At 46.1% G+C, this 72,089-nt stretch overlaps 1 protein-coding gene across 2 annotated transcripts; it reads left to right on the forward strand.

The window, feature by feature from the left end:
- Positions 1-6,924: 6,924 nt before the first annotated feature.
- LOC119455470 (glutamine synthetase) lies at positions 6,925-30,137 on the forward strand. Of its 2 annotated transcripts, none has more exons than XM_037716879.2 (6): positions 6,925-6,996; positions 12,674-12,854; positions 15,502-15,663; positions 21,540-21,826; positions 27,535-27,903; positions 29,502-30,137. In XM_037716879.2, exons 2-6 carry the CDS (start codon positions 12,683-12,685, stop codon positions 29,751-29,753), a joined length of 1,242 nt encoding a protein of 413 aa, XP_037572807.1. In that variant the 5' UTR covers positions 6,925-6,996; positions 12,674-12,682; the 3' UTR covers positions 29,754-30,137. The 2 variants fall into 2 exon arrangements, with proteins under 2 accessions (XP_037572807.1, XP_049524760.1); XM_049668803.1 differs by lacking the exon at positions 6,925-6,996 and adding an exon at positions 9,037-9,164.
- The last annotated feature ends 41,952 nt before the right edge of the window (positions 30,138-72,089 follow it).

The raw sequence follows: 72,089 nt of genomic DNA on the forward strand, positions 1-72,089 counted from the left end.
CCCGCTTCTAGAGTTTACGCATACAGCATGATGAGCTAATGTCATTGAAGTTCCAACCCACGTGACTACCACCTCCGAAACCTTGATTGACTAGGGTTCTATGAGTTGCTTTTACCGAAGACGCTCTAAGGTATATTGAAGGTAATGACGCGTATATTATTTTCCAGAATAGAACTACCTCGTGCATTACACATCCTTTCCTGCTATAACGATAAGAAAACCTCGCAAGGCTTTCTAGAAAGCCATGGATCACAAAATAATTCATTATACCAAATAACCATTTAAACAACTTTCTATTTCGGTTGTACTTAAGAAGCATTATTTTGATCAACCTTTTCAAAAAAAGAACGTAAAAATACGCGATCTGCGCAAGACTGAGACATTCGTTCTGGCTTAGGCGTTCACGATTTATAGCTTATGCTGACGATACGATCTTTCTAGGATCAGATTTATTGTAAATTCAAACTAAAGCAAGTAACATACTCGCGAAACTGCATACCTGGAGTATGAGCAACTCGCTAACTATAAGTACGTCTAAAACAAATAGCGGTCTTATTTAGAGCTAAATACAAGGAAGTCAACTTTGATTTGGCGCTTTTTCTTGGTACAACAACAATTTAGGTGGTTCCTGCTGTGAAATGTTTTGGTTTACTTTTTAGTGAAAACATCTGCTGGGGTTTGCAGTCTGTTTGTCCAGTCTTTCTCACACGGTTGTTAAATTATCGCGCACATGTTTTCTTTTGCCAAAGAATGTAAAGCTGTTGTTGTATAACTCACTTTTCTTCCATAACTGTGCAATTGCTGCCTTGTCTGGGGAACCACAACAATTTCCAACATTCTGAGGCTTTCTAGATTTCAAAAAAAAGGAATGTCCGTTTGATTGTCACTGCTCTGAATAACGCACACACAAGGCCCATTTGTAATAACCTAAACCTAATACCTGTTGTTGACTCATACAATTCTTTAAAATGACACGCTACAAACAAGACATTAAAACAATCTGTACTTGCAAAAAACTGGCTAATTTGACTGAACAAGTCAATGTTTATGACAGGCGCGGAATCACTTTTTCGTTTTCGCCACGGACTCGTACTAACTATGGCCGACAAATGATCGCATATATATTGCCTACTCTTTTAAACCACCAGCATTGTTTTCTGTAGTGCTGCTACTGCTAAGTTTTGATATTGTACTGCTAAGTTTTTCGAAGTTTTGATAAATTTTGATGTCATGCAGAAAAGTAAGGTATTTCCTCTGTAGTGATAGTTTCTAGAGTTTAATATTATTTTCACATTTCGTTTTGCCCCTGTCCAAGTGCAATTATTGGGTGCAGACCCCGTCAAGCTTTTTGTGCGTTTTAGTCTGTGCCTCCAGTATTTTTTGCATGCTACAAATGTACAATAAGGCTCAAATAAAATGAAATAAAGGTGCGTGCAGGAGCTTTGCACTCCAGGATCTGTGATAATATGGTCCTGTTTCGTCTTTTCAGGTAAACGAACGGCCGCGAAGAATCTAGCAATTGTCCCCCCATACACTTTATTACTGATACGGTATACTTCAGTTCCGAAATATGCTATGAAATATAGGGTTGAAATACAAGGTATATTTATGCTAATGAGGCGCATAATATTTTCTAATTAGATCTATTACGTGTGTCACACATCATTTCCTGCTATAACGATAAGAAAACCTCGCAAGGCTAGAAAGCCATGGATCACAAAATACGTTATTATACAAATAAACCATTTCATATTAAATACCTTTTTATTTCGGTAGTACTTAAGAAGCATTATTTTCATGAACTTTTTAAAACACAAAACGTAAAAATCCGTGACCAGCGTAAGACTGAGACATTCGTTCTGCCTCAGGCTCTCACGAATTTGGTGAAAGAACGAGATCATATTGTGTATCGTTCTAGTTTAACAAAATATGAGAAGTCCCCAACGCATCGTCATTCAGGAAAACAAAAGATTTTGTACACCGCACGGTTCTGACAAACTACTGGGAATAATCAGAGAAACGATGTGAAGGGAGTTTTTGCAATGACGTTTCGCTAACTATTGTATGAAACAGACTAGAGTATTGTGTTCTTTGTATTTATTGATGGTTACGTTGTTATTTTTCCAAAACATTTGACTACTATACAGGGTCTGTTTCCGAAAGTAATGTCAGTGAATTTATTGTGACGTGACTGTACAGTGGTGAGCACTGTCAGGGTGAACACCTCATTAGTATTCAAGTTCTTATAACTTCAACATACCTTCTGCTTCAGGGGGGAAATGTGCTGAATACGACGCCTAATGATGACGCCGACAAAATAATTAAGTTTCCTTTATTTTGTGCTAAACATCAACTGCTATAGGCTCGTGAATACTATTGAGGTGTTCACCCTAGCAGTGCTCACCACTGTACGTCGGAGCGTGGTCTCACCGGTTGAAACTGGTAGTGGGGGAACCCAGCTAAGCAGCGCTCAGTCCCTCACTGTGCTCCGAGCATCGGAGAGTGTAGGATGGGCCTGTCCGTGAGAGTTGTTTTTTATTCTTGTGCAAGTGAAAAAGCAGCGCTCGTTAGAACAAAGATTTGCGATCAATTTTTGCGTGAAACTTGGCAAGACCCCTGCGGAAACTGTTACTATGATCAAGACTGCTTACAAAGAACATGCCCTATCAGATCGGCAAGTGTTTCGGTGGCACAAGGCCTTTTTAGAAGGCCGGGAAGAGGTCGACGATGAGGACCGCGCCGGACGGCCATCGACGACTACCACGGCTGACAATGTGAAGCGAGTGAGGGAACTATTGAACTCAGACCGACGATTAAGTGTTCGTTTATTGGCCGACATGTTAAACATTCCTAAAACTGAAGTTCATGAAATCGTTACAAATGATATCGGCATGCGGAAGGATGTGTGCAAGAACGGTTCCAAAAGTCCTCACTGACGACCAAAAGTCACGCCACGTTGAAACGTGCCAAGAAAACCTCGACATGTGCAAACGTGATCGAAAATTATTGGACACCGTCATTACAGGTGACGAGATTTGGGTATTTGAGTATGAGCCGGAGACCAAATGGCAATCAGCGGAGCGGCACCCGCACTCGTCCCCTCGCCAGAAGAAAGCCGGGATGAGGAAATCAAAGATCAAGATCATGCTCATCGTTTTCCTTTTCTTTTTTTGACATCCACGGACTGGTTCATCACGAGGTTGTAGCACCTGAAACCACTGTAAACTCCAAATTTTATGTGGAACTCCTCAAAAGACTGAAACGCAGGGTTCAACGCACCCGACCGGACATCGCAGACAGCTGGAAGCTGCACTACGATAATGCGCCGGCCCGCAGTGCCTTCATCGTCGCCGACTACCTGCTTAAAGCAGGGGTGCCAATGATCCCCCAGCCCCCGTACAGCCCGGACTTGGCTCCCCCCGACATTTTTTCTGTTTTCACGCCTCAAACACCCCTCAAAGGCAAGCATTTTGTAACACTGGACGGGTTCAAAGCAGCTTGCACCGCAGCATTAAAGGCCCTTCCGGAGGAGGACTGCCGCAACGAATTCGAGAGCTGGGAGTCTCACTGGAGCCGATGGTTCGACGCGAAAGGAGAGTATTTTGAGAATTTTTAAACACTCGTAACGATAAATTCAATAAATGATTTTTAATGGCCTTGCTGACATTACTTTCAGGACAGACCCTGTATATGATGGAATGGGGGGCTGTGCTGTACACATAGCATTTGCCTGCTTAAATATGTCATTGCTTATGCAATTGCTTGTGCAGGAACACTGATTATAATTAGCTGAGCCATGGAGGAAAAGGGAAAGGAAGAAAGGGAAAAGAGAAAGTAATCGTGCACTTTCTATTTCTCTACTTACAACCATACATTACCTTTCTTTCAAAAATTGGTATCCTATCGGCTACGAGCATATTTCTGTTGCAAATCTTACACAGGGTGTTTTTTTTTTCACTACATCAAATTTTAAAAAATTACCTATGACAGACAGCCCAATTCTAACCCTATAACTAGATTACTCGATCAGGCGGCCACTATTTCTACGAGAAATCAAAATGCAAAATTAAATCGTTAACATATTTACACTAATATCTTTTTAACGGCACATATTTCAAATTAAAAATTGCAGCCGGCAAGTTCGCCTTGCGAACTCATCGGCTTCGAATTGTGAGGACTATTCCAGTTTAGAGAGATGAATTTTCAGAGTGTCCGACGGAATGCATTGGTGTTCCAGTTACTTTTGTGATTCGATGCATCAGACAGTGTTTTCATAAAAAAAGTAAATGGAACAATAGTGGATTCGTCCGCAAGTTTGACTGCAGATTTCTTGAAACCAGTGCCACCTCCAGAAGTCATTTCAAATCGATATGCCTTGGAATCTCACTAGCTACAATGCGTAGATTGAAATGTATGCCATAAAGTAAATAATTAAAAAGCTAATTAGTACAATTGCGTTAATTATTCAATTGTGCATTTTGATTTCTCGCAGAATGTAATAGCCACCTGATCGAGTAATTTAGATCAAGGGCAAAATTGTGCTCTCTGCCATAGGCATTTTTAAATGCGTAAGCATTTATATCCCTACCCAACGAGGAAACCCGTCCGGCCGTCTGTCCCTCCCTGCGTCCGTCCGTCAAGTAAGACGATCGCTTTCAAGGCAGGGCCGGCAGCAGCGAGCGAATTAACCTTCGTGCTGCCTAGAGCGCACACGAAGCTGTCAGCACTCGCCGCACTCTGCCCCCATCGCAGATCACTTGCAAAATAGGGCCCGCGCGGACGCGCCTTACGCAACCAATGCTGGAGTATGGTTGATCACGGTTCCTAATGGTTCATCCGCCGTGGTTGCTCAGTGAATATGGTGCTGGGCTGCTGAGCACGAGGTCGCGGGATTGAATCCCGGCCACGGCGGTCGCATTTCGATGGGGACGAAATGTGAAAACACCCGCGTACTAAGGTTTAAGTGCACGTTAAAGAACCCCAGGTGGTCCAAATTATTCCGGAGTCTCCTACTACGGCGTGCCTCGTAATCAGATCGTGGTTTTGGCACGTAAAACCCCATAATGTAAATTTAGTTTTCGTTCGACGCGGATGGGTAAGGCGCTAAAGAGCGCTGTCGTTTACACTGGTCGGATCAAGTTTCATAACATTGATAATGACACCAGCCTACGTGGAGATTACTAAATGGCACCAATGCTCACGAATACTTAGACAACTCCCAGAGGAGTTTCTGCTTGAATTTTTTAAATTGCTAAACATGTGCATTATTTGGTCCTTATAAAGACAGGTCAATAATATCACAATTCACAGGTTTTTTCCTTGCAGTTGAAAAATTATGCGGCGTATCTCACAAAATCTGGCAACAAGCAACCCTGGGCTTCGCATCAGTTGCATTGTTGAAATCACAACCATGTGAAATGAGCCCTCTAAAAATCGCATTGTGACGCGTGCGACTGCTTTATTATTTCGTTTAGTGAAAAAAAAAAACATGAACAAAAAATAAACACTCTGTATACGATGGTATTAAATGAAACAGCGTTTATTGCCGCCCTTTTGCAGTCTAGACTGTGTGTATGCCTTAAAAGATCTAGGATGCATTAACAATGTAGTTAGGGCATCTTCCGGGTGCCTGTTGGTTACTTAAAAGAGACCTGAGCTTTTTCATATTTCATATTTATTTGTTTCTTTGTGTACAAGTACAGAAAGAGGAGAAAAAGGCTCAGTAGCCTGACAAAGGCCTTTGCTCCAATTACACTGCGGCACGCAGGCAAGCACGCACACTGCGAAAAAACAACAAATACTTACCTCCAATTAGTCGAGAACGCATCAAAATCTAAGTGTTTGTTCTGGTTCTAAAGGCTGCTTAGACGTATTCTGCGGGAGAGTGAAGTGTTAATTAACTGAAGGTGCGTTTCAATACTTTTACTATGATACGCTTATTTTGCTCCGTCAAGGTATTCTGTATTCTGTATAAACCTGTCTCAGATCCGGAACCTTTACCACTATTCTTCTGAGCTTGGCATTAATTCAAACGCCGCCTTTCCGACACCCGCACTTTTCACATCAGCTGTAGATAGCAATTTGAGCATCTTTGTTTCATGAAAAGAACGCTGTACAGATGAGCCTTTCCTGTAGGATGCGTTCCTCCCCTATCCAACGTTAACAACCATTACAAATCTGTCTCACGCTCACAGCCTTCGCTTAAGTGACGTCCTCCTCGGCTCTGTCAATTAGTCTAACTCCCGACAAATAAAACATTCCTGATGCAAAAAGTAGACACAATATCCGTGCCTCTGGGAGCACCACTGAACCTCAAGACGCGTAATCGGGCGCAAGCGTTGTAGACCGCCCAGATTACGTGTGCGTCAGTGTCGCAATGGCTCATACGTCGCCTGTATGCGGACTTCCTGCATTGCTCTATAGTATAGCTTTTGCGGGAATCGTCGAAGGTCACTCAGGACAGTGCGCCTTTGTAGCAGTGGTCATGCCACTTTCTGAATGAGTGCAATTTTCTAGTCAGTGCGCACGCCTGCAGCGTTAGCAGATCGCCGCTCAACGCCAACAACTTTCACCCTGAGCCCGCGTGCCTTGTCCTGGCACCACGACCTCGCCCCTCCCCCACTTCTGCCCCCTCCCCTGGTCAACAGGTTTGCACAGATGCAAGGGGGCGGGGCTGCTCCGTCGGAGCCAACGTCAAAAAAAGAGACACGCCATTGTTCTGAATGGGCTGACGGAGCAAGGAAGGGGAAGGCGCACGTAAAAGGAAACGAATGTAAACACACGCCAGTCGGACGGTAACTGGACCCACGAATTATCTCCCGGCAAACGATTCGTGGACACGAACGCGCTCAACGGTAAAACACGGAACGAGAAAATTGTTCATCGTTTCTCCCTCTCTGTGCGCATGCTCGTATAAATAAGACCGGCTGCGCCCTCCGCACTGCTTGGTGACCGGCGGAGAAGGTGTCGTTGTTTGTCGAAGAGCGATAAGTTCAGGTAAGATGCTACACGTAACGTCGATATTTTCTCTTCGATTCAGGCTGTTTCCAATTTAAGCAATATGTTGCTTGCTTGCTTTCTTACAATTATATGACGCGTACCCACTACAGCGGATTGGTTAATAAGCGAGCAGTTAAACGGGTGGAGTGAGAGAAAAATTGGGAGAAAAAGTGTATTCAAGGTACGGTTGAAATTGTACAAGGAAGTAAGGTCGACTAACTGATGTTAGATACTTTTGTTCTTGAAGGAAAACATGTGCTTTATGTAAGGATAGCATGTCTGATGGTAACAATTTTTAATCAACATAATGTTTGAATTTAGTGAGACATGAAATACTAAATCAGTAAATTAACCAGGTATTAACCTTGTGTCATAAAGTAACTCGCAGATGGCCATGTATACGTTCCTGTGGCTAAAATACAAATGTAGATGCTTCAAAGGAGAGAGTATTTTCTGTGTTTTCTGCAAGGCCAAATTTTCGGAACGATATTTCGAAGCACTTTTTGTAAGTCGAAGGCAGCCTAATAAAAATATCATCAATGGTTTCAGGTTATTTGCAGATATGGCATAGAGGGCATATCGCCTGGCCAGGCTTGTGTAAATAACAATTTAATGCTGAATATGAATCGTAATTTTGTTATAGCTATTTCCTATTTACGTGTAGGACACCATTGATCTTCCCAAGTGAAAAGCAAATGGTTAAAGTCTGTTATTTGGAATGTCTGTTTTGCAGAGTATTTTATAAGAGAACATTTTCTAGATCTAGCTGCGGTGATAGTAAGCAGAAGTCGGCGGAACAGACATGACTGGTCCATCTAGGGATGTACGTGTGTGTCGGCCATTTCACTCAAAAACAAGCCACAGTTACCTTGTAGGTACCCATACCATTCGAACCAGACGTAAAGTCGTAGGGTATAATGTTTCTAGTACATTCAAAACTGTACTGTCTGAGGTGAGGTGAATGCTGCGCACATTGACAATGAATCGGTGATTATTAGAGCTAGCGATGAATTTAAAGGAAGTTTTCGGAGAGCTAAAGTAATTGCTAATAAATCTTGCCTGAAATATGGGCCCAGAATTAGGAAGTCGCAGTGAACAAGACCAGGATAGTACCTCAGAAAAAATGTCTACACACGCTTTCCCTTCACACAGTGATGCATCTGTCGCTATTAAATTATTGATCTGCAATTGCGCTAAATAATATAACAATACGCCACTTAAATATCTAGTGTGCGTGTGTGTAGTTAACTTTAGGAAAAATATATGACCAGATTCCATCTTAATAGTATTTACAGGATATTCTGTGGGGAATGGTCTCGCATATGCGAAATTTTAGTGGTTACAGTTGTGCTTGCACAAAGAGAACTGGCGTATTGTTATAGACGGGACCATGTTTCGTCAAAGGCCGGATATTTTTCCTCAATAGACATGTTAAAACTATTCTAGTTTTTATTTTCGCTGGACAAGAAAAGCATCCCAGCTATTTTATTTCTGCCCTTTAAGACCCTTGTTGGCCTTCACACAGCAATTATACTTGTTCTCAATTTAGCTAATGTAAACTATTTTATTCTATTCGGGTTTCTTCTACTAAGAACCTCATTTTTATCAATATGATCTCAAAACGTCGGCATTGTGATAGAATACGACTTTGCGAATAACTTGATGCGCACTAGTTCAATTTCTTCATAGCGACGAGTTTGCCGAATGCTTAAAGGCTATCTTAGTAAACTGTTATTATGTTCTTCGATTAAAAACTCACCATGGTATTTACTTGCGCTGGGTGCAAAAACGTTTGCCACACTGATATGCAAGATGAAAGTACGCGTTATGAAGACAGTATGAAACGGCCACCAACAAGCCCGTTCATCGTCCTTTTGATACGTAAGAACCTTTTCTTCGTCCTTTATAGACCAACCAATTATTCACCAGTCCCAGACAGAGGGTATGCGTCATGCGATGTCAGCATAACAAAGGCAAGTATAACAGCTTGTCCAGTCGTGCGTAGTGGATGAGGAAAAGGAAGGGGCAGCCGCGATGAGCGGCGGGCAATGGGCAGCTCGCGAGGGGGCAGTCTGAAGAACCTCGTAACAGTACCCACCTGGTGCGGAACGCCCAAGAGCGCACGCCTCACGCTCCCACATTCCGGCCGACTGCCCAAAGCACAGGTAACGCTTTCTTCGGAGTTGGTGCGCCGCCACTTCTACGCCTCTGCCGCGTGGTTCTAGCGTTGCTACGACGTTAGACGAGTTAAAGGGAACGCATGCTTCGAAAATTACAAGACTACTGACGTGTACGCTCATTTCCTGCGAAATTACGATAGGCGTTACGCTCAAAATAAAGTACGTAATAAAATTAAATAAGGAATCAAAATCACGATGTCATTATGAAGCATGTCGTAGTGCGGAGCTCCGGATTAATATTGAACAAGTGCGGTTCTTTAGCGTGCACTTCAAGCTTAGTACACGAACGCTTTTTGCACTTCGCCCCCACCAAAGTACGTTCGCCAGGGCGGGCACTGAACCTGCGACCTCGAACTCAGCAGAACAACTCCATAGCCACGGGGCTACAGCGGCGGGTGAGAACATTTACTGGAGGTATTTACAAGCTTAGAATTGAACGTGACAGCATCGTAATTTGGGGGTCGCATGATGGTGATGATCTGTAAGGACATCCCCTGTGAACCGGGGCGACGATAAAATAGTCCCCTAGGCTGTGTGAGCGACTTACGTCTTAGCATATAGTAATCTACAGCTCTGCCTATCTTTGTTTATCACGAACTGAATCGTGGTACCTAGTGTACTAAACTAGAACATTGCAGTTAGATTGGCTATGGTAGTAGTGGCTTGCTAGTTATTTCTGTGAGTGGGGGATACATGTAACTTAACTTCTGCATAACGTAGTCAGATTTAAATACATAATAAAATATAATGAATACAGTTATACTAGTAAATGACTGTTCTGCAATACAAAAACGTAAAGCGTAAACGTTGACAGGAGACTCGAAAAAACAGACGACGGATGGTGACGATGTCCTGAAGATTAAGCACCGAGCTACCCGTTATGTCATATCCTTTGAGAGTGTCTGCTTGAAAGTGGTTAATTGTTTGACGATAAAGATAGACTATGTGTATTTAAGGAAAGCAAAGGTGCCACACCGCAAAATTTTATAGCTCTTCCACCGTTAAAAAAATGCTAGGCACAGGAACATACCTTGAATTTCGATACGTCACATTGACCTACAGGCGCTGAAGTTCCTGCATGAAATGCAAACATGTGAACTTTTTTTGTCATTTTCTCGCATAAGAATCGTCCTTTCGCGCCAAATGAACTAGAACAAGCTTTTAAAGTGCTTCGCGGGTTTAAACTGTGCTAGTGTTCATAACTAGGGGATTTGTGGACCCTTTGGTTCACGCACCACGTCAGAACAACACACGTACTCACGTTTCGGAAACCATACGGAACCCTCGTTTACAAATACGCGATTCTTGATCAAGGGTTTGTAAAGGAACCTGAAACGTTAAAAAGTCTTCCCTGCTTGTTTCTTTCTTCGTTTCACTTTGATTTGCTTAGTGAATCCATTTACCAATCAGGATTTTACATTATTATTTTATCAAAAGCTTGATTTCAATAAAGTGATTGTTAGTCTGCATTGGTAAATTACGTTACCGCAAAACAGAGACGCCAGTTTTATAGTCATCAGAGTTTTGGTAAGCTAGAAACGACCCAAAATATGACTCGCTTAAAAATCCAGCGCGAGCTTGCGTGACCTCATCATGTTTGCAGAGGTGTTGCTTAGGACGAGTTAATAGTTTTTAAACAAAGCGTCGTGGTATATTTTTTCTGACGAATTTTTGGGAACAAAAGACGCTAAATATGTCAAGAAATAATCAAATCATCACGCAATGTAAATGTGTAGGCTCAAAATTTAAACAGTGAATGTTCAATGGAACATGTTCCTTGGCTAGTTGATGGATATGTGCAGTATTTACTTGTGTACACCTTAAATGGGGCAAAAGTAGCTAGATAGAACATGTCTGTGCTTTTTTACCGTATATTTTTTCTGCGTTTTTACGCTAATCAAATATCGGGACGAGAAAAAGTACTTTACCACGCAAGCTTTTCGCTTTTTTGGGGCTCTTTTCAGCGAGAATATGCTGGATCATGACCACATGTCAGCCTTACATTATCTCTCTCTTTAACGCGTGTGCTCTCCACACTGAGTTTCCAACCACGCTGAACTTTCCAAGGAATTCGCGAGTCGTCATGTTAGTAACATACACTGCTTTACAGGTTGCTATAGGATTCGAGACTGGTCCCTTTTCCAAGTGAGACGAAGCACATTGAGAAAAGCGTGCGGAAATAGAGACCGCTCTATTGCGCTAAAAGCTAGCTTTTGGGGACAAACACGTGAATTCAACCCTGGAAAACAAATGGCGTCAAACCAATTCGTAATGTTTTGACCTCACAAGCAAGTGTCTTTACGCACAGAGCATTCTCAATGTTATTGTTTAAGAAAAAAATAAAATTAATCTAATAATCATCTAGGCTATGTTGCGACTCTGCTGAACCAAATTCCAAAGCAGATTCCACCTTATTTTCAAATTCAAAAGCCTAAACGGGATTCACAAGAGACATTTAATGAATAATTAAAGACACGCGATATGCAGCAGCTAACCTTAGCGAGTATAGACCACTTAAAGCCTTTTCTCTACCTGCATATTTATTTTCGAAACACTAACGTCCGGAACTATTACCAGTAAATGCTAAAATCGCAGTCCCCGCCACCGGAGAATATTTGACTGACCTAACCTGATTTCTAGGCGGTGAAATGAAACTTGAGTGCTGATCCCTGGCGCGCAGATAGAACTAGGCACCATCGCCTTTCGATAAATTTCTCTTAATTGTGGATCTTTCTTGCTAATAGAAATGTATAATTTTCTTGTTCCTTTTTTTATTGCTCGATGTTACGTCGGCGTCGACAAGAGATTTTTTTTTCTCTTCAGGAAGCATGCTTCATATTTCGGGTTTCAGGAAAACTTAATTTTATCATCAATTTATCACTCCCGGCGAAAGTTGTCGGGTCATTGTTTTGGGTAACACTTTATCACTAAAAATAAAATAGTCTTATTCTGTGGTTTCCCTTGCCAAAACCACATCCTGATTATGAAGTACGCCGCAGTGTGGGGACTCAGTTATAATTTAGACCATTATGGGTTCTTTAATGTGACCATCAACATAAGTACACGCGTGTTTTTGCATTTTACCCCATAAGTACTCGAAGGTTCCTAAATTTTGCGCCCATCGAAATACGGCCGTAGTGGCCGGAATCGAACCCTCGACATCAAGCTGCAGCAGCGCAACACGATATCCATTGGGCTATGACGACGGGTACCAAAAACTTTTATGAAAATCTACCACTTCCTATCTGTATGCCTATGTGTATGGCAATGTAAGATCGTGCTGTGGAAGGACAAAAACACCGCCTATAATCTCCAGAAACGATGGACTGTGCCTACGCTTTCTTTTCACCAATTTATTTTCTTTGACGACGCTCTGTAGAAACTAATACAAAATGGTTTTCATTGGCTGGAACATAGCCTGACACTCGAGAATCATAATGTCTCGTTTCATTCAAGGTGCCGTAACTGAAACCTGATGATGGTTACACTCGCAGGAAATTCCAATGTCTCCGCTAATACCCACCTACACGAGCAACCAAGTGCTACTGTCGAAGTTCCTAAGCCTGCCCCAGCCCAAGAACGAAATTCAGTGCACCTACGTATGGATCGACGGTAGCGGACAGAATCTGCGCTGCAAAACAAGAACCGTCGAATTTGAGCCTCAAGACGCGAAAGGTAACGATTGCATGATTATTAATGGTTGGCAGAAGCATTCACAAATGAAAACACAATAAATAATGCACACTATACATCCAGAACTTGAAACTTTTGTTTCTGTAATTGTCTTTTTGAACTGTTATTTTTTTATCTTAACGAGAATTGTTTTTCTTGCTTTTTTTTTACGTGAGTGCAACTGACCGCGCTCTCGAAGGTATGTCATTGAATATATGAAGCGACTCGTATGCCCAGAAGAAGTGTTTTTATTATCCTGGGGCCGAAGTCACGAAGCACTTCGTTCCTATGCACGCTATGCCATAGGCTTACCGTAAGTTTTCATTATCACATGGCAAGCAGCAGCTTTGGCTAGAAATCACTCTTGCGAACAATTACAGCGTAAACGTTTTTCCATGCGAAAGCATCAACTGGCCCATTGAGCGAGAAAGCTGACGTTAGTCGTCTGGATAAGTGAAAAACCGCACCTAAACCCCGTTGGCTGCGACTCCACGTCACGAGCCCGTCTCGACGGCGCTCAGCGGGCGAAAGGGCGTCCCTGTTGCCGCTATAGCGTGCCAGTTGTTGCGTGAGGGGAGAGGGCATCTCCGCGATGCCGCATCCTCGCTCTCGCTCTGGAAAGCCTGTGTTATCCGCGCGTTCCCTGTCCGCGCAAGGTCCCGCCTGCGTTCCAACTGCACCTTGGTAAGGTGAAATCAAAACGCGCCAAGCCAGGCCAAGCGTATCAACGCGCTCGCTTGACCGCCAAGAGTTCATAACTCGAGGGACCGCTCAGCGGTCTTCAATTGGACACTAATGCTTTCGCATTCACAACTCATAAGAGCTTAGTGCCCTCGGATATTTCTTTCAAAATATGGGCCCCATTCCTCTTGCGCACCAAAGTGTTCCGATTGCGTTCCAAAGTGTTCCTTTTGGGTTCCTCTTGTGCATCAAGGTGTTTTTGCTTCATAGTATAGAACAATCAACTTTACTGCAAAAGCAAACGATCCTAAGACGTTATACTTTCTTAACTACTTCCGTAAATTCTACATTTAGTGGAGTAGAAAGGATGTGAGTTAAATGCTTTGGACCGTATTCAGAAAAATATTGGACGGTATAATTGTCCGCGAGAGTAAATTCCAAGCAATTCTGGTGGTCCAGATATTACTAGTGAAGGCGATAAGCCAACGGCAAAGAGCACATACCAAGGAAAATGTCTATGAATACGGCCCCTTGTACACGCATTGCACAATGGCAGAAGGTACAGCTTGAGTGTATTGCAGCAAATTTGGAGATACATTATTAACCTGCAAAGTCGCACTAGTCGGCCATCTGTTTTTTTTTTTTGTTTTTTTTTTTGCTCTCTATAGTAAGACCACTTTGTGTTACGGTGGCAGTTCAGACACCGCGAAGCATTTGACCACGCACCATGCCTTTTCCACGTCACAGCGGGAAACAGGACATCAGATCCAGCAGCACCCCGATCCTTGCTTGACAATGAAAACAGCTTGCAGTCACACCTACTGGTCTACAAAAGCCCCCCCCCCCCCCCCCCCTCCACACACACACACCAAAACTACTTTCCGAAAACTCGGATAAAACTTCAAGTGAAACGCCCCCCGTGGAAGGCCGAGAACAAACACTAGAAAATATAGCCAAACCACTGAGCAATATTGAGGGACGCCATGTTGCCGAAATCCTCAATGACTCAAAAGCTGCACACAGGCCTGCAGCGATTGCCTTTTTTTTCGTGGCGGAATCAATGATTTATAGAGGACTATAACAGGTGACAAACCAAAATTTCTAACAAGTAAATAAAAGAGTATCTCCCCTTTTAAGCAAAAAAAAAAATATAGCCAAAGATAAAATGCGTACTTAATTCTACATTTTTTTAAAGAACAGACATTTAAACACATTTTAGTTCTGTTTCATAACTATTTTTGGCGTGATAAGTTCGGCTTCGAAAATAATATATATACAATATTGACAAAACTAAAAAAATGATAGCAGTCGCTTCCACACAAGTGCTACTTACAAGAACCTAGCCGTGTTTGGTGACGCTTCAGCTTAAGTCAAGAAAAACTATACATGTAGCGAGTCTTATTCCAATAAGCCTGGTAAGAAACGACTTTCATGGCAAAATACGCCGGCAATCTGCGAAAACAGCCAAAACAAGTATACTCTCGCACTAGAGAAGTAATTGTTGAATTTTCCCAGTTCGTGGACAAACGTGAATGTGGCACGACTTTTTGTTGCAACTCTTGCTGTTTGAACATTGCTATTCGCTCATAGAGAAATAGGCATGGATATTGCCTGCAATTTGGTATCTGAATAAACACAACGCTTTACTTGCATGAGAGATTCAACATTCGCGAAAGAAGAAACACGGTGGATAAACTGCTTGATTTTCTCAACGATGAATAGCTTAGAGCCTCAAGCGAAACCTTGGCTGTGAGGCTCGCTGTAGAAAAGGTTGGGGGTGGGGATGCTCTCGAATAATCATCTACCCCAACCTGAATGAACTATGAATGCCGGCCACCGCGGCCGAGATGCAAACGAAGGACATCATGCTCAATAGAGGAACGACAGATTCTCTGATCTATTGCAACGGGTACATAACATGAGGTATTTCAAAGATGTGTAGGTCACTGAAATCTCACTGCATCTACAGACTTGCCTATATGGAACTTCGACGGGTCGAGCACCGGCCAGGCCGAGGGGAAGAACTCGGACGTCCACATCTATCCTGTGGCACTGTTTCGTGACCCGTTCCTGGGCGGACCCAACAAGTTGGTGCTGTGCGAGACATACAAGCACGACCACACCCCCCACGGTGAGCTACAGAATGCATATACGACAACTGTACCCCACTGTCGGCCATGCCATATTTTCCCAGCTTCCTGCTGACAAAATACGGTGATCTTTAAAGCGGTTATGCTTTTCTTTAAACAAGGTTGCTGCTTGATATTTATCCTACTACACAGACCATGAGCCATATGCGGAAAAAAATTGACAACTAAACCCGACGTTATTTTCTCACTTAGCAGCAGTGTGGGTGAAAGCATATTGCACTCCTTCATCCTGCCACCGTAGAGGTAAAGTCGATTAGTGTGGGTCGATTTAGAAGTCGGGCTGAGGCAACAGTCCGATCAGATAGCCATTTACAGAAACACAGGTTCCTCATGTGCCACTGACACAGTGGCAGCCGGCGCCTACAAGAGATTACAGAGTACGCGGACTGCTCGTCCAGTGCTTCATTGCTCTCTGCATGTCACCGACAAGCGAAAGCGCGTTCACTTATGCCTTTAGAGCTGAGTCAACCTACGTCTTGCAGACTCACTGGATCAGCTGGCCCAACCGATTCACCCACCGTTATCACGTTTACATATTGCTGGTAACTTCTACAAACAGGTGGCATGATCTGCAGACACTTTCACCTATTTCAGCATGTGATATTAACCAGGAGCCCAATTCTAAAGCATTTATTTCCTAAGTTTTCTTCGCCTTTGGTAGACTCTATTGTTTTAGTCGCGTTTTGCGTCTTCAGATGGCTGGTGCACGTTGTTTTTACCGTGTTTTCTTGAACTGAAACGTTACTTCTCACCGCACATGCAAAGGGTTTAGGTTATCTTCATTCAACGATGGATTAGCGAAGTAGTGCATTATTTTGTTCTGTGATGACGTTGCGGCTATTTCCTCCTTTGCTCTAGGATTCGATGATCAGTGAGTGGAGCCCAAATGTTCCTAAAAGCTGCTCCTGTGTTTCTAACAAACTAGCTGCGAAATGGAATGTAGGTGGAGGTTTAGTTTCAGAGGATGATAGCGCTTTTGTTGTCGTGTTTCATTAAAGCTTTTAACTGCGGTTCCGTGCTATGTTTGCGATCCATACTTTTTTCTTATTCAAACAATCATTTCTCCATGATAACATGCACAAAATACACGAAATCTAGCAAACGCCTAGATATCCCCGATGGTTCGTTTGCTACGGTTAGATTGAACTGGCTGTGCGCTGGAGATAAGGAGAGCTTCAGGTAAATTGTGTGCGAGGATGGAAAGGTAACAAGCTTGCGTCGTTAACGCATTCAAATTTGTTTAGCAAGTTTCGAGCGAGAACATTTATCCAGGATGATCCCGGCAAGCCAAGGTCAGCAAGTAAGCGTCTGCAAATCCAGCTGAAGCTGACGAGAAATATTTATGCACACTTAGGTGCGGTAAGCGTCATAAAGCGCTTGTGTCTGTAGCGGTAGTTGAAGCACATGACAGATGGAGCGGACACAGTGAATGTTGGCGACACAGCAGCGAAAGAAACGCGTCAAATGTTGAGGCTGGCGCGGAGCAACTATGAATGTCGCCATCAGTACAAGTAGAAAAATTGGCCCCTCCGGAATTAAAAAAGAATGTCGCAGTATCGCCCGAAAGGCGAAGCATCAATTGCAATGGCAAATTAGTAGAGAGCTATTTGGATGTAGACACAGTAGTGTTATCGGCTGCATAAACTTGGACACATTCGCTTACTAACTGAATTAACAAGCGTGGTGTCAGCGCGCACAAGCAAACATGAATAGATGACACGGAATGACCGCAGACAACGACTGTCAAAACGCTGGCAGCAAGCGCAGCCGCCGCAGCGAGCGAAGGTTCGTGGGGTCTATCGCTTCAGAGGAAACTGAGCGGCGAATGCACAGCACATACAAAGGTCAGAGCCGTGTGGAGATAAGAAACGGTGCGGGCTACCGCCACAGCTGGGCAAAGTACGAGCGCGGTTGTTGGTAGAGTAGAAGCTGCTCCCCCCCCCCGCTCCCTCCCACGCTGCCTTCCCGCTTTCTTGCTTTCGCGTGGGAGATTGAGTGACAAGTTCCCCTTGCGCCCGGTTGCAAGATACGCCTTTGGTGCCGGAGCATAGCGTCGCCCCGCCTCCCTCCCATACCCCCACGGCCTTTCGCGCGACGGTCGCGTTTGCTTTCCGCCGTCCGTTCGCTATCCGTGATAGCGCGCGTCCCCCGCACGCTTTCGTTCGCGCATACGGTGCGCGGCGACGATTTTAGCGCCCTTGGACTTTATACGGAACTTCACGGCGACAGCGACGCCGACAGCAGAGATCCGGTTGAAGTGTCCATATAATTGCTATCGCAATAAAAGAAACATTATTCCAATGCGGCCATATATATATATATATATATATATATATATATATATATATATATATATTATGTTCATTTAATGAGTACAAACAAATAATTGTTTTGACGGTGGCTAAATTCATACGTGTAGTCGGCACAGCTGCAACACCGCGGATGACTACCTCCTGGGTAGTGCTTCGTCCTTCGCCGAAATGGCGTCGGCAGGCTCACTTGTGTGGTATCGTTCCAAGCTGCCCTTATACGCGAAATGAAGGAATAATACATCTGTCGCACAGACAGCCCCATACAAAAATACTTCCTTACTTTCTTTAGAACTCTTACCAACTTTCTATCAAGTTTAGTAGCATCCTATGTACTTTTACTTTCTATTAACACATGTTACAAGAAAGTTGGTAGGATCTGTTTTTACTTCGGTTTGAAGAAAGTTTGTTTAAAGAAAGTTGGTACATAGGCTCTGTTCAAACTTTCGTTTGTAGAAAGTTTGTTCAAAGAAAGTTTTAAAAAGGTCGGTAGGCTATGTTTTTATTTTCGTTTGAAGAAAGCTTGTTTAAAGCAACATTAAAGAAAGTTGATAAGCTCCGTTCTTGTTTTCGCTTGAAGCAAGTTCCGTTGAAGAAAATTTAAAGACAGTTGGTAGGCTCTGTTTTAACTTTCATTTGTAGTAAGTTTGTTCAAAGAAAGTTTTGAAAAGTTGGTAAGGTCTGTGTTTATTTTCGTTTGAAGAAAGCTTGTTTAAAGCAACCTTAAGAAAGTTGATAGGCTCCGTTCTTGTTTTTGCTTGAAGCAAGTTCGTTTGAAGAAAGTTTAAATAAAGTTGTTAGGCTCTCTCATTACTTTTGTGTAAAGAAAATTATAACAATTGTATTTGTTTCATTCATTTGCTCATTTAACACTGCAATAAAGAAGCATAACAAGCAATATCGGTAATTTGTACGAATAACCTGAGTATCATACTGCTAATTGCTTCCTGCAGTTTAAGAGAAAGAGAGAAGACAGAATAATTTTTGCTATTACGCGTGCATATATAATCAGCAGTAGCTAAGTTAAAATACACTTGCCTGCCCCAGATAAATTTTATATTACGCTTTTTCTACTTCTACAAAAAAGATTGTCACACATAGTACTCGAACTCGGGACATTTGCGTGTGAGGCAGAGAGGCTACCACTGCACAGAGTATTAAATTAGATTTTGCAGGACCAATGCTTTGACTACACTTTCTGACATGTCGTAAGGCGGTTTATTTGTCTTCACGACGCTTACCTTTTTTTCGGAATTCGGCTTCTTCAGAAACCTTCCTTTACTATTTTATGGAAACGATACACAAAACGCGGCTTTCTCGCAAATGCAGTACCTGCGGTCACTGTTAAAAGAGCATTTCTTTTCAAAACTGCGCGTGATCGCGGTGTTGATATATTGGCGGAATTCGTACGGCAGCGCGGATTCCGTAAATGCTTGCTTGAACGCACATGTGCATAATTTACGATTGTCAGTTGGCTGAGTAGTCAGTTGTGTACCTGGCATGGCCGTATCTGTTTCTCTACGCGTGCGTGCAAGCAGTACGCCTGTTGCACTTCAGCCGAAGATTCAGCTGCTGTAGCATGCCAGCCATCGCCACGTTTTGTCACCTTCATTCCTGACGCTAAGAGGAAATATAGTCTCACCAATTCAAGATGAGGGCACATATTTTCGAAAACGCTACACTTGGCGTGCATATGGGCGGTGATCACGAATATGTGCTCGGTAAGTGTCATATTAGCCCGTAGGCCGTCCGCCATTTCAAGCAGACGGTGCCGCGCGGGCGGCGCGTTGATTGGCTCATGCTTCAGCTACGACTTCCCCTGAGTGACAAATGCAGATCTCGAAGGCCATGCTCCTGAAGCGATGTTAATCGGTCAGGCAAGTTCCCCTTCGTTAACCGCAGTGTGGCGCTGCTGCAGTTTTGTTGCCAATAAATCCTAATGCAATCAAAGTTGCTCTAGTGTATGGACCACGCTGGCTGTCCGCGAGTGCTCATTGCAGTGAGGCGGTAGTTTAATTTTATATTAGAAATGGCTAGACAAAATGTGCTCCTTATCGTGTGCATGCATTAACCATTGCGTTGCATTAACCATAGCAAGGCACTGCCCTTTGTGTTATCGTAAAGTGTTGCGCTTCTAATTTCTTTCTTCTCATTCGTGTAAACCTCTATGGTCCTTTTTGTTTCCATTCTTTGCATCCAATTCGCTATCTCTATTTTAATCACTTTCTTTCAGATGTCTCCTGGTTGTCTATTTACAGTTTCAATTAACCCGTACTTGGTTAACCTGCACGCTTTTCAGGTACAGATACTTGTGCCCTTTACCCGCCCATTATTTTCATCCATGTCCCTGAGTCGTTTTTCAAAACTAATTTTGCTCTGCGCTTCTCTGACTTCAAAGGAGGCCCAAACCATGTCAACCTGCAGTGCCTGACATGTGGTATTACCGTGGGCTCCCAAAGCTCACGGTAAAACCACGTATCCTATCCTATCTTTGGTTCTTCCAACCCTGAGAACTTCCAACCCTGAGAAGATATCCGATTTAGGCATTAGAAAGATTGGCCATTGCCATTTATGTTTTCTGTGTGTGCGTAGTATTTGCTCCTTTCATTCGCAGTTCGTGCTCAAAGAAGGCTACCTCAAGGAATTGATTCTATAATATATGCCCAAAAAGCTTAATCTCGGCTGAGAGCAGTGCCGCATTGGATGGCTCCTGACTATATTTGACAATCTAAAGTTTCTTCGAGGTAACGTATTTATGCGGACGACCATTATTTGAGTCCCACCCACTTTGCAATAGGACTGCCGCGGCCGAAAATTAAATAGGCTACCTTGTGCTCGCCAGCTGTATTTCATAACTGGGCTAATTAATGACCTCGGCTATTGGAATGCCACTCTGGGGTGCTTTCTAGGACGCGCTGAGCATCCCACACGAACTGTTATAGATTCATATCAAGGATGACAAAAAACAACTTGTTGGTTAGGTTAGGTTAGGTTAGGCTAGGCTAGTTCAGGTTAGGTGTATAGGTTCGATGTGCGATGGCGTCGTTCAGATTTAGTTCGTCTTCCACTGTTTATTTTTTTCTAAAAGTGCGCAGAAATAAATAACGGTAGAACTGTATGTTTACAACAGCTCTGTAATTAAGCCTAAGCTGTCGAATTTACTAAGAGCAAGTGGACCGTTAATCGGGCAGTAAAATTGAGCTCCTTTTCAATAAGCGATGATCTCGATTGTCCGAAGTATATTCAAAATTACGCTTTATATTCGTTGTAATGTAGAAATCGTTATGAACACTGAAATGCATATAGACAAAAAAAAACTTGTAACAGGTGGTAGCCGAACTTAGACTTTTCTTTACAACTCACTAAACGGCCCACTGTATGTTTATTTTTCCCCGTGTAGACAACGCTTGACAACTATGTCTCTGGTGTAATTTTCAAAACCTATCTGCAATGTTCTTTTCTTGTAATTCAGCGGCAGTTTGACATAAGGCTTAAACAACCGATTGTGACCATGGTATCTAGTGCAACCCTTTTTCTCTTGAACGCAGAATCGAACAAGCGGCACATATGCAAGTTGGCGATGGATCGGTGCAAGGACCAGAAGCCGTGGTTCGGCATCGAGCAGGAGTACACTCTTCTCGACATCGATGGCCGGCCTTACCGATGGCCTAAGCAAGGGTTCCCGGGGCCTCAAGGACCTTATTACTGCGGCGTCGGTGCGGACCGTGTCTACGGTCGGGATGTGGTAGAGGCGCACTACAGGGCCTGCCTCTACGCCGGCGTCAAGATAGCGGGCACAAACGCTGAAGTGATGCCTTCACAGTGGGAATTCCAGGTGGGCATACAGCAACTCCGAACAGCGACGCCGTTCTTGCATAGATTGTGTGGTTGTGTAAAGAGTCTGTTCGATTCGAGTTATTTTACTGCGATAGCAATTGCATTGACACTGCAGGCGGATTACCGCCATCGCCATCGGCGCGAGATTCCGTATAAAGTACCAATTGCGACAACCTGTGGCCATTTCCTCTTCTATTCCGTCGGCGGCTGTTCGAAGGCTACGTGGTGTGATGACAGGCTCTTTTGTTTAATGTTCCAGACGGTTCTCTTAGGCGGAGCCTCCGAGAACCCAATTGAGGACAAAGCCGTTTGTTAGAATACACACACAAACTTCTAATCAAACTAAAATGAAAAGTAAGCCATAAAATAAACACTCAAAGAAGAACTCATAATACAAAACACATGTAGCTGGAACGCTAACGACAACAGGCGAGTTCGGGCAAGTCGCGAGTGTGTGGGCGCAAAACAGTGTCGACGCGTTAAGCGGAGGTGAGACGATTCCAGAAGCGGCGTCGATCTCACCAATGGTCGGGGTGTCGGATCGTTGACCGGGCGACCAGAGCGTGGCAGCTCTAGCTTGAAGGGAGAAGTCAGGTGGCTTGGTGGCACGGGCAGACGGCGGCGGCGTTCTGACCGGGCAGCTGGTCGTGGAACTTGGGCCCGTAGCCCGACAACTCACGTTCTGCCCAAGGGCGCTGGCGCTCGCCGGCCTCCAGCAGCAGTTGACGATCGGGAAGAGTGGCGACGCCCTGGAACGGGTTGGCAAGAATCCCAGGTCGGGTGAAGTTCTGGTGGCTCGGGTCCGGAACCCGACGGCCGTATTCAACCCCCGGTCCGGTGGCCGACCTTTTCCTGGTGCCCACTTCGGGAACTCTCCCCCTCTTCTGCCAGCGCGGCTTGCTTTTCTGCCGCTCTGGCCGATTCGTCGTTTTCGCATTTGCTGCTTGAAGCTCCGTATTCTCTTGCGATTCGATGTCTTTTCTTGCGATCTTCTTGCTCCGCGTGTTCACGTGCAGTTCTTCGACGTCGTCGTCTTTCAATCCAGCACGGAATTCGCCTCGGCGGGCGCGCTACATGTCTGCTTCTTGTCTCCAACTACCGCGCCGTGCTGCGCACTCCACACACCACACGTGGCCCCCATCCTGTGAGCCGTGTTGTCGCGCCTAGTTGTCATTAAAGCGAGATGCGGCACGAAGAGCAATTCGCTCACCGCTGTTCTCGCTCTTCATCCCTCCAGCGTTCTCGACAGCGAGTGTCCGCGGTCATCGATTCGATGTGTTCATGTTTGTCTGTGCGTGCGTGACATCGTGCTTGTTAATTTAGTTAGTAAGCGAATGTTTTATTGCGATAGCAATTATATGGACACTCAAAATCAGAGTTCTGCCGTCGGCGTCGCCGTCGTCGTCGCCGTCACCGTGAGGTTCCGTATGACGTCAATGGAGATGAAATCGTCGCCGCGCGCCGAACGCTGTATGTGCGAGTGAAAGGGCGTGAGGGGCGCGCGCTTTCACGGGGAGTGAACGCATGGCGGAGAACAAACGCGCGTTCTGCGCCGTGCTCCCTTAAGGGCTGCAGAAGTAGGCAACTTTTTCTCCTTTACAATCACCATATATGTAGAGCAAACGCGCCTTCTTCCGACGCGCGAGAGGCCGTGGAAGAGGGGGAGGGAAGGGAGGCGACGTTTAGCTGCGGCACCAAGTGCCTATTTATATCAGAGGTTCCGGCAACAGTCACCAACGCCGCACGCATTTTGAGCGAACGCGGGCAAAACGCCGACGGCGTCGACAACAGTTCTGCGTGTTGCCGGTGCTGCTGCATGTCCAAGTTTATACAGCTGATAAAGCTAATATCATTACTCCGTATAGCTCTCTACAAATTTGCTATCGCAATTGATGCTTCGCCTTTCAGGTGAAACTGCGACAACTTTTTTAGTTGTTCATGCACCTGATAAACCTACTAGCCTTGCTTGGTAGAGCTGTCAAATAATTTGCAATCGCAATCACTGCTTCGCCTTTCGAGCGAAACTACAACTTTTTTATTAACAAATTATAGCAAAATACGTAGTTAGATAGCACGCAAAGAAAAGTGTCAAAGCAAGAAACATCAAAAAAATGTCACAGTTTCGCCCTAAGGGCGAAGCAATGAATGCGATAGCAACACAGCAATCTCATACGAAGTAAGGTGAGCGGCTTTGGTAGCAACAACACGCAGAACTGTTGTCGACGCCATCGGCGTTTTGCCCGCGTTAGCTCTAAATGCGTGCGGCGTTGGTGACTGTTGCTGGAGCCTCTCATATAAATAGGCACTTGGTGCCGCAGCTAAACGTCGCGTCCCTTCCTTCCCCCTCCCCCACGGCCTCTCGCGCGTCTGAAGAAGGCGCGTTTGCTCTACATATATGGTGATTGTAAAGGAGAAACGAGACGCCTAATTCTGCAGCCCTTAAGCGAGCACGGCGCAGAACGCGCGTTTGTTCTCCGCCGTGCGTTCACTCCCCGTGAAAGACGCGCCCCTCGCGCCCTTTCACTCGCACATACAGCGTTCGGCGCGCGGCGACGATTTCATCTCCAAATGACGTCATACGGAACCTCACGGCGACGGCGACGCCGACGGCAGAAATCTGCTTTTGAGTGTCCATATAATTGCTATCGCAATAAAAAGCGGTGTCTCGCGTGGCCGCGCGCCTCGCATGTGCAAGAGCGACGCTTCTCAAAGAGTCTTTAAAAAAACTGTTGTATAAATGGCCTCCAGCATTTACATTCCAATTACCCCTGTTTAGGCCACTGAGCCATCCTTTTCATTAAACTTAATTCTCTTCTACATACCGATAGCCTGAAAATCAGAAAGCGCTAGTAAAACTCTTGGATGCTATTAAGAGCAATCATATTTCTTACCGTTGTCCTAAGTCCGTCTACAATGCTCTGGCTTACAGAGTTTCGCGGCTGCTTGCTTTAGCATCAGCCAGCGGTTGTACTAACTAGATAACAGTTTTACCTTTGCGTGATACGTTACCCAGCTACGCTTATACGTTATGTCCACTATGTATACGTGTCTTATATACCGCTCTTTACCGCGACATGTTACCGAAGTTGTGTAACAACATGGCAGCGCCCAGAGCAGACCAGACCACTCGCTTCGGTGCGAATCCCTTCTGGCGACTTGCTCTCATTCATGGGAGATACAAATAAATGACAAAAAAGCCAACGTTAAGTCCCGTTCACACGTTGATGTAAAAGTATTATGGATTGTCTATCTTCATTATTGATATCAGCAGTTTGTAATGACATAACTAAGCCTAGAGACGAAATCGATCCAGGAACGTTCTTTTATTTCCACGTAGCGCATGACGGTAAAGCAGGAGCTTTTTTTTGCATACTCTACATTCGCCCTAAGGCATTGTTGGAGGTACTGAAGTTGCGGCTGAAGGTACTGATGCAGGTCAATCGCCACCTCCCACAGACAATCGGCTTTAAGAAAGAAAACCTAGAAAAGCTGCGTCAAAGTTTAAGAATGTCCCACGACACAGAGTGCTTTAAATATTGTGGGAATGATGACGTGATTAGTGGCATCAGAGCCAACTGTGGGCGAAGAAGACGAGGAACGCGCCAGCTGCGGCTGGGCGCCCTTGGGCTCGGCTGGCGGAGACTGGAACCTGCTGGCGTGGACTGCTGGGATCCAGCCGTTTCCAGCAATATGTAACAGTGATATTGTAATCATACAAATTATTCACAAAGCGTACGGAACGATTTTATATTGCCGGCGATTTATTAATAAACCTTTGGTACTCGAGTCCCTGTCCAAGGACGCATATGCGTGTATCGAATTTATTAAACTTCAAGTCGAGCTTTCTTAACAATTTTTTAATAATCTTCGAGGGCACATCCCGATATTAAGGTGATGCACGCGACATATTTGTTCTGTTTAAGATGTAATGACAGAAAAAGACAGCAAGGTATTTAGGATAATTTAATTTCTCGATTAGCACGTTTTCTAGATGGAAGCTGCAAACAATATTAACTTGCTTTCTGCTGCAGTGAATGCGATTACATTTATTTATTTATTTATTTATTTATTTATTTATTTATTTATTTATTTATTTATTTATTTATTTATTTATTTATTATTTAGTCATTTATTTATTGTACCCTCCGGGCCGAAGCATTACAGAGGGGAGTGGCAAAAAAAATATTGATGGTCACGTGTCATTTCCGGCACCAATCAACAATTAGGTCAAGGTAAGCCCGTAAAGAAGAAGCATTATCACCATTTTCTACGTCCCTATGAAAGATGAAATCATCTGCGTATAACCTAATGTGAGATAATTGTTTAAGACTTAGTTAATTCATATATATCAGAAATACAACCAGTCTTAAAGCGGACCCTTGTCGGATGATGTTGGTGATGCGTAGGCGATGTGGAACTCTATAAAAACCCACTTGTTCACTGAATCAAGAACAGTTTAGGCGAAGGACGAAACACTGACAGCCGTAGCAAGGTATAGCCTTGCGCTTGGAGTACTTCGTTCGGGGCCACTACTCTGGGATTTAGCCATATGGATGCTTGCTCCGCAGTCCAGGTATTTCTTAAGGAAGTCCAACCAAATGGCCTTGTTAAATTTGTTTCTTTTCCTTTTCTTTTTGTGCGTTTCAATTATTAAATCCTGATTGTTCCTACTATTATTGCTGTCATTTTAAGACTTAATTTCACCTATTCATGAGCACTTACTCTATGGCAGTCCTGAAAGACTGTGGGGTTATAACTTGGAATAATCCTCCCATTTCGTGGCCAATTACCAATAACTGGTATGAGCCACTTGTTGGACAGACACCGAGAAGTACTACTACTACTACTCTAACGGTGTTCAATCTATACACGGGAGTGACGTAGTGGCTTCACGCAGTACGCAAGGCACCTCCTGCTGAGTGAAAAGAACAGCGTCCTGCGGGCAGCTTCTAAATGTCTCTTGCAAGTGGGAAATTCTTAAGGGTTTTCTATCCTTTTCTATCCGCCTGGTCAGGCAAGCGTTCCAGTAACATTAGAGCACCGGCCATCTCTGCTAGCTGCCATTTGTTCGAATGCGGTTGTCGGGATTGATATTTTCGTTTTATAATATAAATATAATATAGCGAAACTTCGCCTGGAGTGTCCATATGATTTCTATCGCAATAATAACTGGACTCTACACTCTTGTACGGAATACGATGATGGTATACGCTAAAACGTTGATCTCTGGCGTGTTAATCACTCGGCACGAACCAGAGGTCCTAACATATCAAATATCGCGCAAGCAAAAAAAGAAAACGCTCTTTTGCACCACCTTCATAAAAGGCCCAGGTGTAAAAGAGGTGGTTGTAACTCGACGGTCATTGTTTTCTCGAAGATCGCGGTCGTACGGTAGTCGTCGCCGTCGTTCTCGCCTTGCTTCTCTCGTTATACACACACTCTCGCGTCTCACACTCACACGATATCTCACCTTGCGCAAACATTTTGGTTCATCTGATAACATTTTTCAGAACCACAAATTATGCCGGATAGCCATCTACCTGCAAAATCGGCTGCATTGTCGTGATTACGGTGGACAGGCAGGCATGTTTTCTTTATAGCAATCCAAAAGCGTATACTGAATTAAGTATTACGACAAACTCTGCTTGTTGCCCACGTCACTTCTTGCAACACGATGACGTACAAATTATCCTTCCATGTGCGCAGGTAGGACCGTGTGAAGGCATAAGCATCGGCGACCATCTTTGGATGGCGCGTTTCATCCTCCATCGAGTGGCCGAGGATTTCGGCCTCGCGGTGACACTCGACCCGAAGCCTGTGGCAGGAGACTGGAACGGCGCCGGCGCGCACACCAACTTCAGCACGCTCGCCATGCGCCAGCCCGAAGGCATACGCTACATCGAGAAGGCGATCGAGCTGCTCTCGCGCAAACACCGCGAGCACATCCAAGCCTACGACCCAAACGGAGGTCGTGACAACGAGCGCCGCCTGACGGGATTGCACGAGACGTCCAGCATCCACGACTTCACATCGGGCGTGGCAGACCGCGGAGCGAGCATCCGAATCCCTCGACAGGTCTGTGGTACCACGTTCGATACCTCAGCCCTAGGCTTTGCATCGCTTGCCCTGTTTCTGCAAATGTACTGGTATGAGGTCGAACGAGCGATTCAACGGATGATGATGGGCGCTAACTAAACCAAATAAGAACCGGTTTCCTTTTTTTTACTGAGTTACATTTATATGCTTGTAAATGACGTAACACACAGGCAGTTGCACACATGTTTATATGAAGGTGTTCAAATGGAAGCTTTACGAAATTTTTAGAAACCGCCTGCGGCAGGTAGCATAATTGCTATCATTGAGCTGGCTTATTCGAAGAGGCGGACATTAGTAGCACGAGAAATCAAAATACATATTCAACTAATTAACAAGAATTCACTAATTAACCTCTTAGTTAAATACTTTACGACACATATTGCAATTTACGAATTGTAGCCGGCGAGTTTGCAAGACGCATCTACTTGAAATGAATTTCCGAGATGACTCGGACGGCAACAAACAGCGCTAGGACGGGACAAAGTGAGAACGAGAGACAAGGCGCTCATTGGTCCGGGCTGGTTGGTTCATCCTAATGGTGTATCAACCAGCCCAGACCAGCACACTCCTTCAGTTACAGGATGGCACCAGTTTCGAGATATTATTTCCCAATGTGTGGGACGAAATACATTGACGTTCCAGTTACTTTTGTGCTTCAATGTATAAAACAGCATTTCGGTAAAAAAGTAAGCGTAACAGTGCGTTTTTGAGGCGATTTGATGGCGCATATCTCCGAACTGGCGTCATTCTGGAAATTCATTCTAAGTGGATACTCGCCTGACAAGCGCATCGGCTACAATTCGTAAATCACTTATTAAATCACTTATTAAGTCACGTAAAGCACTTATTAAATCAAAGAAACGAGAAAGAAATGATAATAAAAGCGGATGAAAAAACAACTGGCCGCAGGTAGTGCACGAAGTCACCTATTTGCATTACGCGTGCGACGCTCTTACCAATTGAGCTACCCCGGCACCGCTTTCCCATTCATTTTCTTGGCTATTTATGTTACAAAACACATGTAAATGAATCAGTGATATACATCGTAGCCTTTTTTGAAGCACTCGCATGCATAGCCCCTAATTCCTGAAATGAATATGACATGTCGCTGGATGCCACGAGGGCAAAAAAAATTGCTATTTTCCAATACGGTTCAACGATGGCGCTCCCCTTGACCGCGTCCTTCCTTCATTATTTGCGCTAAGCGGCCATGTGGTCTAAGGTATCAATGATCATGGACGTGACCTAAAATACATTTTAAAAAAAGGTGGTTAAAACAACTGCTAACTGGGCAAGTCAGAGCGGATTCATTTTGAAAACGAAGTTAAAGACACAGGCAGGTTGTTGGCAGTCATTCATTGTCTTAATTGACGGACAGATTTAATATTGAAGAGTCGCAAGCGGCAATGTGACAACGGCGGACTGCGGGCATACCACCAGTTGGGTTGTGGTCTTGCACGGTCCCACAAAATCTGCTTTGTTTTCCCTATCGCACATTCTTTTCAAACTGTAACGCTTAGGATGGTGCGAGCCGAGCATTTACCCTTATTTTCTGCTCTGCACGCTACGTGCTATAGGTGTCGCAAGACCGCAAGGGTTACCTGGAGGACCGAAGACCTGCGTCCAATTGCGACCCCTACAGCGTGGCGAGGGCCATTGTTTCAACTGTGTGCCTCAACCAGGGACCAGTGACTCGTCGGAGCGCCTACCTCTGGGCCCATCCTTTTTCACGTCTGGACGTTCAAGAATTCTGCACCTGCAAGAACAACAGATTGCTCCTGCGCTTTCAGATGTCGTTTACGAGACCTGTGACAACGATAGGGTTGTAAAATTAGCGTGATGGCATAGTGACGCGTTTTCAAATTTCCGGCACCATAGTGATGCGAAAGCGACGTTTGTATCCGCCGTAAAGAGTGGCGTGTATCTTGTAGTACAATGATGGCAGACACTTGACAGCGCTGCCTTTTATATAGCGCATGTACATTGGCGAAGAAATTGTGACGTCAATTTCTGCTGGATCTCAGCTTTCTTGAACTAAAATTTCGTAGTAATAATAATAATGGCTGCAATGGCTTCTACTGCAGCAAAATTAGTGAAATCACTATCGTTCTCGCAAATTGTAAGTATCGCAACTACTTTCACAAGGCAGAATGAAGAAGCAACAATGCAACTTGTTATGTTTTCTTAACCGCACAATAAAAAAAGAAGCTTCAAAGCAGCTGATCACGTTTCAGCGTGGCTCCCTCGCCTATTCAATATATGTGCACCAATGCTTCTCCAAGGACGCATCCATGCGAACACGGTCGCGGACGTTACATTGATCTCGACGATGCGACACCTGGCGTGCCACATGGAAAGCGCATATTGCTACACATGCAAAGAAGAGACTCCGCGAACATGCACAGCGGGCACCGAGGCGTCGAAGCACAAACGGAAAGGGCGCCAACGCGGCGATTCTCTTCTCCACCTACAGGGTCATATCTCCTCCGGCGCTCACTTCCCTCGCGCGGACAAACAGATAATACCACCGATTTGACAGACGGGGCATCTACCGACCGAAACTGTTGGGCCACACAACCGAATGTAACCAGACAACCGCGGAGAAGGTGTTCTCATTCTTCTAAATACGTTTGAACCATGAAAAAATCGAGTCACCACGTACACACACACACACACACACACACACACACACACATACATACATATATATATATATATATATATATATATATATATATATATATCGTGATGACGCAATTTTGTCATGGTGCACACGTATTTAGAAGACTGACCACTACTACTTCTATATGTATATACATGGCCGCAGCGATGCTGTTAACGTCGTGTTAGCTTAATCACACAGTGTGTGGCGCATCCTTTGTAGAGGTCACTAAACATGCTCCAGAGACGCACCTTAGAATGTACTCCTACTTCCTAGAACTTCAGGCAAAGTGTTCGGTGCCGGAAATTTATACATACGCCTTAACATCACATGATGGCCTTTCTTATGCAGCAGTGGCTCCTTTTTCAGAATCCGTTGTTCTGCGCCCTGAAACAAGCATCTTCACGGCAGATGCCTATGCAATATTATCGGCTGTGAAACACGTCAGAAAATTGAAGCTACAAACGGCAATTGTATTCACACAATCCTTGATCACCGTGAAAGCTTTATTATCACTGCAGAAACCTCCCCAAAACAGCAATCCATTATCTTAATTCGTTGGAATGTGCTATTTATACATCTACCCAACATGTTATATGTTGGGTGTATGGTCATAGAGGCTTCGAAGGCAATGTACTTGCCGATTTATTCGTAATGCTCATAGCAACAACAGATAGCAATAATACCATAGCTATCTCTGCCATGGGCCTGAAGTAATTGTTCGCAAAAAAGCTAATCAATGCTAACAAATGTGGAGCACTGAAACGTCGAATAACCCGCATTTAATTATGCCACGCGCGGGACTTTGACCCCCAATAATGAAAATGCGACCAACGGAGGTCATTTTTTGTGGACCTAGAATAGGTCACACATATGGCACACACACTACCTTGTTGACCGGTGATAAGCCAGTCAACAAGTCTCTGAGGTCAACAAGTATTCAGCCAACAAGTAACAACCGGACAACAAGTATCTGTGGCTAGCATGCATGGCGAGACGCTGACCGTCCGCCACGTCTTGTTGGAGTGTCGGGAAGCAAATACTAAAAGAAAAAAGTAATTTCCTTTAACCTGTCGACAGCAAATCGCACTACATCCTACAATGCTTCTTGGAAAAAGAAACGTTTTTTTTTTCTTACAATAAAGTCTTCTTGGACTTTTTGCACAATGTTGACACTTTGCTAGTCATAAAACCAGGAGAGTCGTAGCAAATCCTCTCACTGGAGGATGATGCTGCGATTTTACGCTTCTGTAGAGTACGTGGCTCCAGGATCTTGCGTCAAAGGGTCCTGCTGAGGCATTAGTGCTACTGACACCCATACCTTTGAGTATATCGTCCCCTCGTTGCACGTCTTTTATGTTCTTATTTCTGGGGTTTTACGTGCCAAAACCAGTTCTGATTATGAGGCACATCTTTTATGTCCATCGCACATCTCATGTGTCATTATCATAGTTCTAATACATATTCTTACACTGCTCTGCACGACATTGAGGAAAAGGAGCACGAGTTTAGGACTTTTGTGCTTCAGTGCATAAAACAACGTTTTGCTAAGAAAGTAACTGGGACGCCAATGAATTTCTCCGCAAAGTTCGGGAATTAATATGTCGAAACGGGTGTCATCCTGAGAATTCGTTCCAGGTGGATCAGCCTTGCGAACTCCACGGCTAGAATTTGTAAACTGCAATATGCGTCATAAGGTAATTAATTATAAACTTAATTAGTGAATTTTTGCTAGTCGATTACGCATTTAAATTTGTTGTACAAGTAATGTCCGCCTCTTCGAGCAGACCAGCTCATGAACTAGAATTGTTCTATCTGCTACAGGCAACATTTAAAAAGCTTTAGAGTGTTCGCTGAAACACCCCGTATTACCGTGTTTTATACATGATAGGTGTGTATAAGATTTTCGAGTCATTCTGGTTTAACAGTTAGACCTTCGGGGTCTAACCTTCAGGGTAGGGTCACCAAAGAAATGCCAAGAGGCCCAATGGGAGTGTCATCTTAAAGCGCACAAGTGTGTTTTGTTGGTCCGCGGTACCTATGTCTTGGCGACGACCCTTGTTCGACCACCATTCGATGGTCGCCATGGTGACTGCCTTACCATGATTCCAGGTTCGTCATCCAACTCTCGTTTCTCATCGTCGTGACGTCATTATCGCTCCACAGTCACTTTCATATACAGTCGTCTTCACACCATACTCATAATCCCATTGCCATCATACCACTGTCATGCCGTCGTGGTCGTTGTGTAGTCGTCATACAGTCATATTCAAGCAAGCACTGTCATACCGTCACCCTGACGGTATGACACCCTGGCTGTTCTACCGATCACCCTGGTTGTTCCACCGCCGTCATTCTAACTTCGCAACGCGGCCCTCCTCATGACGTCATCGCCACGCTATCGTCGTCATGCACTCATCCCCATTCCATTGTGTTCATGGGGTTGTCGTCAAACCGCTTTTGTCGTTCCCTTGACGTCATTTCTACTTGGTCATTCAATCGTTGTCACTGATTCGTCGTCATGCCGTCATGCTCATGGCCGCCCTTGACAAGCGTGTTACATAGCTACGCATTTCGATGGGGGCGAAATGCGAAAACACCCGTGTACTTAGATTTAGGTGCAAGTTAAAGAACCCTAGGTGGTCCAAGTTTCCGGAGTCCCCCACTACGGCGTGCCTCATAATCAGATGGTGGTTTTGGCACGTAAAACCCCATAATTTAATTTCATTTTAATTACATAGCTACGTAGCAGCAGAGAAGTTTCGCATATGAAAGAATTTCAACTTTTGCGAATAAACATTTGGTGACGTAAGTTTTTTATGCCACCAGGCGACAAACATATGTGACGCCACTTAAGCAAGGTTGGCCGCAGATGGGAGCCGCTTGGTGCCCTGTCTTTTTTCTTTTCGATGCGAAAGCATCGAATGGCACATTGAGAGAAAAGCCGGCGTCTGGCGTCTGTAGCAGCCTTAATTCCCATTGGCTGCGACGCCATGGCACGAGCGCGCCTCGACGGAGTAGTGTGAAGGCTACGGCGGAGTGGGGCGTGCCCACAACGCTCCGCCTTCTAAATGTCACCATGACGCGCCGTTCAAATTTGGTTTTGGATGTTAACGACGACGCCACTTCCGATTTCGTCACCTACGGCACACCAAACGCCAACCAAACACGGTTGTCCTCAGCGAGCCAGAGTGCGCTTAGCCAGTGGACTCGACGCGGCACGTTTGTTTTGTGCACGACAAGGCTTGAGTACGTGCTCCCCCTCATATCCAGTAGCCTGACCGTGCTACATGCTGCGGACCGGCTTTGTCTTTTGCCAGCTTGACCGACAGATATTAGTCACATCCAGCTTGTGCTTTTTTTAATGTCATTCGCAGTAAATGACATTCAGACCGAATGTCATTGCAGTCTAGCGTTCCCAGTCTACACTGATATACAACATGACTTTCGCAATTGATGGAGATGTTTATCGCCAGGCTGCTATGATAACGAAACCTTACAAATCGTGCATTTTGTTTACATATTTTTACACTTTTGTTAGTAATACAATGGTAAGCATTCGAAGGGGACTTCAAAATATATTGTAATGCTATACGACATCCTTGGTGGATAGCTTTTAGAGCGGCTCCACTTCACTGAAAACAATAAGCAGGAATGGGAAAAAAAAGAACAAACTGCTTCAACTATCGCTCTGTACGTCATAAACTTATTAAAAAAATAGCCTAGCCTGCACTTGAGGCGCAAGGCTAAAGAAACAGCGGAGCTGATCGGCACCTAGCTGGTCTTGGCCTTATGGGTTATGCTTTTCCGGAATTTATTGATTATTGATCGATTATCAATTACCTATTCATTGGTTATCGTAAGCTATTGGACACGTATTTGGGCTAGGCTAAGCACTACCAAGTCAATTCCAGCATTTTCCAGGAATTCTTGATTGTTGATCGATTATCAATTACCTATTTATTGGCTATCGATTGGCTATCGTAAGGTATTGGCCATTTATTTGGGCTAGGCTTAGCACTACCACGTCACCCCCAGCATTTTCCCAGGATCTATTGATAATTGATTGATTATTGATTAACTATTGATTGGCTATCGATTTGCTATCGCAAGGTATTGGCCACGTATTTGGCCTAAGCTAAGCACTTCCAAGTCATCCTCAGCATTTTCCGAAATGTATTGATTATTGACCGATTATCAATTAGCTATTGATTGGCTATTGATTGGCTATCGCAAGGTGGAGCGATGCGCAGCTGCGTGCAGTTACAGTTACGCGCAGAGCTAGGCGAAGCGAGGAGAAGCTGTGCGCAGTGACGTCATCGCTAGGCGAGTTTTTGCGAACGCTACGCGGGGAAACGAAAAGCTTCAACAGCTCCGCTGTTGAAATTTAATAACAACTATTGAGAAAATTTATTCTGAAGATTTCGTTTTAACTTATTAATTTTGTGATTTTCTTGCCAAGCCCCTGTAGTCTAGATTACACACGTCGCGCGTGCATGTGTTAGGGAAACTTATTCAATTGACGAATGCCATTAGCTATGAATGTCATTCACTATGCCCATGTAGAAGCAACAAAAAACTATTCGCTGCGAATGACATTACATGTGCCGTGTGACAGGGGTATAATGGCACGTACACACTAGCGGCAAAACGCGCGCGGCGCGCCGCTGGCGGCAACACGCAGCTGCGGCAGGGTGGCCACACCCACTGCCACACCAACCGGCGGCGCGCCGCTGCGGAAATCACGTGACAGACTAGACTCCTCTCCCCTTCTCGAACAATCCGTCAGCTCCGTTCGGGAGCTGACGCGTGCAGACGACAGTGCGAAACGAGTTTACCGGACGGGAGTACGAAACGAGCGCTTGGGCGGGTCCGCATGACACCAGTTTCCCGCGCGCACGTCACGGAAGCGGGCCGCTGTCATTGGTCTCCTTCATCCGCGGCACGCGGAAAACCGCAAACAATCGGTCCAGGAGCGATCCCTGCCGCGGCAAGAAAAACCTGTTTCGCGGCTGCTTTTGCGGCGCGCGGTTTCCCGCGAGTGTGTACGTGCCATAAGTCTGCCAAACCGTCTACCCGGAGCCGCCACGAGTGAGCGCGTGCTGGCAAGCGTGAGTATGGTCTGACCTCAAGTTTCGCCTGGATCGAGGCTAGTTCAGCGTTCAGAACTAGTCAAAATTAGCGATACCCGGCGGCTACGACAGCGATAAGCAGAGGTGGCCAAAATTTATTTCCTGCGCGGGCTGACCCGGCCCACCGTGAGCAGACGATAATCGGCTTGTTGCTGAAGTACGTAATTATTACCGAAATTTGATACCGCATTTTCGCTTACTTAAGCCAATTTATTCAACTTCGTAACACACACAGTAGACAGTAAGAGTAATAAAAATCTCACTGATCCAAACACCCTTTTAACAGCGGAGCTGTTTAAGCCGACCGTCAGCCCGTGTGTCGCGAACAAAACCTCGCTGAGCGAGGACGTCACCTGTGTTGCCTAGCAACCATCTCGCGGAGCGGCGTGTGCTTCGCCTCCTCTCCCTGCCGTGTACAGGTTGCCTTACCTATATAAAATCTCACAAGCTGTGGACAGCACAGCCGAAGGTACGAGGCGTAGACAGGCCATATCCTTGCGCAGCGGTATATAGTTCCGGGAATAACTGGCTGATTATTGGCTACACTAGAGAGTTTAGTTTTTGCTCGCTATATGACATGGTACAGCCATACGGGACATGTTATGGTCTTTACGCATGCACGTCGTATACGAAGAATTACTGCGGCAATTACCGCCGGTGACCGTAGTAGCCACCCTAACCGTGATCACTTATAGAAACATGGCAGCACCCATACGCGCCGACCACCCGCTTCGATCCGAATTCGCGCTTTTTGTTGACTCTCTGCCATGCCAGCAAGGAATAAGGGGCAAAATCCGTCATCGCTAAGTCTCATCTCAAGCTGAAGTCAAAACATAAGGTATGTTTTGTCGTAATTACTGAGATCGGTGTTTGCTTTCACGCTGCTAAGACTACAGACACGGCACCGAGCCGTGAAGCTGGTTTTATTTATAGTTAGCAGATGGCGCCGCAGCAATAGCATTGGTGATGCGTTGACGATGTGGAACGCTATAAAAGCCTAATTGTTCACTGGATCATTAATTTACTACCGGGCTCTAGCACGGTGCTGGATGGCGGTAGCGAGCAAACGCCAAGTAGAGACGCCGAGCAGACGCAGTGCCGCAGGTGAACATTTATGAGGGCGTTCGTCCTTATTAATTGCTAAGGAGGCTGCAAGGTAATTGCAGGGAAAGCGTACAGGTAAAGCGAAGCCTTGCAGCCTCATGCATGCAAACGCAGCTTATGGTTACGGCGTCAAAACATTTTTTGCGTTAATCCACCAACCATGGAGCATGTAAATGGATGGCAAGCAGACGCTGAGCAGACGACGCGGCGCGCATGAGCACATCTCGAGGAGCATTCGGCCTTCCTATTGGCTAAGAATTCGTGTCGCTTCCACAGTGCTGACAACAGCTTGTGAGATGAAGTATGGTCTAGTAACGTTAGTCTTACCCGCCGCGGTGGCTGTCAGCTAAGGCGTTGCGCTGCTGGGCACGAGATCTCGTGATCGAATACCGGCCGTGGCGGCCGCATTTCGATGGAGGCGAAATGCAAAAAAAATCACCGCATATCCACGAAGTGAATGATGATGAGTGGGCGAAGCACCGGGGGATCATTTGGGTAAACCAGAGCTACGGAAGAGAAAGAAAGCGCGCGTCGGGAACGAACACTCTTGTGCACCGCAGCGCCCCTAGCTACGGACGAGAGAGAGAGAGACAGCGCGCGTCGGGAATAAACGCCCTTGTGCACCGCAGCGCCTCTAGCTACGGAAGAGAGAGAGCGCGCGTCGGGAACGCGAACGCCCATGGAGGAAGGAAAAAAAAACTAGGAAGGAGCGTCACGTGACAATCTTGAAGCCTAGTCATAAAAAATTTAGAGGAATGGGATGATGGGAAATAGGCCCTGACGTGATAGGCAAGCGGTAGATTTTACTCGGCTCGCTTCGGTGGCTTCGGTTTCGTCTGCTGCGGGGGTTTCGGAATATGCGCACATACTCGGCGTGGCAAACGCGCGCCGAGGTTAGTGAAGGAATTCGAGTGTGTGAAGCAGTTGAGTCTCGCTGCTTAATTAGCAGACAGGCGCCAAGGCTGTTGCGAACGAAGGCGTCGGTTAACCGGCATTGCGCCGAACAACCCGGGAGGACCACCTCAAGGACGACTGGTTGCGTTTCGGTGTGGTTTCAGGGAAACGAGGGAACCTTTCGCCCTGCAAACGTGTGAAGGCAACCAAGCCGCCCTTCCGACGACGATTCGTTCCGTTTGACGACGTCTTCTGTGAAACAATGATGCCTTTCACCCCCGCAAAATGTGCACGCGATTAAGCGAGCGTACAGGGTCCGAAGCGACTGTCCCTACGGGAAAAAAATGCGTCCCGTCTTGTGCCCAAGGATGGACTGGCGAGCCGGAGACTCCGAACATATTTAGGGCCGTGCCGGCCCGTAGCGCAGTCGACGCTGTTGCTCGAGATCTGCTCAAAGTCTTCGGCCTCTTAGCAGACCGGCGATGATGATGATAAAAACTTTTATTGAAAATAAGAAAGTAAACCTTGGGTTACGGGAAGATATGGTCAGGTCCCTAGTCCGGGACACCGTTGGCAAAAGCCGCTGCCCGTGCTCTTTCGATGAGGGCTCGTTGCTCCTCGAGGTCCGAGCTAGACAGGGCCGCCTCCCAGTCCTCCCACGTTGGCTGATTTATTATGTCAATACTGCTATTTTTCTGACAAGCCCATAGCATATGGTATAAGTCTGCCTTTTGGCCACAAAATTTTCACTGCGCCGAAAAAGACTCGGGCTCTATGGCGTGAAGCCTAGATGGATTATTAAATGACATAGTTTGTAGCCGACGAAGGTGACACTCTTCTGATTTATTAAGACCCCTAGCGGGCCTCGGCAGTGTCTGGCTCTCAAGGCGCAGATGCTGTAGTATCTCTGAGTATGTTGTTAACGGAGAGGGGGAGACAAAGTCAGCAAAGGAGGACGTAGAAGGATCCCGGGGAAGAAAAGCTCGGGCTGAAACATGTGCACAGCTCGTTTCCCTCAACCCCCTCGTGATCTGGTACCCATATCAGCTGCTTAGGTGCAGCGCGAGTCTTAGCTTGACTAAGAATTTTGCATGCCAGCGGCGGGATCCTACCACGCATATAGTTTCTATAAGCCGCCTGCGAATCTGTAATAATGTATTCTGACGTGGAGTGTGTCGCGGCTAGGGCTATCGCCCCTTCCTCCACAGCCAAGGTTTCCCTGTCACGAACTAGAAAGCCCGTCTGCAACCTGCATTTGGTGCACCACTGAGATTGTCGATATCCCCTTTACAGGGCCCGAAGCGTCCACGAAGAAGGCTCCTTCTGTTCTGGAATAGCACTTGTTCATCATCTTGCTCCTTGCCACTCTTCTGGCCTGATGATGCTCCGGGTGCATGTTTTTAGGAAGAGGAAGCGTGAGGAATTTGTTCCGCCACTCCCGAGGAATATCTTGTCGTCCAGCCACTTGTTGCGGAAAGCAGATGTTCAAATCCTCCAAAACCTTGACTTTTGGCCACAAAATTTGCACTGCGCCGAAAAAGACTCGGGCTCTATGGCGTGAAGCCTAGATGGATTTTTTTCAACTTTGTCATAATTCCCACTAAGTGTTAAACATTTATTTCTCTTTAAAGTACTTTTATCAGCTAGCGTACTCTCCTAAAAAGGTACGATGTGAAACTATTTATTGTCGAAGAATTACATTTCCTGCTATGAAAATTATTATTGACTGAATTTTGTATGTATTTCTTGTGGCTGAAAACAATCAAAATTGCAATAAAACTAATAACTGACGAAATAGTCTTGGTTGTGGCTAATCGCATTACCTGGCTTGTAAGATGGGCGCTAATCAATTCAGTGTTTTGTGCCAGGATGCCCTAATCGAACAGAAAATCGGCGCGATGGCCTGTCCTTCCATAGGTAAGCACAATGAACGTTTCTTTTATTTATGAAAATGGAACTGCAGTATTCGCGATCGTTAGTGACTACGTGCTCGTGTGAATTATAACTGACGAAATAGTGGTGCAATACTATTCCAGCTATTTTTTTCAACTTTGTCATAATTCCCACTAAGTGTTAAACATTTATTTGTGAACATCATTTTCATTCATTTATTAGTAGTACCCTGAAGGCCTTGAGGCATTACAGAGGGGGAATTACATTACATTATGTGTTACAGCTATATCTTTGATATCTTTGTGTGAAACATGCACTGCAAAGGTACTTCTGCTCCATTTTCCCCAAGATTCAATTAGCTGTATGTGTATTTTACAAGCACACTTAGATCAAACATAGTTTTCTACACAAGGGGATGCGGTGTGTAGGGAAAGCATGCACAGATCATGCGAGGTCTTTTGCATGACTCTGCAAAGGTTGTGTAAATGCATTCCACAGCAAATGTTATTATTGGACCTTAAAAATATCTGGTGGGTTATTATTTAAGTGCAGACGCTTGCAAAGGACGATGCCACAGCAATGAGTCAACCTTAAAGTGAAGCAGCTACATCCACGGGAATATAACAGCATCAAGTTGAGCCAGTAAGTTGATGCACAGCTTTATGCAGCCATAATGCATGTTTCCAGTTTGATCATACCTTTTTCATGACTCTGGTAGATATCCCCCACCATTCCTGAAGGGAAATATGCTTTTCTTATATTCAGGCAGGTCTCTCTCAAGCCACAATAGATATGGACATCTCTGAGGGCTTGTCTGATTGATTTGCTAGCAGAGGGTACTGCTACATCTGCTAGCGCGTCCTTGACTGATTCAGACATCGCTGATGAGCCTTCTGAAATCCAACATGTCCTGGCATGTTTGATTGTCGTAATGATCACAGAGCTTGCTTAAGACATTTTCTCACATGTGTGCCTTGGTTCATTCATGTTCTGATCTGCTTTACGAAAATCTGGTGTTTCCCTTTAAAATATATTTTGGATTTCACCTTTAAAGTAATTATTTAAGTTTCAAAAATGCATATGAGACTGTCATATAGCTTTTTGTAAGATGTTTTCAACAGATTTAAAAGATCTATTAGTAATGCTCAGAATGAAGAGAAGGATAGAACTGTTCAACCTATCATTGGCTACATTACAGCCCTTTTTTGACACAGCTGACAAGCATACTGCGTTCAAATTTCATGGTCTAACACTGGCAAAAGCAAGTGCTAATGAATGAAAGCCATATATGCTACATCATAATCTCATTTTAGTCAATCTAGGATAAGTACAAGATAAGGAAAATAAAACAAACTGCAGCAAAGCAGTGTTATGTAAGATGAAAAAACACTTTTTTTCAGTAAAGTTGGAATAAGGAAAACACACTCCTTCTCTGAATTATACTTCAGCCATGTCCTCTCATTACACACATAATTAACACCCTTGCTAGGCTCCAACCATTTACAACAGTAATAAAATTTATAACATGCCAACTGTGCTGGTAAGCTTTATCAACATTTTTTGGGACAGTAGATAAAAATTACAATATATAGATACAGCCACTGATCTCCCTAACAAAGTCCTGCTTGCTGGTCATTATTGTGCTTAAATTTTAAATGAAGCCAATGGTGTCACTATTAGTCCCGGGTTTTAGCTTCAACTGTGCATCTGGTGTTTCGTTTGCACGGTCAGCAATTTCAAGTTATGTTGAAGTAAACAGTCCCTCCTCATTGCACTTGGTGTATTTTGTCCAGTCTCCCAGTCCAAGGCCCTCCAGGACGCTCAAGGGTGAAGCTTCTGCAGCACTGCCTACACACAACCCAGCGACACCTCGAACAGCAAGGCATACTATGGTGAGGATAATACTCGACCACTAAAATTTTTACATACTTGTTTCCTTAGGTAGCTGCAAGTGAAGTGGCATATATTTTCGTGGCAACTGTTTAATAGCTCAAGCATAATAAATGTCACTCAGTGAACTGCACTTGGACACTAACATTTATGATCATGGCAACCATCTAATTAAATACTGAAACATTCATATTCGTCCGCAGCGGTATGAGTTCCCTCAGGGTTTGCATTAAACACCAATTATCGGCCAATAATCCTTTTTCAATTTTTCTTTTTCATTCAAATGACACAATAACTAGAAGACCAACAGGTTTTTCACAATTTCCTATGCTCTTTATATGTTCGATCGGTCACAATGAGCCGTGATATATGAGCTCAGTATATTTTGCCCACTCAAACTAAAAGGCTTCTGTAAAACATCTCTCATTGAACTATGCTACATTGGCCTCTTCTGTGTTAGTTGTTTTGTACTTCTACCTTTCCTGCCTGGGCCCAGATGGGCCTGCAGTATTTAGCAAATAAATAAACAAACAAAATTAAGTGGCACTAGCAAGCTCGTGTGGATGGCAGTTTTATGCCCCCACAGTTTTTAAGTTCACAAAAGTGTAAACGGAAACCGTCGTGAGCAATGTAATGACCTAAAATTAAGCATTATATTCTTCATAGCTTGCACAAGAGTGTATGCCACAACAATTAAGTAATTTGTTCTGCGTACGTGCTTTGTGTCATGTTGGTCGCTCATGCACCTGTTACAGCGCGTGATATTTTGCAGCCACAGCCAGCAGAAGACGCACCTGAAAAGGCCTTTTTGAGGCATGAAGTATGGCGTTACACAATTACAAACTGCGACCAAGAAGATGAAGACTCTACGGCAATCCCATCAACGACTTTTTCAAAAGGTTGCTCATCTGGAAGATGTCATTGAAGATTTATCTGACAATCGCATTCTAGGAAATGGAGATATCGCCATATTGCAGAGTCTTGGTGGGGCAAAAAAACTTTCTCATGCGTCAACTGCCACATAAGTCTGTTGCCAGCAATGTAACCCGCTTACTCGCCAGAGCTCAGGCCATTTGCACTGACTGTGCATTTTTATTCCCCTAGAGCATACAGATATGTACGAGCTGTTTTCAATACATGCCTCCCGCATCCAAAGACACTGTGTAAATGATATCAATCCATTGATAGGGCTGCTGACTTTTCAAAAGAGGCAATGACTGCATTGGCTATCAAGGTAAAGCACGGCTCTCCACATTATACAATCTGGTTGTGGATGAGATGGCCATTCAAAGTAGTGTGGGATGGGAAAAGCTTCCACGGATATGTTGACATGGGCATTGATGTCAATGATGACAGCTTTCCAGTTGCCTAAGATGCATTTGTTTTAATGCTTGTTGCAATCAATGGCAGATGGAAGCTACCGATTGGCTACTTTCTAGTGCATGGCCTTGGTGGTGAGCAGAGGCGCAATTTGGTGCTGCTAGCTTCACTCACGAAAAAGGTGCACACATAGTGAGTTTGACCTGCGATGGCGCTGCAGCGAATTGTCATTGCTGCACAGCCTTGGCTGCAAGATGGACCTGACTGAGCTGGATGCTTCTTTTTCACATCCAGTGACAAAAAAAGCTTTTCTTTGCCATGTTGGATCCCTGTCACATGTTGAAGCTACTGCGGCACACCCTGTTTGATAAAAAGGCTATTGTGATACGAACAAATAGTTCATATTGTTGAAACACATTGATGAGCTGCGTGCAATCCAGTACACAGAGGGCCTACATTTGGCAAACAAACTTAGACAAGCACATATTACCTGGAAAAACCAGCCCATGAAAGTCTCATTGTTGGCTCAAACGTTTAGTCAATCGGTAGCAGATGCTCTTAGTGACTGCAGAGCTCAAAAAAATTCAAAATTTTCAAATTCCTTGCCAACAGAAGAGTTTATCAGACATGTCAACAACGCATTTGACATTTTAAATTCAAGACATCCAAGGCAAGAAGAATAGAAAAGACCACTGTGTCCTGAAAATGTGGCTCCTGTCACTGCATATGTCAAAGAACTTATGGCCTACTTTTGCTCGCTTAGGGAGTCTGCAGCTGGTAAACTAATGACAGGGACCAACCAAAAGACAGGCTTCATTCGCTTTGTGGTGTGCTTAGACAACCGTCTATACAACCACTTAGGTACAGAAAATGGCCTATTGGCTTATCTTCCGACTTCCAAGCTCAGTCAGGACCACCTTGAGTTACTTTTTTGCTGCAATAAAATCATTTGGGGGCTGCAATGACAACCCAACAGCAAAGCAGTTCACAGCAGCATTGAAGCGTCTGATAGTTCGTAATGAGGTCAAGGACATTGATGGCGGAAATTGCTTTCTATTGGAACACATCAAAATTCTCTTTGTACGCTCCTCTGAAAAAACCATACTCCATCGATGTAATTAACTTCACTGCCCCTCAGAGAAGCCCTGCAGCCAGTGAACCACTCACAGAAGCAATTTTACAGGATCATGGTTACTCTACTGACCCAGGCAGGGTGTCTGAGCTTGAGTGCCTGCGGCTCGCAGTACTGGAAGAATTGCTACACAAGTTTTCTCGTGGGTGAATTATGTTCATGATGGCCCACACAAATAATTCCTTTATCCATCAACTTCAGCTGTCCCACCAGGTTTTATGTTAAGGTATTTGTTTTTTGAGTTACTTTGTAAAGTGCATATATTGTTCAAGAGCGTTGTATGCAGATGTCAAACTTTTATAGAGGGAAAATGTGATACCTTATTGTAAATTCTGCAAGTACATGTTTGTTGTCTTGCTGAATGCTGTAGCTTGAATCGCCTGCATGCAAATTATGCTTAAACAATTGTTCTGTTGAGCCCAAGCTAAACAGTGTGGACAATGACGGTAGGTTAGCTGGCCTACCTTTCACTAGAGCAAACTGTGTGATGACATGGACATGCTGTGACTGCTCTCAATGAATTATGTGTGAGCTAGGTATACGCTTGAGGATGACAATGTTCTTTTTAATGTTTATCCTGTATGTCTTTTACCTGACCTTTGTGGAAATTTTCCACTGCCACCTGGAATACCGTTGGTGTTACTATTTAAACAATTTAATGTGCTCACTCTGTTCACTTGCTTTACAATAGCCTTTTATGATGCCAGATCGATTCACTGTAACCACAAACATTTGGTGTATACCACTCAATGAGTGTTTTAAATACCGTGAAATATTCATTCGGTTGAGATTCACGACGTAATAGAGCCGTCGCGTCCTAATTTTGCGGTGTGTTGGCTCAGCTTCGACGGTGCTAACTTTTTTGTAGGTATGTGATACAACATAAGCTTTGTTGTACATTTTACTTGCAGCAAAATGCATTGTATTTTAATGTTGAGATACTTACTTTGTGGGTCTGACCTCACATCAATTGTTTCAACTTTGACTTTATGAACTACAACTCTTTCTTTAATTTCTGCATATGTATTGCTTACTTTTTTGACAAGCACAATCACCGAAGCCTTTCGATATTTGTGAGTACAGCGCAGATATAAATATTATACAATTATAGCCCTGTATTTAAGGCGCTGCATACAAGGCATTGTAAGCAAAACTGCAGCTACATTCAAGGACAGCTGATCCCAATTGACCAGTTTTATTAAAGGTATCAATACTACGTGTGATATAGTTTACTTTGTATAACATTATTATACAAATGCCATGCCCTGTGGCATACAAGTATGCTAATACTGATACCGAAGAGCAGTGGCACAATAAGTTTTCCTACTTGCTGTTTATAATTTTCTTTTGTGTATTATCTTTGCAATGTACTTCATTTAAATTATAAATGTGGCTTCCTTCTGTATTTGTCTGAAATCTTCTGGCTTCTATAGGTGCAATAAACACTTAATAAAGAATGAAACAATTACTGTTGTCATAAAAATGTGATTTCCATAGTACAAGTAAACCAGCAACACAATGAATCCCCAAGTGGAAATGAATGCCGCCATTTTTCCCTTGCCGCTATGTATTCAGTTTTCATGCCGTTTCACACTAGCAGAGGAAGAAGGGTCCCCCTGGCAGTGTTTGATTCTAGGACATAATTATGCTGTGGGGCTATACTCGCATTCGGAAACAGCTGAATAAACTCTAGATAATGCACAAATTCCGTCCATTTGCTTTATTATATAACGAAAATGGATCCCCGAGGCGCGTCTCAACAGCGTCGTCGCGCCACATAATCTTGCAAAATAGTACACGTAAATCTGAATAAACGGCGATCACTTCGGCGTTTAGAATGCAGGCTAATGCTATTTATTTCTCTCAAAATGAAACACGCACACCAGCCTTTTATTAAGCGAAAATGCGACAAAAAAAGTGTCCTTCAAAACATCTCGTTTCTTTCTAGGTGCAAGACAGCGGGACGAAAAATTTGCAAGATAATACGCACCACAGCTTAAGGAGCACAACGGCTGATTTGACGAAACTTGCAGTACGTAGGAAAAATAGACCACACTCGGGCGTCTGGACGGGTTTCGAGCCGCGAGCGCTGGCCGCTCCACTAACCGCGGTGGTAAGCGCAAGTGACGCCTTGAAAATGTTCGGTCTTCATGAGTCAGACGCCCCAGTCTTGTTCCACGTTTCAAGGCATCGCATTTGAAGCGAAGAACGACGCGCGCAGTAGCAGAAAACCACCACCCGCATACGGGCCTCCAAGCCTGTGACGGCAGGCGCCACTAAAAGTTACCACTAGAGTGTACTAGAATACGGTCGAGTCGGACGAGCGGCTGGGGCGGCGCATGCTTTGCAGTGAGGCGCCCGACGTGTAAAAATACTGTGGCGGCGCTGCGATCGAACTGGATTGGGCCGCATCAAGGTCGTGCCGTTGGAAACTGCTGGCGATACAGCTCGGCAGGGTCATTCGTACTACTTCGCGCGCTTCATATCGCTCAAATGGTATTCATAATTGCATATGACATGTATTTATGCCTTAAGAATAAATTCCTTTCTTTCTCTTTTTTTTTATTTTATTTTATTTGTTAATGCCGCTCGGTAATTGCGCGTGGATTGCGGCCGCAGTGTCGGCTTTCATTCTACTATGGTATTGTACGGTTCCCTTTGGAGAACAAATATTTTTCGTGTTCTTCAAGTAGCATGTATCTCTCGTGTGTATTGCGGCGCATATAGTTTTCCATCAGTAGGTTTTGCAAAAAGCAGACGAAGAAACATATGTAACCTTCTTGCATGCCGCTTCAAACAAGTAAAGCATATCTGCCCCATCCGGCGCCTGTACTCATATTTACGGGAAGCATTGTTATAGATAAAAAAAAGAGTAAACTGCAGCGCTACATCCCATTCAGTTTCCGCCTTCCTCGCGTAACAGAATGCGGAGTAAATGGTACGGGGTCATTTATTGCAGTCGGACCGCGATCGAGCGCCGAAAATGGTTTTAGTTAGTCTTTCTATATGTTAATATTTGGCCGTAAGCCGTACGTGGAATTTTTTTTCCAGTCGATACTTCAAAAAAGAAAAAAAAAGAAGAGAAAGAAAGCCTGCGCGGTAGCCTAATTAGTGGCTATATAGTGGATACGGCGTTGCGCTGCTAAACTGGAGTTGGCGGGTTAAATCCTGGTCGCGGAATTCGATGGGAACGAAATGGAAAAAGACTCGTGCACTTTTATTTAGGTGCACGTTAAAGAACCTAGGTGGTGAAAACTAAATCGGGTGCCTTTATAATGATACCGTAGTTTTGCCACGTAAAACCAAAGAATTTGTTTAAATTAAAAAAGAAGAGAGAAAAAAGTAGATGGCTGCGTTCTTCGGCTTTTTTCAAGGGGTAAAATAAATCATTCTCCAGTCTGATTTCCGAGAAAAACATGTTACGCGCTTATCCTATATTTCATACATAAATGTAATGCCGTTGCCAAATGTATGACCGCTCAACTCAGCAGCTTGTACATTATAAACGACTGCTTTTAGTTATTCGGTGCACTATCATAACGATCATAATGAAACAATTAAAGGAACGGCATGCCTCACATTCATCTAGAGATGTGCAGATCTGTTGCGTTCGTTGAAGAAGATAAGTGTGGTACCACATGGGGCACCCAGTTTTAATGGGTTGCAAACATGATGAGACTGTCAAAAAAAGTTTTCCTTGTCTGAATCAAGTTAGCAGATTTACAGGCTGCCCCAAAACGGGGCGTTTATATTAAATGACAGCTAGGAACTTGTTAAGCAGGACTTATTAACACCCATGTGTTAATTATCTCAGGAACTGCGCCTCTGCGCAACAACCACGACTCTCCGGCAGCACAATCATCCGGAATAACAGTCCTCACTTCCATCGGTCCCTCACCTTTAATACTTCAACAGTGCTGTTATCAAATCCCGGCCACGGCGGCCGCATTTCGATGGGGGCGAAATGCGAAAACAACCGTGTACTTCGCTTTAGGTGCACGTTAAAGAACCACAGGTGGTCCAAATTTCCGGAGTCCCCCACTACGGCGTGCCTCATAATCACATCGTGGTTTTGGAACGTAAAGCTCCATAATTTAATTTTTTTTCAGTGCTGTTATGCGTTACATTCCAACGGAAACGACTATTCGGCGTCGTACAGTATATCAACAACACTTGCTTATATATAAGATGTTTTTGCCTGCTATGAATATTATTTCTGCGAATGAGAGCTTTATGTGCAGTATTCCCTAATACGTGTGTTACTGCAAACACGTGCGCTTATTCCGGTCGGGAGTTCTCGCTTTTTCAATGTGTGTGTTTAGACTATTTGTTATTTTTTCCCTTACATATATATCGTGGACATATATGTCTATGTAAGCTTTGATTTAATTATCTAGAAATACATTGGACATTCTTCGCGCCACACAGTTAATAAACCTAGTTTATTTCACTCTAATGCTGTTTTCTTCGATGATTGTCCCTGATCAACATCCACCAACAAGAAGCGCGCGTAAAATGAAACGATATCAATAATAAAATTTTCTTACGTAGCTTCATGTTGCAGAGATACCAGTTACTTTTAGAAGACAGTGGTAAAAACAGCAATTCACCTGGCTAAAACTACATTTGGTACCGGCCGTCAAGAGTCATGTGCGCACCAAAACAACTAAACACAAAAAAGTGTACTGCACAGACGTTCTGCGAGCAAAACTGGGCGTCCGCCAGCGTCCGCGTAGCGAATGCGCGCTCGCTAGCAGACGACGCGCTTGACAACGACAGCAAAATTGAAGACGTCGCGTCTCCTCTTTCTCACGTTTCTCTTTGACAAAGACCTCCTCTTTCTCACGTTTCTCTTTGGAGGGAAACGCTTGCTTAAATGTGGGATGGTGGGAACAGCGCCCGAGTGATCGTTGGCGTCCCCCGCGGAATCCGTATCTCTGTGCCATTGATCCAATGCACATAGTCTCTAACCATATAATAAAAAACCTCTAACGATGAAGCACTGCTCAAAATGTAGCTCACACACTGCGGAACCATGTGTAAGCCTCTTATCGCATCTGTGCAAATTACGTTCCCAAACGCTTCTTCGCTCAGGGTCTGCGGGTGCTTTAAACAGTGAAAACTTCGCCGTTTCTTTGCTTCGCGAGTACCCTGCGCTGCATCCAGTGGCGAAACAATGGTTTAAGCGTTGCTTAGGAGCCATTCGCGCGCTTTAGCACCACACATTCAGAGAAAAGCGGGAGAAACAGCACCTAACAAGCCCCATAGCAAGCGCTTCCAAGCCACGAAGCAAGCAACCGCATTCAAGAATGGGCGATTGCAGCGCCGCCGCTTCTTTCGCCACCGTCGGCGTCAGGCGCCCTATGGGTCGCTGGCTCCGCGCGCTGCACTGCCCCTTCTAGTACACTGTACCACGGTGCCCCTAGCTACGGATGAGAGAGAGAGCGCGCGTCGGGAACGAGAGAGAAAGAGAGCACAGCTGCGCCTCTAGCGGGAGCGGCGAGTACTAGCGTGGCTACGACGGCGCGACGAGGGACAAGGCTCGACCCTACGGAGCTTCGCCCCTAAAACGCCCGTGTGCTTGCGTTGTAGTGCACGTTAAGAACCCCAGGTGCTGAAAATTAATCCGGAGATCTCCACTACGGCGTGCCTCATAATCAGAACTGGTGGCACGTAAAACCCCAGAAAGAAGAAGATGTTGCCTTGGCATGGGACCTTAGGAGAGGGAAGGAGAGAGATAAAGAGAAAATGAGAGAGAGAAAGAAATTGTAGCAGCACCAACGAGGCAATGCGCAGAGCTGCTGCCCACGCCGTCCGCGTTTCCGCGTTTCCCCGCGTTCGCGGCGAACGCGCGCAGTGTCCGTGACTGCAGCAGGTTCCTCTGGCGGCGGCTCGGCAAGTTTCGACCAGCCGTGCCCCGGCAAGTGTTGAGGCGCAGCTTGGCCGTGACGTCACCGAGGAGATAAATCTCGGCGCCACCGCGACGGCGGCACAACTCTCGTTGACTCTGTGGCGAGTACATGTAGAGCTGACATGGGACACCCAAAGACGATCCGGACACCCGAAGAAGAAGCCGCTCATCTGAAAGCGCGTCGTGCGGCCAAGCGAGAATCTGCGCTTCGGCGGCAAGCCGATTCGAAATACCGTGCTAGCAGCACTTAGCATTTCCTAGCAAAACTTGGCCAAGCCTAGTAAAACCTGGAAGAAGCTAGGTCAGTCACCAGCTCCGCTGTTTACTCCAGCCTTGCACCACTAGTGCAAGTTGCCCAAATTTTTTTATTGCGATAGCAATTATATGGACACTTAAACCGGATTTCTGCCGTCGGCGTCGCCGTCATCGTCGTCGTCGCCGTCGCCGTGAGGTTCCCTATAGATAAAATCTTCGCCGCGCGCCGTATGCCCGAGCGGAAGCGTGCGGGGACGCGCGCTGTCACGGAGAGCGAACGCACTCAATCTCCCACGCGCAAGCAAGGAAGCGGGAAGCTAGCGCCGGAGGGAGGGGGGGGGGGGGGAGGGGGGCGCACTTCTACTCTGCCAACAACCGCGCTCGTCGCTCCGCCCGCACCGTCTCTTATCTCCCCACGGCTCTGACCTTTATGCGCCGTGCATTCGCCGCTCAGTTTCCGTTGAAGCGATAGACCGCACGTACCTTCGCCGCTGCGGCGTTTGCGCTTGCTGCCAGCGTTTTGACAGTCGTTGTCTGCGGTCATTCAGTGTGATCTATTCAAGTTTGTTTGTGCGCGCTCGTTTGTTTGTGCGCGCTCACACCACGCGTGTTCATTCAGTTAGTAATAGTCGGGTCACATTTTCCAACGCACGCTACACATGCAATGCTGCCCGGATCGGCAGTGCAGCGCTACAGGTGTGTCCCTTCGCACGCGCTGCCCACGGGAAGCGCTTCTCATCAACACCACCGTTTCACACGCGCCTTCTCGTGGTCATCGAGTCTGTCTTCATGTCGGTCTACTTACGCCGCAGCACACCTGCTTACTTAATCAGCTCATGTTTACTACAATTCATACTGCTACCAAAGCCGCTCACCTTACTTCGTATGACATTGCTGTGTTGCTATCGCATTCATTGCTTCGCCCTTAGGGCGAAACTGTGACATTTTTTTATTGACGTCCCTTATTGGCCTAAGCAGCCGCGTATCGGAATTCGCTGTATAACGAATTAAAGCGTCCAGAAGATAGCGAGGAGCAGGCTTGTGCTGAAATGAGAGCGTTTGAGAGAAAGGTGACTTCGCTGCTCCGCTTGCGAGCTCCACGCGATGCGCAAAAACTTGGCTGAGTTGTTCTCAGCAGCGTATGCCATCCGCGAACTATGTTTGTTCACCAAGCCCGACGGGTGGTTCAAGGGCCCCTTTAGGTTAGGCATTAAGGCTTTCGTATTCACAGCTCGCAAGAAGTGCTTAGGTGTCCTGGGATTTTTTTTTTTTTTTTTTTGTAGCTCGCAGGAACTCTAGTCTATTGATGTCTCGCGTCCACGCTGCTCTTCGACGCGGCACTCCTGCGGTACATGACAACACCAAGGAGAGATTTTATTATGCCAGAGTAAGCTGGATTTCTTAGGTCACGCTGTCCACGCCGGCTGCTGTGACGCAGTCAGTTTCTAGCTGAGTGAATCTTAAGGGCACAAGTGCTTGACCCTATTGATCATCATCATCAGCCATTTTTTTTACCACTGCTGGACGAAGGAGATCTCCGATCTCCCTGCAACTTGCGGCTGCAAATTTCCTAACTTCATCACCCCACGTAGTTTTCTCCTGTCCCCGACTGCGCTTCCTTTCTCTTGGAACCCATTTTGTAAATCTAATGGTCCATCGTTGTTTATCCGTCCTACGCATTACATGACCTGGCCAGCCCTATTTTTTCTCTTAATGTCCATTAGAATATCGGTTATCCCAGTTTGTTTACTGATCCACACCGCTCTCCTCCTGTCTCTTAACGTTAGTCCTAAGATTTTTCGTTCCATCGCTCTTTGTGCGGTCCTTAACTTGTTCTCGAGCTTCTTTGTTAACCACCAAGTTTCTGCCCCATATGTTAGCACCGGTAGAATGCAATCATTGTACGCTTTTCTTTTTAACGACAGTAGTAAACTCCCAGTCAGGATTTCGCAATGCCTGCCGTGTGCACTCTAACCCAATTTTATTCTTGTGTAAATTTCCTTCTCATGATCAGGGTGCCCTGTTAGTAAATCACCTAGACAAACGTACTCCTTTACAGACTCTAGAGGCTGACTTCCGATCCTGAATTTTTGTTTCCTTGCCAGGCTATTGAACATTATCTTTGTCTTCTGCATATTATTTTTCAACCCCACTCTTACACTTTCTCGGTTAAGGTCCTCAATCATTTGTTGTAATTCGTCCCCATTGTTGCTGAATAGGACAATGTACTCTGCAAACCGAAGGTTGCCGAGATATTCGGCGTTAATCTCACCCCTAAACCTCCACTTTCTGTTGCTACGCTTCCTGAAGAAGGTATTCATTATTCGGAGCCTATTACTTTCCGCTAATTCTAACATCTCTCCTCTTGCATTCCTAGAGTCGATGCCGTAGTTGCCAATTGCTTGCTCATCAACCTGCCTTTTCCGCACTTTTGCATTCAAGTCGCCCATGACTACAGTATACTGAGTTTGCACCTTTCTCATTGCTAATTCAACATCTTCATAAAACTGTTCTATTTCTTCGTCATCGTGACTGGAGGTGGGGGCGTAGGCTTGTACTACCTTAATTCTATACCTCCTGTTCAGCTTTATTACGACGGATGCTGCCCTCTCATTAATGCTGTGGAATTTATCAATGTTGCCCGCTATGCCCTTATGGACTAGAAATAATACTCCATATTCTCTCTTATTTGGAAGACCTCTGTAGCAGTGGACGTGGCCGTTAGTCAGCACTATATAAGCCTCACCAGTTCTTCTAACCTCATTAAGGCCAATAATATCACAGGCAATGCCTGATAATTCCTCAAATAGTTCTGCTAAGCTAGCCTCACTCGAGAGGGTGCGCGCGATGAACGTTGCCAAGTTCAGGTACCAGTGGCAGCCTGTCCGGACCCAGAGATTCTTAGCACCCTCTGCCGCGTCGCAGGTCTGACCGCCGCCTTGGTAAGATGCTCCGCAGCCGCTGGTGACTGAGAGCCATGTGTTAATTGTAGGAGCCATGGGGGAGGAAGCGGCCGAATACTGCGCCAGAGACTCCTATTCCTGTTACTGACTTTAATGAAGCTTAGTAGGCCCTCTACTTTGGTTGCACCTGGACTAGTATAGCCCCACTGGCTCTCGGCGATATCTAAAGAAAATTGTCGCAGTTTCACCCGAAAGCCGAAGCATCAATTGCGATTGCAAATTAGTAGGTTATACGGAGTAAGGATAGTAGTTTTATCAGCTGTACAATCTTGGACATGCAGCAGCACCAGCAACGCGCAGCACTGTTGTCGACGCCGTTGTCGTTCTGCCCGCGTTCGCACCGAACGCGCGCGGCGTTGGTGGCTGTTGCCGGTGCCTCTGGGGGCGGTTCGGAAGTTTTCGATGAGATCAGCCTTTCACGCGACAGAAGAAGTCGCATTTGCTCTCCGCCATGCGTTCGCTCGCCGTGAAAGCGCGCGTCCCTCGCACGCTTTCACTCGCACATACAGCATACGGCACGCGGCGACCGATTTCATCGCCGTTGGACTTCATACTGAACCTCACGGCGATGGCGACGGTGACGCCGATGGCAGAAATCCGCTTGGAGTGTCCATATAATTACTGTCGATGATGATGATGATAAGTGGTTCTTGAGGGAAAGAGAAAGGTTGACGCTATCTTCTGCAGCCCTTGAGGGAGCACGGCTCAGCGCCTATAATTACTATCGGAATAACAGCACTCCCAAGAGGCACGCCGCCTCCTCGCCCCTCGGCTCCGCGCGCGCAACATGGCGCAGCCTGACCGTTGACCCTCCTCATCATATCCTACAGCTCCCATCCCTTAGCCATGACGTAGGCTATTGGGAAAATTACTGGTGCGCCGGCCTTGTAAAGTTCTCGGTATCTCGGTGATAAAAAGAGCAGAAAACTAGGGACTTAGGCGCTGGCGCCTTAACGCTCTCGCGTTAAAACGTATTGCTTCGACGGTGGTTGCCGGTAGTGGCTGGGTGATCTTTATTCTATTTTATTTTGTATTACGTCGCCGTGAGGTTCCGTATGACGTCATTTGGAGATGAAATCGTCGCCGCGCGCCGCCGAACGCTGTATGTGCGAGTGAAAGGGCGCGAGGGACGCGCGCTTTCACAGGGAGTGAACGCACGGCGGAGAACAAACGCGCGTTCTGCGCCGTGCTCGCTTAAGGGCTGCAGAAGTAGGCGTCTCTTTTCTCCTTTACAATGACCATATATGTAGAGCAAACGCGCCTTCTTCAGACGCGCGAGAGTCCGTGGGGGAGGGGGAGGGAAGGGAGCCGACGTTTAGCTGCGGCACCAAGTGGCTATTTATATCAGAGGCTCCAGCAACAGTCACCAACGCCGCACGCATTTTGAGCTAACGCGGGCAAAACGTCGATGGCGTCGACAACAGTTCTGCGTGTTGTTGCTACCAAAGCCGCTCACCTTACTTCGTATGACATTGCTCTGTTGCTATCGCATTCATTGCTTCGCCCTTAGGGCGAAACTGTGACATTTTTTTTATTGCGATAGCAATTATATGGACACTCAAAAGCAGATTTCTGCCGTCGGCGTCGCCGTCGCCGTCGCCGTCGCCGTCGCCGTGAGGTTCCGTATGACGTCAATGGAGATGAAATCGTGGCCGCGCGCCGCCGAACGCTGTATGTGCGAGTGAAAGGGCGCGAGGGACGCGCTCTTTCACGGGGAGTGAACGCACGGCGGAGAACAAACGCGCGTTCTGCGCCGTGCTTCCTTAAGGGCTGCAGAAGTAGGCGTCTCTTTCCTCCTTTACAATCACCATATATGTAGAGCAAACGCGCCTTCTTCCGATGCGCGAGAGGCCGTGGGGGAGGGGGGAAGGGGGAGGGAAGGGAGGCGACGTTTAGCTGCGGCACCAAGTGCCTATTTATATCAGAGGCTCCGGCAACAGTCACCAACGCCGCACGCATTTTGAGCGAACGCGGGCAAAATGCCGACGGCGTCGACAACAGTTCGGCGCGTTGCCGGTGCTGCTGCATGTCCAAGTTTATACAGCTGATAAAGCTAATATCATTACTCCGTATATCTCTCTACAAATTTGCTATCGCAATTGATGCTTCACCTTTCAGGTGAAACTGCGACAACTTTTTGTATTAATAATAAACGGTACATGTTTCTTTTTTTAAGCATAATTTAGATAAAAGCTTCAGGCTAGGTGTGGGGTTGCATTGCGCCACTAATCTTTTCTTTGCGAAATATTAGGATTTAAAAGAAAATATTGTAAATAATCTACGTAGGTAGCTTGAGAAACTATGTAGGCTAAACAAAGTGGTATCTCGTGATTCTGTTGCAAGGATTGGATCCAACCATGCAGTCACTCAAACCCCTTTCTGAAATGAAACTAAAGGAAAGCTTCGAAAATAATGACAAAAAAGTTGTCGCAGTTTCACCTGAAAGGCGAAGCATCAATTGCGATAGCAAATTTGTAGAGAGCTATACGGAGTAATGATAGTAGCTTCATCAGCTGTATAAACTTGGACATGCAGCAGCACCGGCAACACGCAGAACTGTTGTCGACGCCGTCGGCGTTTTGCCCGCGTTCGCACAAAATGCGTGCGGCGTTGGTGACTGTTGCCGGAGCCTCTGATATAATTAGGCACTTGCATGGTGCCGCAGCTAAACGTCGCCTTTCTTCCCTCTCCCTCCCCCCCCCCCCCCCACGGCCTTTCGCGCGTCGGAAGAAGGCGCATTTGCTCTACATATATGGTGATTGTAAAGGAGGAAAGAGACGCCTACTCCTGCAGCCCTTAAGGGAGCACGGCGCAGAACGCGCGTTTGTTCTCCGCCGTGCGTTCACTCCCCGTGAAAGCGCGCGTCCCTCGCGCCCTTTCACTCGCATATACAGCGTTCGGCGCGCGGCGACGATTTCATCTCCATTGACGTCATACGGAACCTCACGCGACGGCGACGGCGACGGCAGAAATCTGCTTTGGAGTGTCCATATAATTGCTATCGCAATAAAATGTTTGCCGGTGTCAGGCGCCACTTCATGCCTGAAAGCGTAGTGGACAGGAGGAGGATTCAAACTTACGACCTTCAGATTTGAAGCCGGGTGTTCTACCTCTGCTCCGCACCACCACTGTCATTTCCAATAGCGATGTTCAAAAGGCAGATACAGGGCACCATACACTTGACTGTCATCTTTTGGCACTTAGACAGGGTTGCCTGTGCTCTTTTCAACGTCAGCGGTCCGCGAGTTCCGCGGCGCGGGTTTAGCGCCGCCTCCTTCGAGAGATGGTGCCACGCGGCGTGACCTGGCCAGCAGCGTCCGACGCACCGCGGATGTTTGTATGGTGTGGTGTGCCGTTGCGAACATGCACTATACCCATTTTAAGGTTGTTGCTAGTATCATCTCCAACCAATCTGCTTTGCCGGTAGCTATTTCGTGCTTACATCTACTCTCGATGACGGGAGAGCCAGCATATTTTAGCTCAGTCGCAAATTACCCTTTTGGAATGCTAGCAACTTCAGCCCTTTTGTAACAGTAGTGGTTCTAATCCTGAAACGGCGCAAAAAATTGAAAGCGCGCTTGAATATTCCGCCATTGTTGCAGTGGACGTCATTAGATTGAAACAGCATGCGTTTGGAACTGCCTAATAGCTAATCAATCATGAATATTGCGCACTGCATTACAATGGAGCCATAGAATGACCGATAGTGTAGCGAACCTTCAGAGTATTTCTTGAACAAAAGCAGCCCAAACTAGAGCACTGCACGGGCTCGGGCTTACCCGAAAGCCCGGGCCCAGCCCGGGCCGTGGGCTGGGCCGGGCCGGGTAGAACAGTTTTTTCACGCGCTCGGGCCGGGCTCGGGCACGGCGTCTGCTTTTTGACCCGGGCCCGGGCCGGGCTCGGGTTTTTGACGCGGGCCCGGGCCGGGCTCGGGCTTTCTGGTGGTGTGTAACGAGTTATTCAACGGTGTGCAGCGAGTTATTCTCGGGCGTCTCAACTCTGAAAAACATTATTTTTCGGTCTCGGGCCGGGTTCGGGCCGGTTTTCGAGTCGAACTCGGGCCGGGCTCGGGCCTTAGGTAAAGGGGTGGCGGGCCGGGCGGCGGGTAACGTAGGCGTCTCAACTCTGAAAAACATTATTTTTCGGTCTCGGGCCGGGTTCGGGCCGGTTTCGAGTCGGACTCGGGCCGGGCTCGGGCCTAAGGTAAAGGGGTGGCGGGCCGGGCCGGGTGGCTAACGTAGATTATTTTCGGGCTCGAGCCGGGCCCGGGTCTCGCCATAAAATTTTTATCGGGCTCGGGCGGGCCGCCCAACGTAAAAACGGGCCCGGGCCGGGCCCGGGCTGAAAAAATCGGCCCGTGCAGTGCTCTAGCCCAAACGTTAAAAAATGTGTCCAGAATGAGTGGTATCGTTGTAACCTGCAGGTACTGTGGTTCCGTAGCAATATTTACTACGGTGAACAGCTCATCATTTTCTGCGTCAGCAGGCAAACTTTAAAAAAATATATGACTACCCCCCCCCCCCCTTTCGTTCCAATAGCGTCCTTAAACAGTGTTTCCTTGTGCTTAACTAGCATACTGTGTTTTCAGAAGGAGAGAAGGTGCCTTGAAAGCAGAGGCCATCACGAAATGGAGCGGCAAAGGCTTCCAAGCCAGAGCATTTAGCAAGAAAAGTCGGCGCGGTTCTCTGTTGCTTTCGAGCTCGGAAATGTTTGATAAACAGTAAAGGCTGGTATTGGCGTGGGGCAGGGATCCTCTAATTAATTTCCCTTTAGTATACCGGTAGCGCTTCCTGGTGTATATTCCACAGTAGTGCTGGATCGGGTCCCGGAGGCTAATTAAACAGACTTTTAAGGGAGATCATTTCATTTTTTGAGAGGCATACTCTGGTAACGACCTACTTCAAAGGCAAACGCCGTTCGACCGGGGGCATACTGTTGGCAACATGGCGAGAGGAGTCGCTTCCATCCAAGTCTCTTCAATGAGGAACCGTTTCATCCGTCACAATGTATATTGCAATCAGACGGCAATGCTAAATTCGCAGCTGATAGTTGCTGACTACGTGAGCATCAACCACGGACAAAAATGATGGTTGCACACGTCTTAACCAAAAACAGATATAGCAAAGCTAAATAGCGCAATTGTTCTTCAAAGAAAGGCAGAGATATTGGCCCTACTAATCCGGCGTAATCTTTTCTGGCTACGAAGCTCAGGCCACAGGGCACATGTATTAGTGTGTGATGAAGTTCGCACAAGTCAGACACCTGTTCCACCTTTGTTATCACGCTTAGCTCCGCTATCTTTGCGAAGGCAATAAAAAGGCGTAATAGCAGTGTACCATTTTCTTAATCTGTTTCCACACCAATTTCTTGCTGAGTGCATCATAGATGTATAGTGAGTGCGCCGACGAGTTAGTATTTGGAAAAAATTTGCCTGATATAGAAATTCCATTTTCCTTTATATATACGCATAAATTAAAGTTCAACAATCTCGAAGGTACCAAAACTGAAAGCAAGCTTTCAATAATAAAAACGGCAGCAGCCATGTACAGGGTCGAACACATCTAAGGTGAACACATCATTAGTATTCAAGCCGGTAAAACTACATCGTTTATTCCACTTCACGAGTGAAATGTTCGTTATACGATGTGTAATCATGTTGTCGATAAACACAATAATGATTTTTCGAATCATGTACTGAACATCAACTTCTATGATGTCTTGAATACTAATGAGGTGTTTACCTTAGATGTGGTCGACCCTGTACGTCGCTAGCGAACACAAAGTACGGCAAGAAGTTCACCCACTTCTGCACATTTACCTATACGGTATGGCTTCACAAGAAACGAAGCTGATGACCTCGTTCTTGCAAATATACGGCGGGCGACCTGCTACTGTGTTTGGCACCAAACAGCTGGACCTCAGAGATAATAACGCGTACTCGAGCGCTGCCAATTTTATGCAGTGAACCGATCATGCCGGCCAGCTCTCCCAACCACGTGCTTTAGTCTTGGATTCTAGTACCAGGAATACGCACTAGGCGGCCGTATTTGGGTCTGAACGCGCGTTCGTCGGCGCAGTTCGTGCACTGAGCTCCTTCAAGGTTACTTTAGACGCTATAAGAATGTCCGTGTAAAATGCGCTAACTAAATTACGAAGGCGATTACACGGAGTATCGCACACACAGCGAGGCCGCACGAGGCCTGACGTCGTCCATGTAGTGAGGCTAGAGGACATCACGGTGTTCATGCAGCTCGAGCGTTGCACCTTGTGGTCCGGGTGTATCGATTACTACAGCATATTATATTGAAATCGACCGGTGATCTCAAGTATGATGACAGCTCAGAATTAAGCAACAGCAAGACAGCCGCGTCACAAGATTAGAAGACCACCGACCACGTTCGCTGCAATCGCTACCCCGAAGGGTAAGTTTTGAGGGCACCGAAATCAACAGTTCTCAGTTCTTCCTCAGTTCACACTAGACCATGGCCTGTATTTTGTAGCGATGCCTTATGAATTATTCTTTACTAGTCTCATCCACCGCTCACAGCGGGCTGATCCCGTTGATAACGCGAGCGGACCGTCGCTCTGACCACTGACAAAGCACCATAAGCGCGAAAAGGCATTAGCACCGGAAAGACATCGCTACAAAATACCGGCCCAACCGGCCCATGACGCTATTAAGTGACAGAAAAGCCACACGTGTAGGTGGGTTTCTCATTCACGTGCCTTTGTAAAAGCAATTCGTGCACATACAATTATGACGCTAAATTAGACACATTTAGAACAGCGTACGGTGCCTTACACACGTTCAACGCAAGCCCTTTCGAGAACGCTATAGTGCACGTCTCTTGAAGACCTGAAGTTGAACACATGGGAATGCAAAAATGTCATAGAATGTCACGTAACTAGGTTTCACTAGAGTGTACTAGATTGAGGGAGTGGGTCCAACGAAGGCTCCCCGCTGAGGCTTTTCTTTTATTGAAATGTTGGTGTCGCCACCGTCGCTTTCTCCCGAATGAGCGGCTCCCGCACCGGTCGGACGCTTCCGCAGCTGCATAGAGCTTTTACAGGCGGATACTCGGTGGCAGCAACACTGGTGTTATTCGCCACCGATATTTTGTAAACAAAATGGAAAAACAGCGGCGGAAAGAATGCAAACGACGCAACAACGACGGTGCATCGAGTAGACGACAGCTACTCAGCCCGTGAGCTCGCCTCAGCCAATAAGCGCTGCCGAATCAGCCGGAGCCAACGTTTATTGGCCAGAGATTCAGAATAAGGCGACGGCAGCGCCGCCACAATTTTCACGTTTTTTGCTTCACCCTTGGCGCTTGCCAAGGCGTCCGCTGGACCCACTCCCCCAATCTAGTACACTCTAATTTCACAGTGGAAATACCTTGTGTCGCTGTATTGCTTCAATGCTAAACGCATAACCATTGACAGTCATCGTGGTTCCGCCTATCGGTTTTGCTTTTTTTTGTTAAAAATAAAACATTTATTAGGACAGTGTAAAATTCTCTCATTTGATGCTTATTTCACGCTACCAAAAATAGTGCTGATTGTGGTCTTCTTACCCTGCTTTCGCGAAGTGAAGAATTATGCTGCTGAAATATAGTTGGTTTGTTGTTCACGGACGTATTGCCTCGTTGCTTTCGGGTTTTTTTTTTGTTATCCTCTTTTCAAGGATAACGGGATATACAGCATTACGAATAAGTGTTACATATAGCAGCTTCGAGTTATTACCACAGATTTCCTAGACTCAAAAAGTCATGAACAGGAAAAAAATAAAGCATGTGAAGCGGAAGGAATTGAGACGAAGTATCCCAACTCAAAGACCAGACTATTCAAAACCGATCCGCGGACTTTTCTCATTCCGTATCCTCGACACCTGCTAGGGCCTTCAGACACTCAACGCCCTTTCAGCAGGACTCAACGGAGGCATACAGATTTCCACAGATGCGTACCTCCGACATCTGTCTAGGCCCATAAACGGTAAGCGCAGCATCCTCTAGAATTATAAATACACTCTCTAGGCTAGTCTTTCGCTAAGCACGCGCTAGTCCAATGCACAAAGAAGTTGTCACAGTACAAAGGCAGATGTATATGCGCAAAAGAGATCTAGTATCGGCGTATAGAGTTTACGGGGTGGCGGTTCTGCGAAAAGTCCCTGAGTCTGCCAAGTTCACGCTAGCGTTATTTTTTTTTAATGAAGGCAACGCTGTAAGGCTTCACCTAGTCACGCAGACTGCACCTCATTCCCAGACCATGTTCTGGGACTTCGGCGAAGTAGTGTTCATTTTTCATCAATCCCGGATCCTCCGTAGCCCTGTGAAGCCGAGAGAACAACACTCCCGAGGCGCACGTTGTCCAGCGCATCTGAATCACCGCACAAGATAAGAAGGAACAGCGACCGCGTCGGCAGGCTTCGCGCCCACGATGGTTCGTATATTGGCGCAGATTTCAGCAGCCATAGTGGTCTGCTGTTTGAGCCAAATGCATGCAGAAGCAGGGCGGGTGAAAAGATTGCCAAACTGTCCGATGTCCTGTGATCAAGTTGTTTGCGATTGGGTCGACCCATCCAAATGTACCGGAAATAAGTTGTTGAGGCACAACGCCGGACCATGCCAGTGCTGCGACCGATGCATCATACAACTACGTAAGTAATAATCAGGGAAACAGTATTCACAAAAACTTCTAGGGTTAAAATTTCTGACAAGAGAAAAGTTCAGCCACCCTCGAGTGCTTGACAAATTAGCGAAGGTGGCCTTCCAGTGTCAAAAAGCATAGCATTTCCTACAAAAGTTACTTAATTCTTTCGCTTATTAATGGAACACCGGTGCTAGCGGCTATGGAAGTTTGAAGAGTGGCTGTTCTGCAAGCACCGGAATGAGGGCTAGTGCACAGAATTGACTTTATTGACTTTATTTATTTATTTATTTATTTATTTATTTACTTATTTACTTATTTATTTATTTATTTATTTATTTATTTATTTATTTATTTATTTATTTATTTATTTTAATACTGGCAATTTCACGTGGGACGTTAAAGAGAAGAGTGGGATTCTATACCATACGGGGAAATTGCGGTTTTGGAGGATGATGGAACTGTGTTGCAGACAATGGAGGCGGTTTCAGCTGGTCGCTGTCCTTGGAATGAAGGAATAAGTATGAATAAGTAGGCGAACTTGGGGCGTGGACATTGAAGTTGTGATCGGTTTGTGCTGAAATGTAATGGGGAGCAGCCAGTAAAGCATTCTGGAGGTGATGATTGGTGTGGTATATTTTGTGGAAAAGCCCAAGCCGCGCAATTTTTCCTCGTGTCGTAAGGTCAGGCAGGTCCAGGTGAATTGTCACTGCAGTAACATTTGCGGTGCAGGAGTAATTAGAAAGGGCGGCTCGGTTTTGGATAGTGTCGAGAGAAGAGTTAAGCAAGGCAGAGTAAGGATCCCAGATACAGGCAGCATATTCGAGTTTCGACCTTACAAGTGTTTTATAAGATACCCGTCTTCGTATTCGTTTTTCGGTTTTCAAACGGCATTGTGACTTGTTGATGTTCAACAAGATATCGCATAGCCAATGTTGTTCAACAGTATTTATTTATTTTACTTGTTTATTTTGACATGCTAATGACCCTGGCGGGCATTACATAGGGGAGAGGGAGGTGAAGTACACATTGAAATACATTTGAAAATTATCATCATCACCATCATCAGCCCATTTTTATGTCCACTGCAGGACGAAGGCCTCTCCCTGCAATCTCCAATTACACCTGTATTGCAGGTAGCTGATTCCAACTTGGTCGTGCAAGTTTTCAAATTTCATCGCCAAACCTAGCTTCTGCGGTCCTCGATTGCGCTTCCGTTCCCTTGGCATCCACTTTGTGACTCTAATGGTCCACCAGTTATCTACCCTACGCATTACATGGCATCCCCAGGTACGTTTTTTTTTCACACACTGTCAACAAGAATATCGGCGATCCACATTTGCTCTCTGTTCCACACTGCTCGCTTCTTGTCTCTTTAGCGTTGCGCCTAACATTTCTTTACATCACTCTTTGCGTGGTCCTCAACTTGTTCTCGACCGTCTTTGTTAACTTTGAAGCTTCTGCCCTATATTCATAATCATGGTATATGATCACAGAACGAAATTTACAGAAGAATAAAAATGGGTTGGAGTGCGTACGACAGGTATTACCAAATCCTGACTGGCAACATACCACTGTCGTTGAAAAGAAAAGTGCACCGGTATAACGGATCGTATTTGCAAACGATCGTATTTTTAGTCGGTTCGATCGTATTTAGCAAAGATTAATAATCTCCACCAGGTCAGGTGACTACTTTCTTCGATTTCGACGGACATTCCGAGGAGTTCGTTTTATTACGAACTCCTCGGAACCATTGACAGGCTGTATTGCTACGCTCTCAAACCATATTCTTGTGATGATGATCCATGCGCGATGATGCATGACTGTCGATATAAGAGGCTTGCACGCCTGTAAGAATTGTTGAAGTATAGCAAGGAGCAAATGTCTGTGGCCAACATATGTCAGAAAAAAATGTTTTATGTCATAGCGTAGGCATGCAAACTGAGATGAAATGTTACAGCATATGCCCGTGAATGTTTGCCCATATGACATCAAATGAGGCAATTGCAGGCCGCATGTTTATGCTAGACGAAATTTACATCTCGCTGATGCTGTTGTCTCTGGAACTTGGCTCACGACTACACATTTCGGGGCAAGAGCAAGGCGAAGGTTTTTCGTGTTGGAGATAAGAGTCGCGTAATTTGCATGGACATTTTCGACGATGACACTCTAGCCGTATAGCTACAGTAATTTGAAAGTAAATGCATGGAAATGCTTGCAATATGTAATATTCACTGAATTAGTTTCTCAGAGTGCGGCTCCCACATTTATGTCGCGTATCTTCTCTTGCCGCGAATAATGCGTGCGAACCATGAACAGTCGATTTAGATGTGAGAGAGTTGCAACGGTCAGTGCCTATTATTACAAGTTAGCGTTATTTGTGTGTTATAGATAAACGCGTGTTGTCACTTTAAAACAATTTAAAAGAAATTTTACGCTTGCTGCTGGCCGGTTATGCACAAATTTTGCATCGTGATCGCACTTCCTAGTCCGATCCGCTAAGTACAAAACGCAGCACTGTTACTTGACCGGTTTGTATTCACAATAAACTACAAATTTGCCTCCGTCTTTTCCTTTTAGATGCGCCCTCGAGGGATTAGTAAACGAATCTAGAAAGTCATGCCATACCGCACTGCCAATGCCAGAAGATACATTTATCCGCCATATTTTAAACATCACTCGCTGCGAGGATCGCAGACGAAGGCAATTTCACCATTTGTTCTTGCACAGCGTTGCAAGCGCATGCCTGGACTAAGCGTGTGCTCGCGTTGAACCAGAAGTCAGTAATAATGTATTTGAGTCAATTCCGTAATTATGGTGATTGAATACAGATATTGTGCAGTAAAGATGACTTCTGGTGGCGCAAATAGCCTTTTAATAGTCGGAGAGCTAATCTACACGAATTTACAACGTGGGCAGTTTATTCAGTCGCTTTACCTCATTTTATTTCTTAAAATAAATAAAAGCATGCACTGACGATTCCCGCACTTTTTCGTGTGTTCGAAATTTCCCCGACTTTTCCAGGTATTCCAGGTCGCTCGACACGCTGAAATATTGCTATATTTGAAATGCTGAACACTGAAAATTTAAGCCACGCAGATCCAACGCAGTGCCGCATTCCAAATCTAGGGAATCTTGTTGTTAGCGAAGTAGCAGCAGCCACAGGAAAGCTTAATGATATAGGTGGTAAAAAAATTGCCTACACAAAGTCATAGATTACCTTGCTGTGCACCGCGCGATGACAGAACGACACATTTAGTTAGACAAGTGTAATACAGAGGACATGTTTAATTTCGATGGCGATTTCACTTCTTACCGCAGACGAAAACGCAGCAATTCAAGTAACTTTCTTTGATGCTTTGTTAGTGCACTTTGAGCTGTTATCACCCGATTTTCAGTGCACATATCCATTGACTAGTTCTCTACTATTGCTATCTTTATGGCAATGAACATTTTAACACAGTTCTGTTGTCTTTACGGGCAAGTTCAAGATTGCTAATTGGGGCATGAATATCTTAGCGGATATCTGTGCCTTGGGATTTCCGGGGTCTGGTTCGACCTCACCAATACGCTATGGTGTTGTTGAACCTAAGAACACAAAAGCCCTACAAGATGGCGCCACCGCATTTACAATTGATTTAGCGCAGTTCTGTAGGGTCATCTGCTAGGTGGTGACTGACACTTTTTCTCGCCTAGCTGCCGCCTCTTTAGGCCTGGCAGCTTCAAAATCAACAACTAATCTCAATAATAACAACGAAACAGCGACTATGCTTTGTCCTCAGCGTGAGATGAGACTAAGCTAAGGTTATTTACTATTTACTTCGTGTTGTGGCGTCAGACAGCGATTGACACGCACATATTAGCCTGTTATGCGCTGTAATGTCGTTATGTAGTCACGGTAACCTGTGGGAGCCGTTTCGTTAAACTAAAAGAAGGCCGGTACATATTCGCATAGTCGTGGTACTCGGTTTGAGTAAGGCCTAATTCACACGACCGTCAAATGCCCCGTTCTGTCACTCCACCGGCGTCTCTCAGGAAACAGCGTTTATTTCCTGGTATCTCTTCAAAAAATCGGCACTGCACCTATCCTTTAAACATGATTGGTGACTTTACTGCTAAAAGCGATAGATCTCATGAGTAATGCATATTATTTATAATATTTTCTAAACAAAGAACCTGGCAGAACCCGTGGTGACACGATGTAGGTCGATGGTAATGCGATTAGCCTTCGAGCAATGATGCAACACACCTTTTTGGTAAGAGTACGATTATTTAGAACTGTAGTGGTCATTCGGGTACTTTCATTGCCTCGGCTACATGCGACATAACATCTTTCTAGTATCGCCACACTTTGCTATGACGCTCGCATGTCAAAATCGTCCATGAGCCTCACAGCATGCTGACGAGTGTATGACGACGTAGCGACGAAGAACGTATTACGTCGATGCAGGGGCGTAGCCAAAAATTTTTTTCGGGGGGGTGGAAGCTTCTGCTTTCCTCAACGTCACGTGATCGATAATGAATATCGGTAGTTTAAGCAGACTCTATACATGTATATCAAAGACATGGGATTGCCCCCCCCCCCCCCCTCACGTGGGCGTGTGCTTGTGAAGAAATTAAGTAAAAAGTAAAGTAAGCTCAGTAAATACAGTAAGTACGACAGGTACAGTGGGCGTTTGGAGCAACGGTCTCTCATCGCGCCACTGAATGGACCAGTCTTCGAAACGCATCATTGAGACGACCCGTGCGATCGGAGAAGACATCATTAATTGTTAATTTCCGTTAAGCGTAGATGGCGTTGTCCTCGTCGGGGCGAAGTGCGTTTCACAAGTCAAGGACGGCTATACGCGCGAAAATGCACGTGTGACCAGGCTATACCTACTCCCATAGCAATAGCTTGTTCGCTGCGTCTTTGCGCTAGAAAACTTAAATACGCGCAAAAACGCATAAGGCTTTTTTTTTCGAAGCTTTCGTCGCCCTGCTCCCTCATACGAGAGGGGTGCATTTCCTGCGTCAAGTGCATGGGCCACTGTGTCTTCTGCTGTGTGCGAGCGTGCAGCCGTCATTTGCCTTTACGTCAACAGATTCAGAATTGTACAGAATATTTCACCGCACAGCATAGATATGGCAGGTGTACGCATTTTAAGTAGTGCGTGCAACTCATTTCTGCTTCATTTACGCCGGTGCAAACAGGAAGCGGCCTTGTACCTAACAGAATCTCGAGTGATTGGTGTACTAGTGATGCAGGAATGAAATCCGGTATTGTTCAGTGCATAGTGCACATAATCAATTTCTCAGGACGCGTCAACTCCGACGAGAACTGTCAGCGCCTGCAACAAGAGTTTACTTACGCTGTACTGCACACAGCAGTAATTCATGCTTGTCGGCTGTCTGTTTCGTGCATTCTGTTGCGAGTCGGTGGAATTTCACTGCTGTCATCAACCCCTTCGTGTGTACATTGCTGGTTTGGGATTCCACAACAAAACAGCAACTACCAGCCTTCCGTAATTGCTGGTTTGGGATTCAACAACACAACAGTAATTACCAGCCTTCCGTAGGGGCGCAATCGCAAACAAGAGACGTTTCTCGCGCAGACTAAGATTCTGCGCGAGCGCGGCCTAACCGGCACCTGAAGGGAAACGGCGGAAATGTATATCGGATATTTCGACCACCTGCATGGGGTCTTTAACTTGCACCTAAATCTAAGTAAACGGCCTCCAGCGTTTTCGCCATCACCTAAAATGCGGCTGCCGCATTTGTTGCTTCATTTGTTGCGCATTTGTTGCTTCAGAATGCGGCCCGCCACATTCTCGCCCAAAACTTTACAGAGTGTCAAAGCCTTGACAAACACCATGACAGTTTTTTCCATATGCAGACATGATTCGCTGTAAATTACCAACCCCCACGAAGGTTTGAAAAACCATGGTGGCCGCTTCTGGTGCAGCACGTCAAGAACGTGCTGGGCCAGGAGGCATGAGCCTACCAGGAGGCCCGGACTTGGGCTTTAGTTCCTTCGGGCTAATAAATGTTATTTCTCTATCTCTCTCTACCAACCAAAACGCAAGCGCCCAGGAATGAAATTGTGATAGTAGCACCGGTTTCATGAATTATGTCAGCGCGAAGCGACGAGAACAAAGGGTGGGTAAGTGGGGGGAGGGGGGGGGGGGGGGTTGAACTCCCCCCCCCCCTGGCTATGCCCCTGCGTCGATGGAATGAAGATGGCAGTATGACGACCACATTGTGATGACGATTCAAGATATTGGCTATGCTATAAGGCCTACAAAGTCACGGGGACGGCATGATCACAAACAATAGAGACACTGAAGACTGTTTACGTGAGGGAATGCGAAAGCATTATAGTCCCTTTGGTGAAATGTTTCTTTCCGCGCGTACCTTGACCAGGCAAGCTCTGACCTGCGTTCTAACGGCGCCTCGGTAAGCGCAAATCAAAACGCGCCAAGCGTCTCAACGCGCGCGCTTGGCCGCGACGAGTTCACAACTCGAAGGACCACTCAGTTGCATTGCATAGGACATTGATGCTTTTTATTTGACGCATTCACGACGTGGTGCCACCTCCTCTCCTATGGTTGTGCCGTCACAAGTCCTTTGACGCATGCATGAGGCCCACTTTTAGTCAACCTAGGGACGTATTCTGCGACGATCCACTTCGGCGATGCTATCGCCTTGGCCACGCCTTCACCATCAGGCGCGCGCTGATTGGCTGGTTGAGTAAAATCGGATGAGCTCATCAACACGTAGTGCTCAATCAGCCAATCAGCTCATTCGATTTTGCTTTACCAGCCAATCAGCGCGCACCTGCTGGACGAGGCGCGGCCAAGTGATCGTGGAGTCACCGTGGCGTCGGGGAAGCGTGCTCGTCTCGCTCTCAGGAGGCCGGGGTTTGATTCCCACCCAGACCGAAATTAACCAAATTTTCTTTTCAAAGCCATTAATTTACTTTGTTTACAGGAACGTCCCTGAGAAACTTGACGTCAATGTGAGCATTTCTGAATGTGAGCTTTGCGCCGTCGGCCATTTATAGTACCACTCGTTGCGGACAAAAACACCGGCATTGCCGCCTCATGGGACATATAAATGCATACGCATTAATAAGATGCCGAAAGCAGCATGATGGCGAGACGTGACCACAACGGCATGACTAGAGAATGATGAGAATACAGCGACCATAATGGCACCACGGCGGCAAATGTTTGACTAACGCGAATGTTAGACGTGAGCATGACGGCTTCACGATGACTGTCTGATGACTTCGCAGTGATGACGATAAAATGACGAAGGAGGAATCACGAAGAGAGAACATTAAGGACGATATGACGAAGACGGCATGACGACAATGAGGTGACAATTCTGAAACGATTACGATGGTGTAAAGACGACCGCTCTGCGATGATCGCGTTATGGCAATGGGCCGACGACGAATGTGTGACGACTGCATCACGAAGACTATATGATGGCGATGGCGTGACAACGACAGAAGACAACAAGCGGATGACGAAGCTGGAATGAAATGAAACGACCACAGCGGCATGACGATGGCAGTATGACATCAACTTCATGATGACAGCTGTCTCACGATGACGCATTGACGACGATGGCATAGATCGACTGTATATTCCCGACTGCGCAACGAGAACTTTATTGCAATAGAATGGCTGTAGTGCCGAAGGTCGGCACTAGGTGCCCTTAGTTGTGTGCGTCTAATAATCAAGAGATGGCGCCACCTTTGACCGTATGTATATGCGAGTGCACGTTAGAATAAACGAGTCTTGCGTGGCATGGGTTGATTGCGTTCGTTGCCCTCAGTCGCACTGCGTGCCGACACTACAATCTGGCGACGAGGGTGGGATAACACTGCGATGGCTTCCGGCGCATTGGCCGCGCTTTCGCCGCCGCCCCCTTTCCTCGCCACCCAGCGCCTTCCTGCCATACCATGGCCCCGCTGGATACGCCTCTTGGAGAATTTTCTTCTCGCGTCCGGAGCAGCCGACCTGCCTTCGCCCCACCGTCAAGCCCTGTAGCTGCACTAGAGCTCTGCACGGGCTCGGGCTTACCCAAAAGCCCGGGCCCGGCCCGGCCCGTGGGCCGGGCCGGGCCGGGTAGAGCAGTTTTTTCACGGGCTCGGGCCGGGCTCGGGCACGGCGTGTGCTTTTTGACCCGGGCCCGGGCCGGGCTCGGGCTTTCTGCGAGTTATTCTCGGGCTTCTCAACTCTGAAAAACATGCATTTTTCGGTCTCGGGCCGGGTTCGGGCCAGTTTCGAGTCGGGCTCGGGCCGGGCTCGAGCTTAAGGTAAAGGGGTGGCGGGCCCGGCCGGGCGGGCGGGTAACGTAGATTATTTCCGGGCCCGGGCCGGGCCCGGGTCTCGCCATAAAAGTTTTGATCGGGCTCAGGCGGGCCGCCCAATGTAAAAACGGGCCCGGGCCGCCAAAATCGGCCCGTGCAGTACTCTAAGCTGCACTGCCGGGGCCCGGAAGGACAACGCATTTTTGATGCGCTCCCAGCGCCGCCAACCCGCCCCAGCTACATACGACCGAGCAGTTGACTACCGACGGTACTTCTGCCGATGAATCTAAAGACCATGGCATGGTCTCCAAGCAAGACACAGCAGCGACGAGCCCTCCAGACGTAAACGACGCAGCCCGCGAGATTCTGGCAGGACGTTTTGCCGACACACGCAACATTAGCTTAGAACGCCACCACTTCCGTGAGCGCCGTTAGCTATATGGTGAGTCCATCCCCGACTTCGCCCTCGCGATTCGCGAACTGGCAGCCTCTTGCAATTTCGCCGAGCAAGCGAGCGATAACATATGCGATCACTTCGTCTCTTGCGTTGCATCTCCGCAGTTACGATCACCGTGGCTCTAAGAGGGTGACACGTTAACGTTCAACCGTGCCGTTGAAATTGCGTTACTTTGCGAGAGAGCTCAACTTGATTCTCAAGCTTTTGGTAATACCGTTGAGCGCATCATACACCAGCAGCCGTACCAGCGTGATGCTTCCGGACGAAGCACGGAAGATAGCGGCCGTTTCAGAAACGACGCACGCCCCCTTAGCGAAGGCCACCCCAGCTAACCCCACGCTTGTCAAGCTCGCTCGCAATCTTCAAACACGGATGCTGCCGTTGTTCCGTACAGCGGGAATCCGCAAGCTTGTGGTAATTGCAGCACACCAGACTGCGATCCGACCGCACGGCCCGCTCGCGTTAGAACCTTCTTTGCATGCGGCCGCCCTGAGTATTTCATGCAAGTGTGCCGTAGCTCACGCAGCGCGTGGGCACGACGTCCGGCTCAGGTTCAAGAAGTAGATCCTGAACAAGATGCTTCAAGTGGCATTAGCATACTCCCTGTCCACAAAGACAAGCGCACGGGCGTCTACATTGACGCGGTAGGCGAACCAATCGCCTCCACTTCAGAACCTAGCGTTGTTAAGTTCTTGGTCCACACAGAATCAGCTGTGTCAATTAGGCAGGAACAAGAATTCCGAAGCACGTTCAGAGACGGAATTCAGTTGACCAGCTCTGAACTTACGTTGTTGGACTTCCCACGACAGAAGATCTCCGTACTGGGCGAGTTTAAAGCAAGCATCTCGTTCAAGGAAGAAACAGCCCTGATAGCAATTCATGTGATCCCCGGAGGGACTTTTCTTCTTGGTCTGGACACTGTGCAAGCGTTAGGACTACAGATTGTGGGCGCACAGCGACGCTGCCTGCGCACGGCTGCCGAAGCTTCAGAATCCATGAGTCAAAGAGCAGCTACAACTGTATATACAGGCAAAGAAGTGCCTGCAAATCCGCCGAAGTTCGGTATGCGTCGTCGGTCTCTCCAGTGGTGCAGAAGCTGAGACGGTTACCACTTTCTCTGAGCAAACCAGTTAGCGACCTGCTTCAGCGGCTTCTCTCTAATGAAGTAATTGAAAGGGTTAATGCCTCAGAATGGATCTCTCCTACAGTTGTAGTCCGCAAGAAAGATGACAGCATCCACCTCTGCGTTGACCTCAGAGCCCAACAAAGCAATTGTAGTCGACAGTTTTCCTCTGCCTCATACAGAAGAGCTACTGCGCTCTCTTAATGGAGCACGACACTTCTTAAAGCTCTATTTGGCCCCTGCCTATTACCAAGTTCTACTTCACCCGGACAGCAGAGACCTCTCGGCTTTCATTACGCACGATTGCCTTTTCCATTTTAAAAGAGTGTGCTTTGGACTGGCATCGGCCCCAGCCGCGTTCCAGCAACTCATGACTATAGTCCTGCAGGGCTGCAATGGGGACCTCTGCTAGATAGACAATATCATCATCTTTGGCAGGACTGAGACAGAACACGTGCGGAACCTGGAACAAGTTCTGCAG

Source organism: Dermacentor silvarum, chromosome 6, assembly GCF_013339745.2.
Source record: "Dermacentor silvarum isolate Dsil-2018 chromosome 6, BIME_Dsil_1.4, whole genome shotgun sequence".
In the NCBI taxonomy this organism is placed as follows: Eukaryota; Metazoa; Arthropoda; class Arachnida; order Ixodida; family Ixodidae; genus Dermacentor; species Dermacentor silvarum.

Bases quoted from the DNA above. Each gene is read 5' to 3' on its own strand.
- LOC119455470 (XM_049668803.1), top strand. From the start codon at position 9,048: ATGGGCAGCTCGCGAGGGGGCAGTCTGAAGAACCTCGTAACAGTACCC. The intron at 9,165-12,673 runs GTAACGCTTTCT...TTACACTCGCAG, and splicing joins GCCGACTGCCCAAAGCACAG to GAAATTCCAATGTCTCCGCT. The intron at 27,904-29,501 runs GTCTGTGGTACC...TACGTGCTATAG, and splicing joins GCATCCGAATCCCTCGACAG to GTGTCGCAAGACCGCAAGGG.